At 45.9% G+C, this 72,089-nt stretch overlaps 1 protein-coding gene across 1 annotated transcript; it reads left to right on the top strand.

Annotated features, from left to right (window-relative positions):
• Positions 1-28,471: 28,471 nt before the first annotated feature.
• On the top strand, positions 28,472-29,581 carry LOC132578388 (putative protein FAM10A4). The gene has a single exon (XM_060248347.1). It carries the CDS (start codon positions 28,597-28,599, stop codon positions 29,527-29,529), a length of 933 nt encoding a protein of 310 aa, XP_060104330.1. The 5' UTR covers positions 28,472-28,596; the 3' UTR covers positions 29,530-29,581.
• Positions 29,582-72,089: the final 42,508 nt, after the last annotated feature.

The raw sequence follows: 72,089 nt of genomic DNA, 5'->3' as shown, positions 1-72,089 counted from the left end.
GTGTTGTTTTTCTCCAAGATTGCATTACAGCATTGTAGACATCTTCCATTGGTACCTATCTTGTTACCAGGGAGACAAGATTAGGCCTTAGCTTCCCACCATGATCTATCATCTACTGTGGCCTCATTTGTTACCAACACTCTTCTAACTCAAGGTCACCCAACAGGCCTCATGTGGAGAAGAAAGTGGGGAATCAAACTCAGTTCTCCAGACAAGAATCCTCCACTCTTAACCACTGCATCACATTGGTTTTCACCAGCCAGCCAGACATTCTTATGTTTGAACGTCAGCGGACATTGATCCTGAAAAGCATTTCCAACAAATTGTTCATTCACTAGCAAGTCAGTGCAGCTAAACCATATAAAAATTGTTTTGGACGAAAGAGCCCTCAAGGAGGAAGGAAAGGAAGAAAAAATGTGTGAGGAGAACTCACAGCACATCCTCTTCCTCTCCAGTCATTTCCCAGGAACAACAGCCAGTGCAAAATGTAAAATATTTATGTTTTAAAAGCTACCAAATGGAAAACATGTAATGTGTAGGAGAACGTTATTTAAAGCCGATGTTCACATGGATTTAAAAAACAAAACAGATTTCCACAACAGAATTACTGTAACTACTGCTGAATTACAAACAGGGTCAGACTAGCAATCCAACTAGAGTTGCCAACTCTAGTGTTGGAAATAGTAGGAGCAGGGATGGGGGAGGGGAAGGGAGGGAACGGAAGGGAAGGGACCTCTGTGAGGTATCATGCCCTAGAGTCCACCCTCCAAAGCAGTCATTTTCTCCAGGAAAATTTATCTCTGATTTGTGGAGATTGGTGTCAGAACTTGTATTTGTAGTATATGCTGAGCTTAATGGTATTAGCCTAACCACTCCATATTGTAACTGTTTACTAATCCCAAATCCTTGCAGTCAGGCCTACTAACCAAACGTTCTGCATTTCAAACAAACTGTGACCACTGAAGGGTAACAGATAGCCTCTGGGAAACATCTGCAGGTGTCCTTTGAAGCTAACCCGCCAGAGCATCGCAGCAGGGCTCCTTCCTCCTACATGGAGATAAGGGACCCTGAGAACAGACAATCGTCTCCCAGAGTGTGAGAAATGGTTTTATTGTTTCTGTTACAACTGCATAAAGAATGTATCAATTGCTGAGCCTGTTATCAGAGTCAACTTGTGCTTTCCCTGAACACAGTTCTCAATAAACGCCTTATACTTTTGAAACAAAGTAACGGGTCTCGTCTGAAGTTCTTCAAGTTCTGACAATTGGTAGCAATCCTGGGAGATTGCCAGGCCCCAGATGGAGGCTGGCATCTCTAATATCCAAGTCTGGTAAACATTTATCCAAGGCCTGTCAACTAATTTGGCGTAAAATGTGTGTGTGTGTGGGGGGGCATTTTCCTCCTCTCTTTTCAGTCTCCTGGATGATCTCTCAGATGGAATCTCCTAACCTGAGTTATATTTAGAAGTATAGTATATGCCTATCAAAGGCAGTGAGGAATACCTTTTATCAAAAGCACCTATTAGTCCTTGAGAATTGCCTATAACAGGGGTGGCCAACGGTAGCTCTCCAGATGTTTTTTGCCTACAACTCCCATCAGCCCCAGCCATTGGCCATGCTGGCTGGGGCTGATGGGAGTTGTAGGCAAAAAACATCTGGAGAGCTACCGTTGGCCACCCCTGGCCTATAAAATTCCAATTTACTGAAGTCAGTGATGTTGAGATTCATCCATAGTATTTCTTACACAATCGTCAAAAATTTCACTAACCGAACCAGTGCATGGGAAAATAAGCTAGTCATTGATGCATTTGTGATTTTATATATTACTTTTAATAATGATAATAATAATAATAATAATAATAATATTTAATTTATATCCCGCCCTCCCCGCCAAAGCAGGCTCACATAGCATAATATAGAATGCAAACATTACAATAATACAATAATAAAAGTACACTGGTTACATAACAATTATATATTACAATTCAATTATATGTATTATTACATTAAAACCATCTAATTAAAACCAACAAATTTAAAAACCAACAAATTAGTTTGGTGCTACAGTCTACTTTTCAACCCGAGTGTTCTCAAAACAGTCCAAACAAAAAAGGTTACAAAATCTTTAAAACAATTTTCAGAAGTATCTCCCCCTTACACACACACTCCAAGCCCAGAAGATGGCAAAAAAGGAAAAGAAACCCTCTCCGGAATCCCTGGCCTGGAAAAAAATTGCTGCCTGACACCAAAGTGGTGACCAGCATTTCCCTTGGCGTGTAAGAAGGAGTTGGAGGTGGGGGCAAAGAGCTCTGGGAGCTGCCTGGCAGCTACACCAGCAAAAATGGCAGTTATGAAAGTGGTAGGCTGTGACGGCACAGCAACACTCACTAGTGCTGGTGTGTGGTCTGGTGTGGCCATTAGTGCAACCAAGGCATGATTAGGGGTGTGCATTTGGTTTGGCCGAACCAAATAAACCTCCGAATACCCCCTGATTCGGAAGTATACGGCACCGTATACTTCCAAATCCAATTGGAAGGCATAACATGGGAGCCAAATCAATATTCGGAAGTATACAGAAGTCCATAGAAAAGGTGGGAAAGGAGCTTCTGCAGCCTCAGGGGAGCTGCTTGCCTCCTTTCCCACCTTTGGAAGCCTTTTCCCACCTCTCCCATAGCCTCTCTGGGATCAAGGAGGGAGAGGGAGAGGAGCCCCAGCAGCCAATCCAAAGCATGCATTTGAAATTATGCATTGCAAATGCATGCTTTGCAGGGCTGTTTAGCTGATGGCTGGGCTAATCCCTCAGCCATCAACAACATTGTTGTTCTTTTGTTTACTTGAGTATCCAAGTAAACAGTGTTCTCTGGCCAATCACAGAGCAGTGGTATTTTTTGAAACTGCTCTATGTAGGGCCAGATAACCTTTTTAAAGAGTCTGCCTGGCTGGACTCCATTCTATTGCTGCTGTGTTGGTGTGTGACAGAGATTGTGCTGTGTTGGCCCATAGCCTCAGCTGCTGCTGCTCTCTCTCAGCCTTGCCTGACCTGCCTGGAGAAGAGAAGACGTCTAAGGTAAGACAGTCTTGGGGTTCTTGTTTTTATTTTAGTTAGGATAATAGTAAAAGGACTTTTTAAGACTCAGAGTCCCTTTACTTATCCAGATTTGGGTGGGTGGGAACTGGGTAGCTTATTTGGGGTTAGGGTTAGGGGGTTCTGCTGGGGGTGGGGGCCTGGGGTGGGGGGTTCCCAATTTGCCTTACTTTAGTGAGAGGACTTTTAAAAGTGCAGTATCCTTTTACTTTTTCTGATTTGGGTGGCTTGGATTTCGTGGGGTTAGGGTGAAGGTTTTTTGGAGGGAGGAGTTGGTAAAGTTCCTGTATTGTTAAAAGTCAAGTTTTTTACAGTTTTAAAAGGATTCTGTGTTTGATTTGTTGCTGCTGTGTTGTGCTGCCATTGTTCCTTTTCTCTTCTGGTTCTGGGGTGGGGGCACTGTTTGGCCTAATTTTCATTTTAAAACATCAGTTTTTTTAACAGTTGAGTTTCTTGACCTTTTCTCTGTGATTTGTTTGGATCTGTTGTTGTTGGGTTTGCATCCTGTCCTGTTGCCTCTTTTCCTGGTTCTGGTTTTTTTGGGGGGAGGTGTTGTTGACTGATTTGTTATTGTTAAAACATCAGTTTTTTTAACAGTTGAGTTTCTTGGCCTTTTCTCTGTGATTTGTTTGGATCTGTTGTTGTTGGTTTTGCATCCTGTTCTGTTGTCCATTTTTTTGGTTCTGGTTTGTTTGTTTTTTTAGGGGGGGTTGAGGGGGACAGTTTCTTTCTTTCATGTTTTGGTTTTTTCAAATTACCTCTGGTTGGTGTGAGGGGGTTGGTGTGTGGGCTGTGTGGGGTGGGTCACTTTCATGTTTTTATAGAGTTATTTTTGGAGTCTGAGGGTGCTTTTGGTTTGGCTAGGGCCACTAAATAGGCTGCCCCACTAATAAGGGTGTTTTTAAGGATTGTGTTTTTTGAAATTTAAAAAAAAAATTAATCCAGTTTAGGGCTTTATCGTTTTTCAAAATTCAACTAGGCCAGATAGGGGTGATTTAAAAAGATTTTAAAGATTAGGTTTCTCATAAAAGGCAGTGTGACTACTAGGCCACATCAGGCTCCCTTTTAAAGAGACTAGGGTTGCAGTGCATCTTGCTTTCAGCTGCTGAAAGCTGGTGCGTCCTTAGATTTCCATAGGGTAAACCACAGCTTCTCTCTAGTTATAGGGGACACCTGATTTCTAGTTTGCAAAGAAACCCGGTGTGTCCCAGGATCTAGTTAGGAGAAGTTTAACTAGGAGGATATAACAAGAATTGCCTTCATCTCAAGGTAGCCTTTTAAAAACTGTAGCCAGGTAGAGGCAGGATCACCTAGTCTCCTAAACTTTACCAGACTACTACTACTCCAGCCCAAAGAAGGACAGCTTAGGGACCAAAAAAACAAACAAGTTTTGGTAGGAGGGTTTTTAAAAAGAAGTCAGGGCACCTGTTGGGTCAGGGTACAGTATAGTGAGTTAAGTTTGTAAAAAAAACCCCACTCTCAGTTCAGGTTGTGTGAGACTGACCAAGGGTGACATGAGTGACAGGCAGCAGAAGAGGGGCCCTGGGGGCAAGGCCAAGGAGAAGACTAGAGGGGTGGAAGGGAGTGGGAGGACCCAGTTCCCCCCCACACCTGTGGGTAGGGCCACTCCAAAACCACCTTCCAGCACTCTGACCTCTGACCAAAGTGTGATGAAGAAGTGCCACCTTGGGCCCTTCATCGAGGCTGCTGCTGGGGCATCCCCAGCAGAGGTGCCATTAGATGCTGGCACTGAGAGGGGTCTGCTGCTCAAGCAGTCTCTCCTCCAGCCGATGTTACTCTGCCTCAGCAGCCAGAGGAGGGGCAGCAAGAGCAGCCCTCCTTGGAGATGAGCTTTGGGGACAGTTTTCTGTCCAAAATGATCACCCCAAGGAGGGTGCAGAGTGTCATGAAGGAGCTGGAGGAGAAGCTGGTTGAGGAGGACCAGCCCACTTCTTTGGTTCCTTCGGGCACCAGCAGTCCTTCAGGGGATGGCCAGGAGGGGAGGCCACATGGGGTGGAGGGGTGTCATGGGTGCTGGGGACCCTGCAGAAGAAGCTGAGCCTGCAGAAGAAACTGTGCCCCTGCCACCTGCACCAGTGCCTCTGCCTCCTGCTGGAGAAGATCAAAGCCCCCCTGCCTTGCCCTCTCGGGTGGCTTGTGTGTGTGACCGCCTTCGTCAGGACCTCAGGGATCGGAGGAGGGCGGCACGCTCACGAGCAAGACGCTCCCTGAGCACTGAGTTTTGAAAGGATTCTGGCCCTTCTAGGAGTGAGGATGCTTGAGTCTCAGCAGGATCCTGGCTGCCTCTCTGAGCCAGCAATTAGCCCAAATGGGCAACAGACAGCAGAGGGCTATATAGCTGTGGGCTTTGGGAAGAGGCTTTGTGGAAGCAACTAGTCACTTACCTGACGTTCTAGCATCCACGTCGGCTTTTGACTTTGGCTTCTGGACCCCCTGACTTTGGCTTTGACTTCTGGACTCCCTGACTTCGGCTTCTGAACCTCTGACCTGCGATATCTGGACTGTGATTCGGTTTTGGCACCTTGGACCCTCTTTGCTCACCAGCTACAGACCTTGGACTGCCCCTGGACTTTGCCTGACCCGCCCCCAGCCCGTGACAGATTGCTTCCACCCACACAAACACCCATTCTACAGGATGGATGCTGAAGCAAGTGGAACCACAGGACTACTGGCTGCTCTCCAAGCCCAGGTACAGCAGCTGACACAGGCAGTAGTGCACTTGCAGCAACAACCTGCGGCCAGTGCTCCAGCCAAGTGCCCAGTTCCTCCACCTGACAGATTTGGGGGTGCCGTGGAAGAATTTCCTGCTTTCCTAGCGCAGTGTCGGCTGTACTTCGAACGAAGAGCACGGGACTTCCCCAATGACAAAACAAAGGGGTGTTTCATCATCAGTCTGTTAAAGGGGCAGGCAGCAAAATGGGCCACACCCTTGCTGGTTGCGTCCTCTCCCCTACTGACTGATTACCAGGGGTTTGAGGCCCACCTGTCTGCTGCCTTCTCAAACCCAATCCAAGCAGCCACAGCCAACCGGAAAATCAGGGCCCTGAAACAAGGCAAATCCTCGGTGGCTCAGTACGCCACCGAATTCAAGCTCCTGGCCCAAGACTTGGCATGGAATGAGGCTGCCCAGATGGACCAGTTTACCGAGGGGTTGGCAGAGGAAGTCCTGGATGAACTGGCCAGGGTGGAGCAGCCACCCACGCTCCAAGAACTTATCGCCCTCTGCCTCTGCATTGATGGCCGCCTGGAAAGTCGCTGCCAAGCCAAGAACAGAGGGCGCCAGCTCCCTGCGCCATGCCACTTGGCTTCTCTCCCATCCCCAGCTAGTACCAGAGACGAGGGTGAGCCTACGCAGCTTGGAGCTGCTCGTCCCCGCCTGTCTCCAGAAGAAGAGGCCAGATGCCGCACGCAGAATCTGTGCCTCTACTGCGGCACGGCAGGCCACTATGCCTCTGGCTGCCCTGCTAAGTGTCGGATACCCGGACCTTCATTGCCACCGCCGCCAAAAGGGCAGCCCCGGCGTAAGTGGACCCTCCAGCCTGGGGCGACTAGCTGGGTCCTCTGAACAGCAGGCTGATACCCCGGGTCCGTTCCTGCTACCAGTCAAACTCCGTCTGCCCGATGGACGCTGGCTCTTCGTGTATGCCATGCTGGACTCGGGAGTGGCCCACTGTTTTGTAGATGCCGCCTTTGTAAAGCAGCACCAGATCCCAGTGCAGACAAAAGAGATTCCGATGCTGGTGGAGGCTATTGACGGGCGCCTCCTCCGTTCTGGCCCCGTCACCCAGGAGACCTGTCCCATCACCTTCCACGTCCAGCAGCACCAAGAACAGCTGCAGTTTGATGTCGCCCGCATGCCTCGCTTCCTGCTGATTCTAGGCCTTTCCTGGCTGAAGCTGCACAACCCCATCGTGGACTGGGCCCAGCAGGAACTACGTTTCCGAGACCCATGCCTCCTCCCACCACTCTAGCAGCCGGCATCCCGAGTGGTGGTCCTCAGCTCCCTCAGAAGTATGCGGATTTCGCCGATGTCTTTGAAGAGACAGGAGCAGGTCAGCTTCCCCCTCACCGGCCCTATGACTGTGCCATTGATTTGGTACCTGGGGCACCACTCCCAGTGGGGCGTCTGTACCCAATGTCGGAGCCTGAGTTGGCAGCTCTGCGAGACTTCCTGGACAAGAACCTGAAACGCGGATTCATCCGACCCTCAACCTCTCCCCTGTCTGCTCCAGTCCTCTTCGTGAAGAAGAAAAGTAGGGAGCTCCAGCTATGCAATGACTACCGGGCCCTGAACAAGATCACCATCCACGACCAGTACCCTCTACCACTGATCCCTGAACTCTTGGATCGCTTAAAGGGGGCCCAAATCTACACCAAGCTGGACCTCCATGGAGCGTACAATTTGGTGCGTATACGACCCGGAGACGAATGGAAGACCGCGTTTGGGACCCGATACGGGCAGTACGAGCACCTGGTGATGCCCTTCGGATTGACCAACGCCCCCGCTGTCTTCCAGAGGTTCATGAATGACATATTCCGGGACCTGCTTGACTGCTTCGCGATCATATACCTGGATGACATTTTAATTTACTCCCGCAATCCTGCCCAGCACGCCGACCACATCTGCCAGGTCCTTCAGCGCCTACGAGCCCATGGCCTCTACGCCAAGCTGGAGAAGTGCGACTTTGACCTGCGCTCCATCGAGTTCCTTGGTCACATTGTGTCACCGCAGGGAATCCTCATGGACCCGAAAAAAGTGGAAGCAGTCCTGACCTGGCAGGCTCCTCAGAATCGCAAAAACCTGCAGCGGTTCCTTGGTTTTGCCAACTACTAGCGGCAATTCATCCCGGCTTATGCATCCCTGACCACACCCCTGACTCAACTACTCCGCCCCAAAGAACCCTTCCGCTGGTCCCCAGAGGCCGATAACGCCTTCTCCACCCTGAAGACCCGCTTTGCCACCGGGCCGCTCCTGAGATACCCCGACCCCCAGCTTCCCTTTACGGTGGAAGCTGATGCCTCCAACGTGGCCCTAGGAGCAGTGCTGTCCCAGCGCGAGGAGCCGTCCCAGCCACTCCAGCCCTGTGCCTATTACTCACGCCAGCTCACTGCTGCAGAGAGGAACTATACCATCTGGGAGAGGGAGTTGCTCGCAATCAAGGCGGCTTTTGAGGTTTGGAGACATTACCTCGAAGGGGCTCGCCACCCTGTTCAAGTGCTCACCGACCACCGGAACTTGGAGCACCTCCAGACCACCCGCCGTCTCAACCAGCGCCAGATCCGGTGGTCCCTATTCTTCTCCCGCTTCGACTTCCGGGTCTCCTACATCCCCCATACCCAGAACCGGAAAGCAGACGCGCTCTCCCGGAAACCGGAATACGCCCCTGCTTCAACTGAGACCGCGCCCGCTGCTCCCATCCTGCCGCCGTCAGTGTTTGCAGCCACCTCCACTTCACCAGCACTCGTGGAGGACATTCGGGCTAGCCAGGCCAATGATCCCTGGGTCCAGCAACACCTCCAGGCACTCCAAGATGACTCAACAGGCGAGTTCACGACTCGAGGCGGCCTCTTGCTACACCGCGAACGCCTCTATGTGCCGCCCGGGCCCTTGCGGGCAGAAGTGCTACGCCTGACCCACGACTCGTTACCCGCCGGGCACTTTGGACAGCATAAGACCACCCACTTGCTGACACGGGAATTCTGGTGGCCACAAGTTCGCTCCGATGTTGCCCGTTACGTCAGCTCCTGTGATGTCTGCCAACGGGCCAAAGACATCCCAGCCAAACCTTCAGGGTTGTTACAGCCCTTGCCCACACCCTCAGGACGCTGGGATACCATCTCGATGGACTTCATCACAGAACTTCCGCGATCCAAGGGTCAGACTTATATCTTGGTGGTCGTCGACCTATTAACCAAGATGGCCCACTTCATTCCGTGCCCGAAACTTCCCACAGCTCAGGAGACGGCCCAGCTCTACCTGCAACACATCTTTCGTCTGCACGGACTCCCAGCCCACCTGATCTCAGATCGGGGCCCCCAGTTCTCCTCTCGGTTCTGGCAAGCCCTCCATTCCAGCCTGGATACTCGAGTGCACCTGTCCTCAGCCTACCACCCACAGACAGATGGTCAGACAGAGCGCACCAATGCCACCAAAGCCACGCTAGAGCAATATCTCCGCTGTTACACCTGTTATCAGCAGGATGACTGGACCACTCTGTTGCCCCTAGCGGAGTATACATACAACAACGCGTTCCATTCATCCACCCAAATGACTCCGTTTGCTGCAACCTACGGGTACCACCCTCGGTTCTTCCCGGCGATCCTGCCACCCACGAATGTCCCCGCCATCGATGCCTACCTGCAAGAACTCCACGCCAGCCAAGACTTGCTCCGAGAGCAGCTACAGCGGGCCAAGGAGGCATATAAACTGGCTGCGGACCGGAAGAGGCAAGAAGGGGGATCATGTGTGGCTCTCGACTCGCTACCTGCACCGGCCTGGTCGGTCTCACAAGCTGGATGCACAGTTCATTGGACCCTACCCCGTCATGGAACAAATAAACCCCGTCGCCTTCAGGCTCCAGTTGCCACCCCACCTCCGCATTCACCCTGTGTTTCATCGCTCCCTCCTTGTTCCGGCTGCACCCCCTGACCCAGCTCGGCCTCCTTCCCCACTGCCGCCACCACCGGTGCTGGTGGATGATGAAGAAGAATATGAGGTGCGTCAGATCCTGGACTCCCGGTACCATCGTGGAGGCCTCCAGTACCTTGTGGACTGGGAGGGATACAGCCTGGAAGACCGGTCTTGGGAGCCTGTGGACAATCTTCATGCCCCGGACTTGGTGCAATGGTTCCACAACGACCATCCCGACCTCCCAGGCCCCTCGACGGAGGAGGGCCCTGGGGGGGGGGATAGTGTCATGGGTGCTGGGGACCCTGCAGAAGAAGCTGAGCCTGCAGAAGAAACTGTGCCCCTACCACCTGCACCAGTGCCCCTGCCTCCTGCTGGAGAAGATCCAAGCCCCCCTGTCTCGCCCTCTCGGGTGGCTCGTGTGCGTGACCGCCTTCGTCAGGACCTCAGTGATCGGAGGAGGGCGGCACGCTCACGAGCAAGACGCTCCCTGAGCACTGAGTTTTGAAAGGATTCTGGCCCTTCTAGGAGTGAGGATGCTTGAGTCTCAGCAGGATCCTGGCTGCTTCTCTGAGCCAGCAATTAGCCCAAATGGGCAACAGACAGCAGAGGGCTATATAGCTGTGGGCTTTGGGAGGAGGCTTTGTGGAAGCAACTAGTCACTTACCTGACGTTCTAGCATCCACTTCGGCTTTTGACTTTGGCTTCTGGACTCCCTGACTTTGGCTTTGACTTCTGGACCCCCTGACTTCGGCTTCTGAACCTTTGACCTGCGATACCTGGACTGTGATTCGGTTTTGGCACCTTGGACCCTCTTTGCTCACCAGCTACAGACCTTGGACTGCCCCTGGACTTTGCCTGACCCGGCCCCAGCCCTTGACAAGGGGGAAGAAATGGAGATACATGAGGTGCCTCCATCTCCACCCACTTCCCCCCGGTGGCCAGCCCCTCCTGCCACCCTGAGACACGATGTGTCTGCCCCGAGCACCTCACAGGAGGTGGCTCTGGACACCCAAGCTGCCAGTCAACTTGGGCATTTGTATACCTCCGAAGTCTGGAAGCATTTCCAACTTATGGAGGATCCACGCTATGCGCAGTGCCAGCTGTGCAGGGCCCGGATCAATCATGGGCGGGACCCTGCCCACCTAACTCCGGGGTGGATGCGGAACAACCTGCAGAACCACCACCAGGTGGTGCTTCTTAAGGGGGAGAAGCAGGCTGGTGCCGGGGTGCCCAAGGGGCCAACACCACCCAGCCAGGAGGTCCGTCCCACCATGACTGCCTCCAGAGCTCTCCAGGAGAGTTCCGTGACAGGGCAGGGATGCCAGTCATCTCTGCCTGAGATGTTTGGTGGGGGTGGCACCTGTGTGCCAAGAGGGGGAATCAGGTACGGCAGGAGGGTGATCTCCTGGAACCTTGCCAAGTTGGTCGCCCATAGGCTTCCATTTTCAGTGGTTGAGAATCCTGAGGTGCTAGGGTTGCTCGAGTACCTGGCGCCCTGGTACAAGTTGCTGCTAGAACCACCATTAACAGGACCATTGTGCCACCTGTTTTCAGGGTGACCAGATCTGTGGTGAAGGAAGATTTGTCCCGTGCTGTCCACACATGCCTAATAATACTGAAAGGGCCATTGCAGCCCCCTACTGCAACCGACAGCACCCACAGGTCCAGCCAGGATAACCCAGGTTTTTTTTTCAGGGGCAGGAGGAAGGAAGGAAGAGGGAGGTGCCAGTGTTGATGACAGGCACCCAGCAGCCATACCAATGCTGAAGTCCCTCTAATGGGACAGTAATAGCTGGTGTGTTGCTGCTGAGCTGAGAGAGAAGGAATGGTTCCCTTCCTCTCACACAATCTGAGGCCCTCCCAGTGATCTTCCTCATTTGGGGTGCAACTCTGACTCGCCGCCTCGTGGTGCACCCTGGGTAAAGCAAAAGAGCCTGGACTAGCCAACCATCCATCACTCAAGATAAGTCTAAATGTTTTTTGCTTTGTGTCAGATACAGAATGATGTGGAGCTAGGTGTGGTCCACTGCTTCTCTTGTTTGAGAGTTGTGTTGTTTAGGGCAGGGCTGCTGGCATCTGTAGTTTGCACGTTCTGTGGCAGGGAAGCTGGCATCTGGGTGAGAGACCCAGAACCAGCATGCTTGTTGTGCTTGGCCAGCTCTCCCCACGTTGTTTGGGGCAGGGCTGGAGAGCTGGCATCTGTAGATTGCACGTTCTGTGTCAGGGAAGCTGGCATCTGGGTGAGAGACCCAGAACCAGCATGCTTGTTGTGCTTGGCCAGCTCTCCCCACGTTGTTTGGGGCAGGGCTGGAGAGCTGGCATCTGGGTTTGCTGCAGCCAGCCTTGAGCAGATTGTGTTTTGTGTGGCAGTGTCGTTAGCAACTGGGTTTATATTGGTTCCAGGCCAGCAGGGTTCATAGAGTAGATAGATGTATGTAATGCATTTGGATCCTATAGAGATTCTCTGGTGTGAAGTTAGGTTTGGCTTTGGGTTAGGGATGTGCAAAAAAAAAAAATTCGGATTTACACGGATTCGGAAGTATACGGGGGGGGGGGTGGGATTCGGAATCCCCGTATACTCCTGAATGCCGCATTCGGAATAGCCGCATATACGGTAGATGCACGGCTATTTCCGAATATATGGCCCTATTATACCCTATGGGCCATTGAAATCAATGGCAAATAGGGTATATTTGAAGCCACCTGGAGGGGAGGGGGTTTGAGGGAGAGCCCCCAAATTTGGAGGGGCCCTGCAGGGGACTCTCCCCTCCAACCCCCCCAAGTCCCAAAAAGATTGGGCCAGGGGATCCCATTCCAGGGGCACCCAAAGAGGGTGCCCCTATTCCATCATTATACCCTATGGGCCATCCCTCTATCTACTCTATGAACCCTGCAGTGCAGGCCTGGAACCAATATAAACCCAGTTGCCAACATAACTGCCACACAAAACACAATCTGCTCAAGGTCTGTAGCAGACCCAGATGCCAGCTCTCCAGCCCTGCCCCAAACAACACGGGGAGAGCTGGCCAACCACAACAACCCTGCTGGTTCTGGGTCTCTCACCCAGGTGCCAGCTTCCCTGTCACAGAACACACAATCCACAGATGCCAGCTCTCCAGCCCTGCCCCAAACAACATGGGGAGAGCTGGCCAACCACAACAAGCCTGCTGGTTCTGGGTCTCTCACCCAGGTGCCAGCTTCCCTGCCACAGAACACACAATCTATTCTGTAAAAACAAGAAAGTGACCCAGCCCACACACACCCTCGCCAACCCCCACACCAACCTGAGGTAATTAAAAAAAACCAAAACAAAACCAGCAGAATCACAAAAGGCCAACTGTTAAAAAGGTGGCCTTTTCACCAATAAGAAAGCTCAAGCCAAATCAGTCAACAACACCCCCCCCCCTAAAACCAGAACCAGGAAAAGGGGGACAAAAGTGGCCTTTTAAACAATGGAAATTAGTAACAGCAGCAGCACAACACAGCAGCAACAAATCAAACATTGAATACTTTTAAAACAGTAAAAAAATTAACTTTTAACAATACAGGAACTTTGCCAACCCCTCCCCCCAAAAAAAACCCTTCACCCTAACCCCAAGAAATCCAAGCCACCCAAATCAGGAGAAGTAAAAGGACACTGCACTTTTAAAAGTCCTCTCACTAAATTAAGATATGGGCAAATTGGCAACCTCCCCACCCCAGGCCCCCTCCCCAAGCAGAAACCCCTAACCCCCTAACCCCAAATAAGCTACCCCACGACCACCACCACCCAAATCTGGATAAGTAAAGGGACTCTGAGTCTTAAAAAGTCCTTTTACCAACAATAAATAAAAACAAGAACCCCAATACTGTCTTACCTTGTCTTCTGCCAGCCAGCAGCACAATCTGACTCTCACACCAACCAACAAAGCAGCAATGGAGGAGTCCAGACAGGAAGACTCCTTAAAAAGCCCTGCAAAGCATGCATTTGCAATGCATTTTGCAAATGCATGCTTTGGATTGGCTGCTGGGGCTCCTCTTCCCCCTCCCTCCCCTCCCTGATCCCAGGGAGGCTATGGAAAAGGCAACTAAAGGCGGGAAAGTAGGCAAGCAGCTCCTTTGAGGCTGCAGAAGCTACTTTCCCGCCTTTTGAAATGACAGCCGTATACTTACGAATAGCTATTCGTAAGTATACGGCGAGCCGTATTCGGCTGCCGTATAATGGGCGCCTATGGGGATCGGCTGCAGCCTATTCCGTATACAGCCGAATTAGTGGTGATTCAGCTGTAAATACAGTTCGGCAGAACCGAATGCACGTCCCTACTTTGAGTGCCCGAGGAATTGGACCCTCTGGTCCAATTTTTTTCTGGGCTTGTGGGTTTTGTGTGGGACAGTGCCCTGAAGCTGCGCAGTGGTTTGGGGGGCTCTCCTCAAAACCCCCTGCCCCCCGAGCCACTTTTCCCACGATAATTACAGTGGGGGAAGTGGCTCTAATTGGTTTTTTCTCACCATTGGGAACTGTGTTCTTTTTGTGGTGCCCACAGACAGGTGCAGCCTTTTGGGGCCAGGGGGGTTGCATGCGGGGGAGTCCCCTGAAGCTGCCCTGCAGTTTTGGGGCCTCTCCCTCAACACCCCCTCTGGCCAGAGCCACTTTCCCCACAGCAATTATAGTGGAGGAAGTGGCTAATTGGGCTTTCCCCAGCATTGGTGGCAATGGGCCTTTTGGGGAGTCCAAAGACAGGGACCCCCTAGCCCAATCTTTTTGGGGCTTGGGGGTTTTGTAGAGGAGAGTCCCCTGCGGGTTCCCTGTAGTTTTGGGGGCTCTGCCTCAAACCCCCTGCCCCCCAGTAGCCTCTGATTATGCCCTATATTGCTATTGATTTCAATGGCCCATAGGGTATAATGGTGGAATAGGGGCACCCTCTTTGGGCGCCCCTGGAATAGGACCCACTGGCCCAATCTTTCTGGGACTTGGGGAGTTCATTCGGCAGCGTCCCCTTCAGATCCCCTGCAAATTTGGGAGCTCTCCCTCAAACCACCTCCCCTCCAGGTGGCTTCCAATATACCCTATTTTGCCTTTGATTTCAATGGCCCACAGGGTATAATGGGGCTATATATTCAGAAATAGCCATATATCTCCTGTATATACAGCTATTCTAAGTACTGGTATTCGGAAATATATGGTATTCCAAATATTTTGGCCCCGTATATTTCTGAAGCCGATTAATTCCATTTTTTTTTTTTTGCACACCCCTAGGCATGAGCCCCTGCACCCATATGCAGCCAAAGCTAGTCAGCTTTCTGAGTACTTCTAGCCAAGGAATACCCCCTTCCAGAAGTGCTATCTTATGTCCTCCCAAAGAATAGCACAGGTCATTGGCGGCAATAGAAACTTTGCAACTGCGAAGATAAAGCAAAGAAATGTGCTCATGACGGGGAGATGCCCATTAATGGAGTTACCTATGAGAGCATTATTCCAGCACATTGGAGTAATTAAATAATATCATAACTCTCTGAAAGGTTACTTTGATCCCAGCATCCATAAAATCACTGGCAAGAGTCCCATTCACTTCAGTGATATGGGGACTTCATTTAGCGGTCTTTCTTAAGAGTTCCTCTCACTCACTGAAGCAAGGCACTGGGATATGAACCATTCATTGAACTGTTTTACTGGAGCCCTTCAGATATATCACCCGTGCTCGTATAAAATACAAAATGATCTCCATTAAGTCATAACAATCATACTGAGAAGAACGCAAACAGAGGGCACTGCCAAGCAGAGACTACTCCTCAAGGCCAATTCAGTTCTTCTTGCTTCCTGCTTTATGGGATCAAGTCTCCTCCTTTCATGTGCTCGAGGGAGTCCACTTTGTCAGATGCATGGTGCTGCATTAATTTGGCGTATATAAGCACAAGGATTCAGCTGTTGTGAGGCCTCTCTGTTAAAAAAAGAAGAAGCCAAGTATGTCTCATTACATATTGTTATCTGATTTATGAGAGCCAACTTGGTGTCATGATTGAGTGTTGGACTAGCATCTGGATAGATCCAGGTTCAAATCCCTGCTCCGCCATAGAATCTCGCTGGGTAATCTTGGGCCAGTCATATCCTTTCAGCCCTCACAGTTGTGAGGAGAATGGAAGAGAAGAAGACAATCTCAACCACTTTGGGTCGCCATTATGGCAGAGTATAAATAAAATAAATAAACTTTTCTGCCTGCCTTAGAAACAATCCATATTAGGGGTAAGACAATATTGCCAGTTTTCTTCTATTTTTGATGTTGACTTTGCCTTTGGATTATTGCATTGCCTTGTTGCTGGCATTGACACTTCATTTTATATCATGTTATGCCATTATTAAAAGAGCCCCGTGGCACAGAGTGGTAAAGCTGCAGTATTGCAGTTGGAACCCTCTGCTCACAACCTGAGTTTGATCCCAGTGGAAGCTGGGTTCAGGTAGCTGGCTCCAGGTTGACTCAGCCGTCCATCCTTCCGAGGTCAGTAAAATGAGTCCCCAGCTTGCTGGGGGGAAAGTATAGATGACTGAGGAAGGCAATGGCAAACCACCCCGTAAAAAGCCTGTGTCAAGCATGCATATTTCTGAGTGCCATTATAGTTCCTCAGACAAAGAACAGGACACCAAGCTCTCCTGCCCACCCACCCCCTCTCTTTACAACCTAAGGGCAATAATAAATCCATATGGCTCAAGGATGTTTAGGTGTTTCTATTACTTGCATTCCTTAGCATGAAAGAGATATGTAGTAGTAACCTTTGAAGTCGTGACTCAAATTGCATCTGTATGTTATCCTTTGAAGCTATCCTATAAAGTAACTATGTGAGTCTGTACACATCATTACATCCAAGGATTCTGTCCTTGATAAAGCTTTGCATTTCCTACAATAAAGCAACTTTTGATTTAACAACAAAAAACTGATTATTGAGAAATATTGATGCTTGATAGTTTGCCGTGAAAACGTTGGGAAAGCAACGTCACCTCAGAGTCAGAAACAACTGGTGCTTGCACAGGGGACTAACTTTCCCTTTTTTTTAATGCCATTATTATGCCACCAATATACAAACTTTTTGAACTCCATTTTAGGCCACTGATATGCAACTGATGTAAAGCTAACATTGAAAACTGGGGAGGCGGCAGTAAAATGCGTAGGGATGGCTCACATACTGGCTCACAAACTAAAGGTAATCATGAATTTTGGGTAGTTCTGTTAGAAGAATAATGGCGATGTTCCTTACTCAGTCCTCCAAAACTGCAAACATCATAGAACAGGGGTGGCCAACAGTAGCTCTCCAGATGATTTTTGCCCACAACTCCCATCAGCCCAAGCCAGCATGGCCAATGGCTGGGGCTGATGGGAGTTGTAGGCAAAAAACATCTGGAGAGCTACCACTGACCACCCCTGCCATAGAACTAGACAGATAGGTTGATATCTGTCTCCTTTTTGTATATACTATCACTCATCCTCTCTAACTGATAGCATGTAATCTCAGGGAAATTGTGAAAGCAACGTTGTTGAAGCAATGTCACCCCAGAGTCAGAAACGACTGGTGTTTGCACAGGGGACCTTTCCTTTCCCAATCTCAAGGAACTCTCTTCCTGTTTGTTCTCTTCCTCTCTTCTTTCTTCTTTCCTGCATGTATCAGGAGGAACAGCATGGTGTCTCTTCTCCTGATCTGAATGAAGCAGATGGCCTACTACAATCCAAAGTCACCCAGTTAGAATAGTGTCAAACATGCGGCCCAGGGGCCGAATCAGGCCCCTGGAGGGCTCCTATCAGGCCCCTGAGCAAGTAGCTCTTGTCTGCTTCCTTCTCCCTCTCTCTTGCTTCCTTTTGCATCTCAGCTTGCTTTACAAGGCTTGCTCAATTGCACAGAAGCTACAGAGCAAAACTTCAGTTTTCTCCATTGGTTGAGGCTCCTCCCCTTCCTGGTCCCCTGGGGAGAGAGGGAAAGAGCCAGAGCTTCCTTTGCCAGTTCCCTGGATCCCATGGGAAAAATACAATGAAAGCACCTTTAAGACCAATAAGTGCTAATGTTTTAAGCATGTTTTATTTTAAGTTTTTTTTAAAAAAAATCTTTAGCTGTGTTTGTCTGTGTCCTTTAAAAAGTTCATATCTCTGCTAGCTAATCTTAAACAGGTACACAGATGGCCCGACACAACCCATCCGGGCCCAGCAAGGTCTCATTTATGTCAGATACGGCCTTCATGACAAATGAGTTTGATGTCCCTGGTTTAGACACTCTTTCTCTCCACTACACTTGTATGTTATGTTCCTTTAGTTATGTAAACCCACCAGTATTGGTTTCTTAACTTAAAGCAAAGGCTCTGGGCAGTTTGTGAGATAATGTGGTAACCATTAGACTAAGCCACGCTGCTTCACTGAAGCTCAGAACGAGCACTCTGCTCAGTGAAGGTGAGGATGGCTGCCTGACCAGTCCAGCCATCCTAAACCAGACCCAACAAGTTCCTGGTTTGTGAAGCTATGGGCGTTTTCACACTTACCTTATGCCGGAGCAACGTCCCTCTTCACCATGCAGCGTCTGCACGGATTTCGCACTAATTGCTCCGCAGAACCCGGAAGAGCCGCAAAGTCCCACGTCTTTTGCATCGCAAATGTAAACCACCAAAAACCAGTTTACATTTGCTACGCAAAAGCCGTGGGACTTTGCGGCTCTTCCGGATTCTGTGGAGCAATTAGTGCGAAATCCACGCAGACACTGCGCGGTGAAGAGGGATGTCGCTCCGGCGTAAGGTAAGTGCGAAAACGCTCCAGGTTTCTGAACCGAAGAGCCACCACAAACATCCAGGAATTCTGACGCAGTTAGTGGTGGTTTGTAAAGAGTAGAAAGCAGGGGTTTTAAAGAAGCACTGAATCACAGAGTTGGAAGGGGCCATACAGGCCAAGTTGGAAGGGGCCATAAGGCCAATTTCTACATACAGGCTCAGAGCCATTTAAACCCCTGCTTTCTGCTCTTCAGGAAAAAAAGCTGAGTGGCAGGAGCCAAAAGCAAGGTTTTGAAAGGCCTGCCTCTTTCTTAGGCTACTTGTTATTTATTATTTATTTATTTGTTCCATTTATATCCCGCCCTACCCCACCAAAGCGGGCTCAGGGCGGCTTACAATACAGAATGCTAACAATAAATCAGTTTAAAATACATTAATGATAATACAATAAAATACATAAAATACATAAAAATACATAAAACTCACATCAATATACTATGCTATGCTACCTCTTCCTTAAGTCAATTCTTCAAGTATTCCAGTGTTCAATATTCTGATGTTCATAAGTTTAAATATTCAGGCATCCCGGTATCGATCAGTTGTATGTCAACCGGAAGAGGGCTGTTTTACAGGCCCTGCAGAACTGTTTAAGGTTCCACAGGGCCCTCACCTCCTCTGGGAGCTGGTTCCACCAACAGGGGGCTGCAATCGAAAAGGCCCTGTCTCTGGTCACTTTCAGACGGGCCTCCTTTAGCCCAGGGATTATAAGGAGGTTCTGAGACCTCGATCTCAGCACTCTCTGGGGAACATGTGGGGAGAGACGGTCCCTAAGATAGGCAGGTCCCAGGCCATAAAGGGCTTTAAAGGTCATAACCAGAACCTTGTACCAAACTCGGTATGTTATCGGCAGCCAATGCAGTCCCCAAAGCCCCAGCTGAATGTGCTCCCGTCTAGGGAGCCCTAACAACAGCCGGGCAGTGGCATTCTGCACTAGCTGCAACTTCCGGGTTTGGCACAGGGGCAGCCCCATGTAGAGGGCATTGCAGTAGTCCAGCCTCGAGGTGACCGTTGCATGGATCACTGTTGCCAGATCGCCGTTCTCCAGGAAAGGGGCCAACTGCCTTGCCCGCCTAAGGTGAAAAAATGCGGACTTGGCAGTGGCTGCTATCTGGGCCTCCATAGTTAGAGTAGGCTCCAATAGCACCCCCAGGCTCCTAACCCTGTGCACCGCTGTCAGAGGCACACCATCGAGGGCCGGTAAGGGAATCTCCCTCCCTGGACCACGGCGACCCAAGCAAAGGACCTCTGTCTTCGCTGGATTTAGTTTCAGCCCGCTCAGCCTGAGCCATCTAGACACGGCTTGCAACTCCAGGTCCAGGTTTTCTGGGACACAGGCAGGCTGGCCGTCCATAAGCAGATAGAGCTGGGTGTCATCAGCGTACTGGTGGCAACCCAGCCCATATCTCCGGACAATCTGGGCAAGAGGGCGCATGTAGATGTTAAACAACATCGGGGAAAGAACTGCTCCCTGAGGGACCCCACAATCAAGCGGGCACCTCCGGGACAGTTCACTCCCAATCGCCACTCTTTGTCCCCGACCCTCTAGGAAAGAGGCAAGCCATTGTAAAGCCAACCCCTGAATCTCCACGTCGGCGAGATGGCAGGTCAGCAACCGATGGTCGACCGTTATCGAACGCTGCCGATAGGTCTAACAACAGCAGTACTGCCGAGCCGCCTTGGTCCAGATGCCGCTGAAGATCATCTACCAGGGCAACCAGCACTGTCTCTGTCCCATGACCCGGGCGAAAGCCTGACTGATGGGAGTCGAGGACGGAAGCATCCTCCAGGAAACTCTGTAGTTGCAACGCCACTGCCCTCTCAATGAGTTTACCCAAAAAGGGTAAATTCGAGACCGGCCGAGTACAAATGGAAAGATGCAAAGAGCATTTTCAAAATAAACTCAAGTGCCATCATATTAGCCTATTGATGTCTGGCAAGAGGTTTTTTTTAAAAAATGACGAAAGCCTTGCACTCAGATTTCCATTTATAAATGTTCTGTTGCCGAAATGATGCTATTATAATTGTTCCTTTAACAACACAGTGTTTTTGCTTCAGTAGGTTTGCTATGGGAACTGTTAGATAACGATTCTTCACAGGGGAACATGCACAACCCAACACTTCTCAAAGGGTCTGTTAATGCTCCTGCAAATTGCAAGACTGATTTGAAGATACTGAAATAATCAGTCACAAATTCTTCAGTAGTTCCACATTCTTTTTTTAACTCCTTGACTGAAAAGCACCTTGCAAATATCTCGTTTTTAAGGATGGCTACATTACATTTCAAACTGTTGCAGGATGTAATTAGCTTGCTCCTCCTCTCTTAATTGGAGGCTGTTGAACATGTCAAGAACTTCAGCGCCAGCAACTGTATGAAATGAAGCTACCTGCATCTTGAGCACTTCTCCAGTTTTCTTCCAAATTTCCAAAGAGTCTGAGTTTGAGAGGTGACTTTACTTGAATGACGATTCACTGTTTTCTCCTGACACCGAGTTACACTCGGTATAATGTGAAATACTCAGATGGTGACCTAGCAATGCAACTAGGGTTGCCAACCTCCAGGTGTGGCCTGGACATCTCCCAGAATGAGAACTGCTCTCCAGTCTACACAGATCAGGTCACCTGGAGAAAATGGCTGTCTTGGAGGGTGGACTCTAGGGCTGTGATTCCCAACCAGGGTACCCTGGGGTATCCCGAACAGTTCCTAGGGGTATCGTGAGATGTAGATGCCATTCAACCCCCCCCCCCCCCGCCACCTCAGTCCAACCAGGCTGGCCAAGTGCAGGGCGACTCCAAAAAATGCACACACACAAGGCTGGCAGTGCTGCTGTATGCCTGCATGAGGAGGCTCTGCTGGCCCCCCCTCCTCGGCGTCCTCCTTTTTGCGCACGCTGTGCTGATCAGCAGCAGACAGTGAGTAGAGCAGCACGTGTCACCTGCTGCTACTGCTGCTGATGCCCGACACCTCTGCTTCTTTTCTGCCGAGCCACCAGGCAGGTCACCCAGCTGCTTTCCTCCTCCTCCATCCGTCGGACTGATGGCTGGGTGCCGCAGCCAGTCCTAGGACTGAGTTGATGGCAGACTGGTAAGCAGGAAGTTCAGCAACATGCCGTGCCACGAGGAGGGTGTGCAGAGGAAAGTTGGCTGGGTGAGCCTTGGGGCTGGGGCTCTTGAGGCTGCTGTGCACAATCCCACTTGCACAGAAGGAGCGGGAGGCAGTGAGGCAAGGCAAGCGCACAGACTACTGGGAGATAAGTGGGTCGAGGGGGCAGGGAGGTGAGGCCGAGAGCAGGCACTGTATGGGCGACCTCGTCAGCGATGGCAAGAGCTCTGCCCCTCTTCTCGAAGGCACCTAAAATGGTGGGCGCCGAGCTGATGCAAAATGGACCCCCTCCCTCATGGGTGTGGGAAGAGATCAAGCATGAGTCGCACTAAGTTGCAGCACAACTTGGTCTAGAGACCAAGTCTGGAGACCAAGTCCTATGAGGAAAGGCTGAAGGAGCTGGGCATGTTTAGCCTGGAGCGAACTTCCTGACCGTTAGAGCGGTTCCTCAGTGGAACAGGCTTCCTCGGAAGCTGGTGGGCTTTCCTTCCTTGGAGATATTTAAACAGAGGCTAGTTGGCCATCTGACAGCATTGAAGACCCTGTGAATTTAGGGGGGGAAGCGTTTGTGAGTTTCCTGCACTGTGCAGTGGGTTGGACTAGATGACCCTGGAGGTTCCTTCCAACTCTATGATTCTAACTCTCCCAGGCAGCTTCTGTTTACTTCTAATGATCTGAAAGAATTGCTTAGAGTATTTAGACATTTTTTTTATTTTTTAAATTTACTTTAAATTTATATGCCATCCATTCCATGTGGACTCTGTGCAGCTCACAGTCATAATACATGCAATAACAACACCTTATAATTATAAAATCAAAACCCATATAACAATTTATAATTTTGACTTAAAAATGGTACTATATTTTTTTTTTTTTCTAATTAGGCTCATTTTGGAGTAGCCACTCTTGGCTGAACGGCTGCAAAGCTGTAGTGCACCCAATCAAGGAATAACCATACCCTAAACCCACTGACATCAATGAAATTAGAAGGATGAAACTCCATTTAGGATTCCACTGTTAATCTGTTTTTTTCCTACCTGCTACTCATATTGATTTTAAGAACTACATTGGAACTCTGAATGTAAAGACTACACTGGCTAGAAGAAGCATTCCGTTAAAAATGTGCTTTCTTCTGCTGCCAATCATATTTGAATGAACCCATACTGTTGTCTAATAAAGTGTGCTTTTACCATACAAAAGCTTAAATTCACAAGTTGCACATTCCAGGCTAGCATAAGTTGCATGTGCCAGGCTAGCATTTTTGTGTTGCAGTTTTGTGGACATAAGAACATAAGAGAAGCCATGTTGGATCAGGCCAACGGCCCATCAAGTCCAACACTCTGTGTCACACAGTGGCAAAAAATTTTATATACACACATACACTGTGGCTAATAGCCACTGATGGACCTGTGCTCCATATTTTTATCTAAACCCCTCTTGAAGGTGGCTATACTTGTGGCCGCCACCACCTCCTGTGGCAGTGAATTCCACATGTTAATCACCCTTTGGGTGAAGAAGTACTTCCTTTTATCCATTTTAACCTTTCTGCTCAGCAATTTCATCAAATGCCCACGAGTTCTTGTATTGTGAGAAAGGGAGAAAAGTACTTCTTTCTCTACTTTCTCCATCCCATGCATTATCTTGTAAACCTCTATCATGTCACCCCTCAGTCGACGTTTCTCCAAGCTAAAGAGCCCTAAGCGTTTCAACCTTTCTTCATAGGGAAAGTGCTCCAGCCCTTTAATCATTCTAGTTGCCCTTCTCTGGACTTTCTCCAATGCTATAATATCCTTTTTGAGCTGCGGCGACCAGAACTGCACACAGTACTCCAAATGAGACCGCACCATCGATTTATACAGGGGCATTATGATACTGGCTGATTTGTTTTCAATTCCCTTCCTAATAATTCCCAGCATGGCGTTGGCCTTTTTTATTGCAGACGCACACTGTCTTGACATTTTCTGTGAGTTATCTACCACGACCCCAAGATCTCTCTCTTGGTCAGTCTCTGCCAGTTCACACCCCATCAACTTGTATTTGTAGCTGGGATTCTTGGCCCCAATGTGCATTACTTTGCACTTGGCCACATTGAACCGCATCTGCCACGTTGACGCCCACTCACCCAGCCTCAACAGATCCCTTTGGAGTTCCTCACAATCCTCTCTAGTTCTCACCACCCTGAACAATTTAGTGTCATCCGCAAACTTGGCCACTTCACTGCTCACTCCCAACTCTAAATCATTTATGAACAAGTTAAAGAGCATGGGACCCAGTACCGAGCCCTGTGGCACCCCACTGCTTACCGTCCTCCACTGCGAAGACTGCCCATTTATACTGACTCTCTGCTTCCTATTACTAAGCCAGTTTTTGATCCACAAGAGGACCTGTCCTTTTACTCCATGACTCTCAAGTTTTCTAAGGAGCCTTTGATGAGGAACTTTATCAAAAGCTTTCTGGAAGTCAAGGTAAACAACATCTATCGGGTTGCCTTTGTCCACATGTTTGTTCACCCCCTCAAAGAAATGTAACAGGTTAGTGAGGCAAGATCTTCCCTTGCAGAACCCATGCTGAGTCTTCCTCAATAACCCATGTTCATCAATGTGCCTACTCATTCTGTCCTTGATAATGGTTTCTACCAACTTTCCCGGTATTGAAGTCAGACTGACTGGCCTGTAATTTCCCGGATCTCCTCTGGAACCCTTTTTAAAGATGGGGGTGACATTTGCTACCTTCCAGTCCTCAGGAACGGAGGCAGATTTCAATGAAAGATTACAGATTTTTGTTAGGAGATCCACAAGTTCAACTTTGAGTTCTTTCAGAACTCTTGGATGTATGCCATCCGGACCCGGTGACTTATTAGTTTTTAATTTGTCTATCAGTTGTAGGACCTCCTCTTTTGTCACCTCAATCTGACTCAGGTCTTTCAACACCCCTTCCAAAATTAGTGGTTCTGGGGCAGGCAAAAAGTTCTCGTCTTCCACAGTGAGGACGGAGGCAAAAAATTCATTTAGCTTCTCAGCCATTTCCCTATCCTCCTTCAGTAATCCTTTTACCCCATGGTCATCCAAGGGCCCCACTGCCTCCCTGGCTGGTTTCCTACTTCTAATATATTTGAAGAAATTTTTATTGTTGGTCTTTATGTTTTTTGCAATATGCTCCTCATAGTCCCTTTTTGCCTGCCTGATCACAGTCTTGCATTTGATTTGCCACAGCCTGTGTTCCCTTTTACTAATCTCACTTGGACTGGTTTTCCACCGCTTAAAGGAGTCCTTCTTACCTTTTACAGCTTCCATTACTTTGTTTGTTAACCATGCAGGCCTTTTCTTATGCCTGTTTGTGCCTTTCCTAACTTGTGGTATGTATTTTATCTGAGCTTCTAGGATTATAGTTTTAAATAGCGTCCAAGCTTCCCCAAGGGTTTTGACCGTATGTACCTTTCCTTTCAGTTTCCTCCTCGCATGCCTCCTCATCTCAGTGTATTTACCCCTTTTAAAGTTAAACGTGGTTGTGACGGTCTTTTTGGACAACTCCCTATTTATACAAACGGTGAAATCAATAACATTATGGTCACTGCTCCCAAGCGGCGCAATCACTTTTACATCTCTCACCAAGTCTTGGGCATTACTTAGGACCAAATCCAGGATCACCCCACCCCTGGTAGGTTCTGAGACCATCTGCTCCATAGCACAGTCATTGAGAGCATCAAGAAACTCAATCTCTTTCTCTCGACCAGAACACATATTGACCCAATCAATCTGCGGGTAGTTAAAATCACCTATTACGACACAGTTTTTACGTTTAGCCGCTATCTTTAAGCCTTCCATCATATTATAATCGTCCTCTCTCTTTTGATTTGGTGGGCGATAACAAACTCCCATAGTTAAATTTCCTTTGGGCCCTCTATTTCAACCCAAAGCATTTCTAAAAGTGAATCTAATTCTGACACAGGGTGGTGGGCAAAATTGCAATATGACTGCTGCAGGGGGTGGTGCCAACCACCGAATGGCTGCTCCAGGAGGTGGAGCTGACCACAAAAGGTCAGGGAGTGAGGTTATGCTTAGCTCTAATAGTTACTCTTCAACATTTCAGGAAATGGCACTGTTTAACAGGATGCTGTTTAAAATGAACACTTGCAGACCCGGAGGGAGGGGGCACCCAGCTGTCCCTGTGGGCTAAGTGGCACCCTAGACGGCGGCCTACCTGGCCTACTCCTATGCATCGGCCCTGTATGAGACTCTTGTCACATTGGCAAAAATAGTTGTTGTCCTTCATAATATGGAACTGGTGAATAAGCAGAACTTTCACATAAAATGGCAAAGGGATTTGGGTTGGACCATCTCTAATGATCTGAGATCCATATTGACATCAGACTTTCAATTAGCAGTGTCTTCTCAGTTTAAGGAGGATTTCTTGAAAATGTTACGTCAGTAGTAACTTTCACCACATAAACTAGCTAAAATTTATGGTGATTTATTAGATAACTGCTGGTATTATAAATCACTAAGAGCAAACTTTTACCATATGTGGTGGACTTGTGAGCAAAAAGATATTGGCAAACTATGACCCATGGACACGCATAAAGCTGCCTTATTCCCAGGGGTCATTTCATAGAAAAAGAAGTGCCAGAACTCATTAGCACAACTCATTTACATAATATTTGCATATGCCACATACCCCTGACATCATCGGAAGGTGTACTAAATTATATCAGCTCAGCATCTACCTTTAAAATGCTTCTTCAATTACAATTGTCATAATAAAACCTTACTCCCATCATACTTTGAAATGACTGTCTCCTATGTGGCTACAGTGGCATGAGGAAGATTTCCATCTGTCTGCTTTGCTTGTTTTAGTCATCTTCCCATTTTTTGTGGGGGGAAAAATATTAGAAAGTTTTTCAAACCTTAGAGTTCAGCAAAATTCTTCCAGGTTGTTTGAACAATGGAGCCCAGAAGGATTTTTTTTTTGGGGGGGGGGGAGGATGTAAGAAAGAGCACAATAAAATGTAGAGGTTCCAGAGCTCTGCTCCTGTGAGCTCCTGCCCAAAATTAGGGCTTCTTATACCAAATCAGACCACTGATACAACAAACCATTGATACAACAACAAAGCTCGTATTGTCTACTCAGACTGGCAGCAGCTCTCCAGCATCAGAGTCTCGGGCAGAGACCTTTTGCATCAACTTTGCCTGGTCCTTTTAATTGGAGATGCTGGGGATTGAACCCAGAACCTCTTCATGAAAAGCAGAGGTCCTTCCACTCAGCATTAGCCCCTCCATAAGCTTTCCATAAGGAAAGCTAGTTTGAGATTAACCCCTGTTGCTCAATTATATATCAAATGATGCTCTGTCCCTGCACTGTATGGTGCTACATCTCACCACAGCAGTTAGAACTGTGTTTGCGAGACACTGGAAGTGGGAAACAGCCCCATCGATTCAAGAATGGGCACAAAAATGCCTGGAGATTTAAGGAACGGGAAGGATCCACAGCAAACTGACTATGTGGAAACCTGTAATGTGCAAGTGATTCCATTTTTGTTAAGTAAGGCTTTTCTTCCTCCTTTTCTGCTCTTGTAGTATTTTCCTTTGTAATAATAATATTTTTTAAAAAAGAAAATAATAATTGTTTCAGCATGAGCTCCTACCACAGTTTTTTCTTTTATTCTCTCTTTCCTCTTTCTCAGTGTATATTTTTAAAAGGGGATTTCTTGGCTGAGAACAGATGGACATTTAAAGCTGCCTGGTGTCAAGATTGACTGATAACGACTTAAGACTGGGGGATCATGGCCTAAGCAATAGGCCCTGTTTAAATTTTAATGGATCCACTGCTACTAATGTTCTACCTTAGTTGCTCCCCTTCCCCCCTTTTCTTATTTTGATTTGTAACTGGGGTGGAGGAACTAGCCAGCGCCTTCTCCGGGCCTGAGGTGGGAGGAAGCCTTGCATAACAATTCAAGAGCATTTGCTAGCTATCGTCTGAGCAAGTATCTAGTAGTTGTATGTGAATGTTTCCTCCTATAACCCCCCCCCCCCCGTAGGAATGTTTTTGAAGTGTACCTTAAAACCCATGTATCACTGCATTGGTTTCATTCTTAGCAAGCTAGAGGCTTGCGTCAGAGTACCGGTTATCAATAAATGGGAACTTAGTATCAACTTTGACTCATTCTTGAATCCGTCGATTTGACACCTGGGGGTTGGGAGGCAGACGGACCAAAAAAGCATGTCCACATGCACACATCTGCCTCCCATCCCTGTCCCACCCCCAGCTTCTCAGGAGCCGGCTTGAAAAGGCACCACTTTGAAACTGGTGCCTTTTTGCTGGGGTGCCTCCGAGGTGCCTCCCCAGCTGCCTGAAAAGCCGGGAAGCGCTGGAGAGTGGCCAGGGAGCCGCATGAGCCGCATGAGCATTCCAGACACTCCCTGGGTGCCCATGGCCTGCCCCTTTTCCGAGCACCAGCCGGAAACTCCAGGGTGCTCCATTTCCGGCCGGCTGTCTTTGGGGCAGCTTCAAGCCACCCTGAACCGACCGTCTGCTATTAGCCCTCTTGTCCCCTGCATTTGGGCTTCCTCAGTGTGTGTGTGTCTTCACCTCCCACAGTGGCCATTTTGTGGTTGTGCCTACCACCCTGTGTCAGAATTCGCAAGGTATCCACAGGCTCAAGAAGGTTGGGGACCCCTGCTTTGTCTTTCACCCCACACTAGCATTCTAGATGTGGCCCAGGTTGATTAACCTGTGTAGCAGATCACTGTGCCATGGTTCAGACTGTAAAGATTTGTTATGCTGTTTTACGTTTTGCTATGTCAGCCCTGATGACATCATCAGAATGCACATGGATTGTGACAAGATACAGGGAGGGTCAGTCTTCAACCTAGTGGTGTGAGTTATAGAAACAAGATCAGATGACTGGTCTAAATTGCACTGCTATGATGCATTAATAGTTTTAGCTTTCTAAAGAGCTTTCTCTTGACTGCATCCTGGCTGCTCTCCATGGATCTCAGGAGAGTGAGGAATCTTCAGGCACTGGTCAATGCATATGGACAAGATCCAGGCCTTGTGGGAGCCAAGCAGCTTATGGTACTTCGGGCCCATGTGGAGGATATATTAAATACTTACACAGATGCCTTTGGCAGAAAAGCAGTCAAGGAGGAAAACAAATTGGAGGTCACCAATAGCGATGAAAGCGATTCTGACATAGATGAAGATGGTGAGATCCTTGAACCAGACCAAGATGTCCTCCAAGAGATGGGCGATGAAAACATGAGGCTCACCAGTGAGATGATGGATCAGGCAAACGAGAAGAGAGAAGAAGCTTTCGATGCTCTTGAGAAAGGCAATCTCCAAAGAGCCCTTGAGCTGTTCACAGAGGCCATCAAGTTGAACCCCCAGTGTAGTGAGACGTTTGTCAACAGAGCAAGTGTCTTTGTGAAACTGAAGAAACCAACCGCTGCCATCAGAGACTGCAACAAGGCTTCTGAGATCAACTCCAAATCTGCACTGCCATATAAATGGCGGGGGAAGGCCTACTTCCTCCTGGGACAGTGGAAGAAAGCTGCCAATGACTTCACCAGTGCTTCCCAATGGGATTGTGATGCAGAAACAAATGCGTTGCTTCAAATGGTGCAGCTCAGACTGCAGAAAAATGCAGAGTGTCATCAAAAATATGAGCAAAAGCAAGAGCTAAAGGCAATTCAGGAACAGCTAGAGAAAGTGAAACTGGCTCTGGAAAAGCAAGAGTCCATCCAGAGAGAGGGGAATCCCTGGGATGAAATGGCGAGAGCAGGTCGGAAACATCTCAAATTCTTCTTCACACTCTTGGATCCCAGAATGATGATGACTTTCCTGGATGTGGTTTGGAATCCAGAAAACATCTACAAATACCAAAAGAAAAACTTCCTCATCAAGCTCTCTCACAAACATTGATGGGAAAGTTAATTATGAGTGGCTTCTCAGCTAAATAAACGTACCATTTGGTGGGAAGGAGAAACATCTTGCCTTCATTTTTTCCATCTTTCTTTTTTGGTCCAAATTAATGATTAAGAATGACTTTTGTGAGCCAGCTCCCCTCTCCAATAACATGCAATCCAAAGAAAAAAAAGATTTAAGGAAAAAACGTGACATTTGTGAGGAATTGCTAAATATAAACTACGAATGCTTAATAATGAATTACTCAAATTAAAATACACATATTCAAAGAAATTGAGGGACATGGCATGGCAGCTGTAAATGGACACAGAAGTCAAGAATGTATCTGAATCCAAGCCTATTGTTTTATCAATGACAAGTTATCAAGTTGCTTTCATATATTTAAGTCAACCATCAGGAAAGTCCTGCAATGGAATCTGGTGTCCTCTTCAGTTCACACTTTAAATTCTACCAAGATGTCTCCTACTCCTTCTTAGCTGTACTGGGATGAGAAAACTAAATCTATGTTCTCATGATGAGCATTATTTTTTTGGTCTATGTTGTTGGTGCAAAGTGCTGTCAAGTTGTAGCCAATCCTGGACATCTTTGGTGGTCTACCATCCAAATTACTAACAACCCTGCTTACCTTCTGAGATCTGGTGAGATCAGGCTAACCTGGGCCCTCCATGCTGTGCTGGAAACAGAGGAGTTATTAAAAGCTCAGGAAAACCAATTTGTCTGTCATCAAATAAGGAAGCAGTTCCATAGAGAAGACCACTATAGTAAGGATAGAATCCCTGATAGCCAGAAGTGGGGGGCAAAAGTTTAAGATTTCTGAGAAAGTGTTAGCAGTGGGGCAAGTGCAGAGAGGATCAGCCTGCACTTTATATATTTCAGTCTTAGATTCCTTATGAAGTTCAGGGTCAGTTCTTAAAGTAACTCACACTAGTTCTACCCTCAAAGGTAGATCCCAACTGGCTGAAGTTCCTGAATGCTTTTCCAATTGCAGAGTGGCACAATGTCAATCTAACCTGGCTGCTACTGGACCACTGATCAACTCTTGAGAGATAATTTTGTCTCCCAGAAGGTCTGCAGCTGATGAGTGTTTCATGTCACTGATGATCCTTGGAAATTCTCTTTAGATGATGTCCTGAGCCAAAGCCTATCCAGGTACTTTGAGGGGGAATGTATGTCTTTGTCTGGAACACCAGAGGCTAGAGTTGCCATCTCTGAGTTTGGGAAGGTGGAACCTGAAGATAATAGGGTTTGAGGAGTGGAAGGACTTCAATGGGTAAGAATAGCATAGAGCCTACCCTCCAAGATGGCCATTTTCTCCAGAGGAATTGATAATGTTTAATGTTTCCTCATCCTCTTAGAGAGGAGTGACAAGTGGAGCACCTCAGGGATCAGTCCTGGGACCTGTTTAACATAGGATCATAGAGTTGGAAGGGACCTCCAGGGTCATCTAGTTAACCCACACACACAATGCAGGAAATTCACAACTGCCTCCCCAGTACAAATGAACCCAGTGACCCCTGCTCAAAGTCCAAAACTACTTCGGAGAAAAATTGCTGCCTGATTTTATTTGTTTGAACCCAGTCAAGATCATCCTGTATCCTGACTCTGTCTTCTACCATATTTGCAACCCCTCCCAATTTCGTATCATCTGCAAATGTGATAAGCATTCCCTCCATTCCTTCATCCAAATTATTTATAAAGATATTGAACAAAGCAGGTCCCAAGACAGATCCTTGGGGCACTGCACTTGTCACTCCTCTTCAAGACAATCAGGAACCACTCTTCGTGTGTGACCTGTCAACCACTTACAGATCCACCTAACAGGAGAAGGATCCAAACAACATTTTACCAATTTGTCAACAAGAATATTATGTAAAACTACCTCAGTTTTGGCAATCATACTGGAGGCACATGACCCAGCAACCTTGCTGAAGCTCCAGTTCTTCTCACTGCACAGGTGGGAGCCCTCCTAGAAACCTTGCCTTGAGTTCTGTGGAGGAAGAAAGGTGGGATTCAAAAGTAGGAAATAAATTTTAGTTTGATCTGATATTCTGTATCCAAACCCCTCAAACTGGTTTTTATGGTCCATTAGAGTCCAAGACATATTTTCTCAGAGGAAGGGTCCACTGTTCATATTGAACACTGCACAGCTCCATGACAAGTGTTTTTGTAAAACATAGTTTGAGTCCAGTGGCACCTTTAAGACCAATAAAGTGTTTTTGTGTGCAATGCACATGTTTTCCAAGCAGTATTTGAGACACTTGCACTTGATAGTATATTCTTCAAATATATATTTTTTTTCAAGTCATCTTACTTTATTTGTAAATTACACAGTATCAATTTAATTCCCTGCAACAACAACAACAACAAAAACCCCCAGCAAGTTTGGAATACACTTTCATACAATAAGTTCCGTTTTCCTTCTATCTATTTGTTAATTTCTTCTCTTAGTATCTCCATCAGAGTATCTACCTCAGCTAAGTCTAGAACTAACAAAAAAGAAAACGTTCTTTCTTCTACACTATGGTCCAAAAAAGAAGAAAAAAAAAATTGGCATTTCAAATCATCTTACTTTGTTTGTGAATTGCATGGTATCAATTTGTTTCCCTGCAACAAAGCACCCAGCAATTTCGAAATACACTTTCTTCAGTTTTATTGGTGTAATATGCCAACGATATAACTTTAATGATTTGTCTCTCATCGTCTGGCAGACCAATTCCTTCATTTTCCTCCTAATACACCTTATATAAACCTCTCTCAGCAGGCGGTGTTCCTTGAAATAAATAAGGCAAGCTCTGTAGCCATTTTCTATATCTTTCTCCAATTCCTTTTTCTTCATACCAAGAACTGGTGTCAAGATCTCTACTATTACCTCCTTTATATGGTCATACTTATCCTCTGGAATATTCTGCATTCCTGAAATATGCACTACCTGCACCGTTTCTATTCTCACTAATCTGTCCCCTTCATATTTTTGAACTTTTTCAATCTCCTCAGACTTTTCATTCACCACTTCCAACTTTCCTTCCACATATTTTGCACATTGTGTCAAGCCATGAATCTCTTCCTTTACTTCCGTCAATTGCTTTTGCAGGCCATCTAATTTCTTATTTACTCCATCTAATTGTTCTGTCAGATTTGCCTGCACCTGACTCAATGCATTCATAAAATACAATTGCATAGAATTCTGCAATTCCTCTATAACTTCCTGTGAGGACATTATCTCCATCAGTTTTAAAGTTGCCAATAGTGGGACTAACCTATCTATTTTGTCTTACTTGTATGTCACACTCATTTTTCTATTATCCAAGGTCTTACTGACACCCCAATTCCAATTCATATACTACTACTTCGCCTTACTTCACTCAAAATTCATACATCACCTTCCTTTAACACTCTCACATACCAGTTGGTTTTTATATCCTTAAATTACTATTCTTTACCACCAAACACCCTTCACCTGAACATTCACATTAACTCATTACATATAGAAAATCATACAGAAAATAAGCAGTAATCAAATTAACAATACTTAATTATTCAATCCATTAATTATTTGTTAACTGCCTCTTTTGAATCCTTAATGTTTCCCAACCGCTTATCCTTCTGTCTTCATCTTCTTCTTCTCCTTTTTCTTCCTCTTCTTAATCTCAATCTCTGCTCCTCTCTTCTGCTACCAGTTCAAAAAGCCAGTTCAGTAAATCCATTCCTGTTCTTCCACATCTCTGCCAACGGAATTCCAGCCTCTCCACCTCACCTCCGCCCTTGCGTTCCTGGAAACTCTATACCAACATCAAAAGTCTCCCATCTTCAGATTCAACTCATTTCAAAGGTCCGGTGACTTTCTTTCCACCCTGTATATTATAACCACCGTAGAGCCTTTATTTAGCTCTCTGTCTCTTTAAGAAAATCGCCATGCACAAGCATATGGGAAAAGGGAGAGGAAAAGAAGTTCATGAAGGCTCCCCTTAAATTGTCAGAAATCTCCTGCTTCTTTCCTCTTTTCCCCCCTTCTTCACCTCCTCTGTCTCAGTGCTCTTCACAAACTTTTACAATCATAGCCAGTCTACGACTCCCAACCTCTGCCGTTGCTGCCAAGGTAGTCCTCCACCACTCCTCCACTTTCTACCTTTGTGCATTCGCCAAACCAGGTCTCTTTCCCCCCAGCTTCGGATTCCACTCGAAAGTAGGGGCAGAACAACGCACTTAGTAAGTTCTTTCCTTCGTTTATGTCTCCAGTTTAGGGTCAGATATACTTTCCCCCCCCCCTTCTTTGCCATTTATTCTGTCCTCCAAATGCCGCTTCGCCTACTCCCCTTCTCCGGTGGTCACAGCTAATTCGCCATGAAGGCGTCTGGTCTATCCGGGCTTGAAGTAATATGTTGAACGGGCTCTATGCTCAGAAAAACCGGCACAGAGCACCCAGCACTCCTCCGCACGAGTGCCCCTCCAACAGGGGCACCACTGAGTTCTTACCAGCTGAAGAACCCCCCAAAAAAGACCAGCACAGACGCTGCAGAGCCGGAGCTCCGACAAACACGTCTGTTAGCACCGTGCCGTTACCGGAAACTCCTTCTTCAAATATTTTAAGGGAAACTTATTCCATTTGTTCTGGGAATTCAAGGTCCAGTGGCCATACCTCATCCTGACCCCATCTGAAGGAAAAGTCCTCTAGCAGCTTACAGCAAAAGGTACCAACAGGAAAGTTTGGCAGCCCCTGTGAATCTGCCAGGGAACTTTTCTGAAGGAAACAAGAGTTCCCTGGAAGGCAGCAGGAAAACATATGAATGAACAATTCCAGTTGATTTTCTGTTTATTGAACCAATTTAATTTTACTGCCCTTAGTATAAATATTGGCCTCATCTAGATGGCTCAGACTAGCTTGGTCTCATCTAAGCAGGGTCAGCCCTGGTTAGTACTTGGATTGGAGACCACCAAGGAAGTCTAAAGACAGCCAGTTTGGTGTAGTGAAGTGCGTGGGCTCTTATCTGGAAGAACCGAGCTTGATTCCCCACTCTTCCACTTGCACCTGCTGGAATGGCCTTGGGTTAGCCATAGCTCTGGCAGAGGTTGACTTGAAAGGGCAGCTGCTGTGAGAGCCCTCTCAGCCCCACTCACCTCACAGGGTGTCTGTTGTGGGGGGAGAAGATATGGGAGATTGTAAGAAGCTCTGAGCCTCTGATTCAGAGAGAAGGGCAGGGTATAAATCTGAAATTCTTCTTCTTTTTCAAAGGGTAAATGTGCTTTTAACACATGAAAACTTACATTCTCAATAAAACTTTGTTGGTCTTAAAGGTGCTAATGGACTCCAACCTTGTTCAATCACACCCCAGGAGGTACACAATGGCAAACCACTTCTGAATGTCTCTTCTGCCTTGAAAACCATACAGGGTTATTATATGAAGCTCTGACTTCAGAGCACTTTACACCACCAAATAGAAAAATGATTTCTCCTGTTACAGTTACTTCTGTCCTTGTCAATGATGTCCACAGATATACATTCTAAAGCAGTATTTCATAATGGTCACAAAGCTGTCAATATCTGGAAATTCAGCTCAGTAGGGTTGCCAACCTGCAGGTGATGGCCAGGATCTCTTGGAATGACAACTGATCCCCAGACTAAAGAGATCAAGTCCCTTGGAGAAAATGGTCTGTTTGGAAGGTAAGCTCAATGGCATTATACCCAGCTGAGGTCCAGGCCCGTAGCTACGAGGGGGCCTGTGGGAGAACAGCCCCCTGACTGCTAGGCAGGGTCCCCTGACTTGGGACCCCTAACCAGCCTCCAGTGCCTCAGCTGCATCCTTCTCCATTCTCTCCTCGTCATACACCGTTGCTTCTGCTTGCTTAGGGGACGTGATCATACACAGTTGCTTCTTCTTGCTTAGGGGCCGGAAGAATTCTAGGACCCGTCAGCAAGCAGAAACAACTGGGCACTTTCGGAGCTCAGGAATGAAAGTTAAACTCCATGTTGGGCTAGAGGGTGCCGTTCTGGCCCTCAAGTGGGATGGCGGGGGTAGTGGGTGGATGGCTCCATTGCAGACAGGGCAGGGTAAGGTAGACTGGCGCACACAAGTGGAGGTCCCAGCTGCAGTCCGGGGCTGGGGATCAGTGGAGAGGTGATGTTCGCCTGCAGGGGTTTTCTGGTCTGTTCTCGCTGGCCACCTGAGCGAGTATGGGAGCTGCACTTGGGGAGCCTCGGCTCGCCCTCTGACAGGAAGAAATCCGAATTGGAGGTCTTGTAGCCCCAGAAGTCAGTTGCGACTTAGTGGCGCCTTCCACCACCACCCTTGTCCCGCCAGGCTTGCCTAGCTGGATCATGCTACAGGTAAGGGCAGGAGACCATGTGGCTCCCCACCAGAGCTGCTGGAAGAGGGGTGGAAAGGGATCACCTTGGGGCAGCTGTGGGGGGGGGGGGAGGCTGTATGGCAGCAAGCTGGCAGCTTTCCTCCTCAGTGGTGGTAGGAGAGAAGACCATGGAGGTTGGGGCAACTATGTGCCCCCTGAAAAAAATCAGGGCCCCCAATTCTTCAAAATCTTGGCTATGGGACTGCTGAGGTCCCTCCACAGGTTCCACCCTCAGTTCTCTAGGAATTTCCAAACCCAAACCTAGCAATCCTGCACAGAAGCAATGTCATAATGTATGACAGCAATAGAACTCTCAACATAAAAGGAACTATCATAATTTGTTACACTTTCAAAGGTTTGCAGCTTTAGCTAAGTACAGCAGCAGGAGCAGATGTAGGGACACATGAGAAACACGAATGTCCCCCTTACCCACAGTAGAGCTCACTTTCTGATTATTTCAGTATGTCTGTGAGCCTTCTCCCTCTTGCAGTTAGTAAGCACAGCAGAAGCATTTCACTGTATCTTGTTGATCACTCCAACATGGAGCATAAACAGAACACAATGCTGACCTATTAAAACATGTTGACAACCATCAGGCCATGGTCAATCTGTACAAATAGGACCCAACACTTCTAGGAGCAAAACAACTGAATTCCCTGTGAGATTCCTTGGAGAACTTTGGAGACTCCATCTCAGGTTTTCAGAGGAATAGATTCCCTTTCTTCTGAGATGTGCCGAAGAGGAAGGGAAGGTGCCAGCTCAACCAACATATGAAGAGAGTGATTTCCCCCCAGAAAATGGGACAGGAGATGAAAATATTGAGGTAAAAAAGCAAGGCTGATTGGGGAAGAGGAAGAGGCCTACACCACTCAACAGAAGGGAATATTGCAGGAGGCTATTGACTTATTTATGGAGGCTATCAACTTGAATCTACAGTCTTCACATTTATATGACAGCCAAACTAGCAATTTTCTCAAAAATGCAGAAGCTCAGTACCACCATTTGGGATTGCAATAAAGTCTCAGAATTCAACCTCAATGGTGCACAGGCCTACAAATGGAGAGGAACACTGGGAGGAAGCTGCTGAGGTCCTTGCCTGTATATGACTATGATGGAGGCTCAAAGGGAAGGAAATGCATTTCTGAGCTCTGAAGGTGATTCAGTCTGCAGATTAGGGTACTCAGATGTAAGCTAATTTGCTTCCATTAAGATCAGTTGGATTAATGGTCAAATCCAAAACCTAGTTCAGAAAAGGTGTTGGAACTTAAGTCAATTTAGTTTTTACTCCCTGTAGTAAAGAATAGTAAGCTTTTAATAGGTCAAGGATAAAGTTCACCAAAAAGAACAAGAAAGGTGAAATAGCTGCAGTCAGTAGAACGCCCTGACCTGGATGGCCCAAACTAGCTTGATTCCATCGGAAGCCTAGCAGGAGTGGGCCCTGGTCAATACTTGGATGGAGACCACCAAGGATGTCCTGGTTGCTATGAAGAGATAGGCAATGGCAAATCTCCTCTGTGTGCCTTTTTCTTCTGACCTGGATGGCCAACGGCTAGCCTGATGTCATCAGATCTCAGAAGCTAAGCAGGTTTGTCCCTGGTCAGTACTTGGATGGAGGAGACCATCAAGAAAGTCCAGGGTTGCTGCACAGAGACAGGAAGTGGCAAACTGCCCCTGAACATCTCTTGCCTTGAAAAGCCCATCAGGGGTCACCATAAATCGGCTGCAGCTGTCAGGTACAAGTCCCTGACAAGGATTTGTTTCAGTGTTGTGGTTCAGTAACAGCTTATTGATTTTCCTAATATTATTGGCATTGCAGATGAAAGGCTAATCATCCCAAGCATGTTCATACATCCACTATTATTCTGTTCCATGTATATGCATTTATGTACATGTTTTCATTACTGTACTAACCTCTGTGGAAGATGATGAGGATAATGGAGGAAGACAGGAGGGCCGGGTGTGACTTTGTCCATAAGGTCACAAAGAGTTGGACTCGACTGTGCGACTGAACAACAACAACTCACCCCTGTATCATAATGTCAATATTTACTAATCTTTATATATATTCATTATATTTTAATGGATTTATGTAGACTAGGATTGGTACATAAATGAGTGTAACTTCTTGTGGGAAGCCAGGGCCTAATCTTATCTCCCTGGGAACAGAAGATAGGTGCCAGTGGAAAATGTCTGCAAAGCTGGAATGTGATCTTAGAGACAAGCAGCACCATGGTCTGGGAACTAATTAAAAGGATTTTGAGTGGGAGAGGGTTTGGCAAGAGAACTGATGGGTCATCAACCTGTAACCTATATCTCTAGGCTGTAACATTTGTGTATTGTCAGTCTAGCAAGACAAGTAGTCTTAGGTGTACCTGCTACAAAACTTTGCTACCTGATTCTTCATTAAAAGCTTATTTTGCACTTACTCAAGAAGTCTTGTGATAGATTCTGTTCAAAACCTTACAGCAATGTGATGTCGCTTTCCTCCTCCTCCTTCTCCTCCCCCCAGTGTCTAGAATAGTATGTTGTTGGGTTTGGTTTGGTTCAGTTAGATAGTCTCAAGGATTCTCTCTTAATACTAGAACTCAGAGGCATCAAGAAACTTGATCAACTGTAGATTTAGGATGGAGAACAAAGTTCTTCACACAATGCCTCATGCATATGCCCTATTCCCTGCCACAGAATGTCCAGATTGCATATGCAGCATTCAGGGGCCTGAGAAAGAGTGGGTTGCTAAATGCTCTTGAGCTCAGAGTTGCAACTCCTTGCCACAGATGGGAGAACACATGAAGGGCAGCAGTGGTCAGTTGACTGGTTGGGAGAGGGGAGGGGGACAGAGGCATCCAGAGCAGCCACTGAATTGTTCTGCAGTGGTGGAAAATGCCATCAAGTTGAAACCAACTCATGGTGACCACATAAGGTTTTCAAGGCAAGAGACATGCAGAGGTGATTTGCCTCTGTGGAAGTTGCCTGGCTTCCTTATTGGTCTCCCATCCAAATACTGACCATGGCCAACCCCAATTAGCTTTATGAGCTCTGACAAGATTGAGGAATCCTGGGCCATCAGGTCAGGGTTGGACTAGTTATGGCCAATATGGCCAGGCTTGTGTCCCCTCTCCATCAGGAACATCCTGTCCAGCAGCCATCAGAAGAAAGTGGGGGACGGAGGCATGGGAAACTTGGTTTTGGAATGGCTCACAGCCCCTGACCTTAGTAGGGACAGCCCACCAGCAACCAGAGTACTGACTGCTACCCAAATACTTGACTACTCAGTTTCAATTTGAACGCTGAAGTTTCTCCTATGCTTGGGATGAAACAGTGGTCCCCTTTCCCCTGTCTGAAATTCAAAGGTAAGACTGCTGGCTGTTCATGTATTTAGATGGCTTTAAAATGGTGCATAAAACGCCCTAAGAACGTCATAAAGGAACTGAATGAACTGGAAAGGCTTTGGCATCTCTTCTCAGACATTGGCTCCACATTAATTGATGAGACAGTTCTGCATAAACATGTGGACGATCAGAGTATGGGATTTAGAGCCCAGCTGCCAGGGAGCACTTCTTCCCACTCTGATAGCATGAGAAGTGCAATACCTTTTTAAAAAGTATGATTTGTGGATCCCAGCACTTGCTTTGTGGCTTGATCTGGTGGTCTCATTGGGCTCCAAACGTTACAGCAAGAATCCCCAACATCCCTTGGGTGCCCATGGCTCTTGCAGGCACTTTTCTTGGTTCTCACCAAGTGTTTTCAGAAAATGGATGTCATATGGGAATTTTGTGGAGCAGGGTTTCTGACTAGCTGTACAGATCTTTACGAATGTTGCTTTGGTAGCAGCTGCCATCATAGCACAAGGATCTTAATTGTCTGACTGAAGGTAAGTTGTGTGTATTAAAGAAAATACCATGCATTCATTTAAAAAGTCACCCCGTTAAACAAATCTTCTACTTGAAATGTTGAAGCTGAACTATTGAAATGTCGAACTATTGCGGTTATGCATAACTAACTCCCTAATTCCCTGACATTTTGTCTTTGGCTCCACCTCCTGTGGCAGCCATTTTTTGCTTGTGCCCACCACCCTGCATCTGAATGCCAAAGTTGCATGTGGGCTCAAGGAAGGTTAGAGGCCCTGCCTTAGAGGATAATAGTGGTTGGCTCCCATCACATCAGCCACTCTTGGGATGCCCCTATCTGTTCTGGTATTGAAACTGCAAGAGAAGTGCTCTTTGGCTCTCTGAATCAACTGTTGAGGTTAGTAACTTGTAGCTGAATTCAGCAGGAGTTCATTCATCTCTGGAGTATTCCCACATTGTTATATGGAATTTAGCTGGCTTTAATCCAAAGAACGCAAGCATAACTAGTTTATGGAACAGGTTGTTTACTATTATTCATTCATCACACCACTTTAAAAAAAAAAAAGCCCCAGTGTTGTACAGAGAACCTCCCCGAATTCAGATCAAATCCTATTACACAAAGTGGCATCAGGAACACCAAGCACGACTGCTGATGGGAACAGAATGTTTGCATTGCCCACATTTTTTTGCAGATTATTTAAGACAAATTCCCTTCTGTTGTTGTCAGTCGGTTGTTAGAGTAAGAACAAGCAGATGGTTTATCAATCTCATAATGCCCAGCAGGATCGAGGAACAGCTGTGTATGGTCAGTACTAGTAAACCCATCCAGAGTAAATGTGAGCCAGGAAATACACAGCATGGAAGTGTGGCAGTTTAGACAGAGTGCTACAATGCAATTGCCAGCACGCAAATATTCCTTCAGCAGTGAACTTTCCAGAATATAGTCTGCTGGCAACTACACTGCAACTCTGTTGCGCTCCAGTGTATGAAACATGGACCTAGTACCTTTGCCACATTTCAGGGAGACCCTTCCTGATAATGGTTGTTGACATATCCAGGGCTGAGCTCTGTTTTGCAGTCTTTAAATTGCAGATAAAATGTTTCTTCTGCATGGTCATGCCACCAAATATTCCACTGCCTTGTACTGCTTGCTCCTATTAGAATGTTTCTTCGGGTTATACTTTCTTGTTTCCAACACTTTCCATTATGTGCTTGTATAAATGGGATTTTCGCATATGAGAAAAAAATTGCACATTAGCCTTAAAATGTGAAAAGCAGCCTGCTCGGAGATTCAAAAAACTTCTCCTTTGCATGCCAACCTCCAGGTGGGTATGTATAAACAACCAAAGGTCATAGTGACCAAAATAACTAGGATATTGTCAATCATAGGTATTTCAAGTAACCAAGCAATTGTTGAATACAAAGTCTTAGTTTATTGATAATCTATTGTTGCTCAAGGTGCAACACTTTGAAAGTGATACAGAGTTGCTCATAGCATGGTGTTTTAAGGATTACATCAAAGAGTATAGGAAAGATAGCTTCAAGACATAACAAGCTTGTGTGAACTGTTACAACTATGCAAAGCACTATCTTGCGGTTGAAACTTTCCTCCGTCTCATATATTCTTACTGCAATCAATAAGCAATGAATGAGAACCATTCGGGGGAGGTGCCTCCTTTCTTTCTATCATCAGAGTTACAGCATTCCTACATTTGCTACCCAGGGGTGGGAAAGGAGAAAGGGAGGTGAGAAACTAGAGGGGGGGGGGGTTAGCTTTGATATGCAGCCATGAGAAGGGACAGTTGTCAGGGAGAGAGGAAGAAATCAGAATTCAATAAGGTACAGAAATAGCATGCTTGACTTACTGTCCCCCTAAGATCCTTTCTGGGGCTTCTCTGGATTCAGTTGGTAGAATTTCTTTATTAATCTGGTAGCTCTTACATTTGAAGCTTCCACCCATTCATCATGACCAAGTAGAAAGTGTTTCCATCTAATTAAAAAAATATAGCACACACCCCCCCTTTCAATTTTGCATCTAGAATTTCCTGCACTTCATGGTCACTCTGACCCCCGACTTGGATAGGTTGTGGAGCTGGTGGTCAAGGGTGCCAAGCCGTAGCTCCAGGATCTCGGCGTAATAGGCTGCAATGAAAGACAGGGTGAATTTTACTAAACATCTTTGGTAGTTCTAATTCCACTGCCACTTTATTTATGACTCTTTTTATTTTGAACGGACCCAGAAATTTGTAAGCCAACTTTTTAGACAGCTGAGGCATTGGCAAGTTCTTGATTGGTAGGAAAACCGTCTCTCCTACTTTGAAATCCCATACTGGAGTGTGTTTTTTGTCATAATGTTTTTTGTAGGTGTCTTTGGCTGCTTCCAAATTTTCTTGTATTACCTCCCATTCCTTTCCTAAAGTTCCCCACCAATGTTCAAATGATGAAGGCTATTCAGTGGTCCCCCCCCCTCCCCGGTAATAATGGGAAAGGTTTCCCCTTGTAACCATTCACTACTCGGAAGAGGGATGTCTTGGTGGAACTGTGGACAGTTATTATATCCGTACTCGGCAAAAGGTAGCAATTCTATCCAGTTGGATTGTTGGTGATTACGTAACACCGTAAATATTGTTCTAGGAGTGCATTTATTCTTTCTGTCTGTCCATCTGTCTGAGGATGGTATGCTGAGCTCAGACCTTGCTCTATACCTGCTAATTTGCAAAATTCCCACCAGAAGTTGGCAACGAACTGTGGGCCCCTGTTACTAATGATCTTATCAGGGAAAGAGTGTAGTTTAACAACATGTTGGAAGAACAAGTAGGCTAGCTTCTTCGCATTGGGCAGTTGTGGGCATGGAATAAAGTGAGCTTGTTTTGAGAAAGTGTCCACTATTACCAATACTACTGTTTTCCCTTGAGACATGGGAAGTTCTACAATAAAATCCATTGAATCTACCAACCAAGGCCAGCCAGCTGTCTCTAAGGGTTGTAATAATCCAGGGGGTTTCCCTCCCCTCTTCTTCACCATGATGCATACAGGGCAAGTGGATACATATTCTGAAATGTTCTTTTTCATATGCGACCACCAGAATTGTCGATTGACCAAGTGTAACGTCTTTACATAGCCGAAGTGCCCTGAGATTTTGCTATTGTGGCAGAATTGTAGCACTTCTTTTCGGAGGCTTTCTGGTACGTAGAGTTTTCCTTCATGGTACCAGAATCCCCCCTCTCCCTTGATGACTCCTTCTGGTTTGGAGTCTCTTTCTTCCTCCACTTCCTTGATTAGTCTATCTCCTCCCCAATTTTCTCCGGTGTTGACACGTGTAGAGTAGTGATCTGGGACTCTAACCCAGAAGGAACTGTCCCCCTGACAGTAAAAAACTCACACTGTTGGGTCCAACAAGGATCGTTTATTGAAAGCATGAATTGCAATGCATGGAGAGTTGAGAGCAGAAAGATCCACCCAGCAACTCTAACTCTGTGTCGCAGCACAGCTTAATATATAGTCTATGCAAAAACCCCTAAAACCTGTGAGATCCTCCAATAAGAAGATCCCCTCCCATTCTAAACTAAACAGCACCACGCATGCCCCAAGCCATGAGTACATTTCCCCCCTCCCAAATTCCCTCTTTATCTTATTTTCCTGCATATCAACCCTTCACCCCCTTTCCAGCGCCTGGTACAAGGCCCCTAGCACAGACATCCTCCTGCTCTAACACATTCCTTTCTTCAGACTAGAGAGAAACAAGAGGCCTCTCTCTCAGTGTTACCCTTCTTTGTTTTGGATCTAGTAGTAACTACCCCAACTAAGTGATCGGGTGATATAATAGAGTCAATAACTTCCTCTTTTTGACTATTGTGTTGGGGAAGTCAGGATAATGCATCAGCCAAGAAATTTTTTGATCCCTTGATGTGCTTTAGAGTAAAATCGAATTTGGCAAAAAAACCCGCCCACTGGATTTGTTTTTCAGTTAATTTTTGATGCCCCATGAGGGCCTCTAAGTTTCTGTGATCTGTCCAAATTTCAAATGGGACTCTGGCTCCCTCTAGCCAAGACTTCCAGGTTTTTAACGCAAAAGTCACGGCAAATGCTTCTTTGTCCCACACGGACCAATTCCACTGTTCTTGGGAAAATTTATTAGAAATGTATGCACATGGTCGTAATCTCCCCTCATCATCAGCCTGCATTAATATTGCTCCCACTGTGACATCGGAGGCATCACATTGGACCACAAAAGGTTGCAATTCATCGGGGTGACTAAGGATAGGTTCACTGGTGAACAGTCTTTTCAGTTTATTGAACGCCTCCTGGCACTTGGCTGTCCATGCTAGTTTGGCACCTGGCCTTTTCACTTCCAGACCCTTTCCCTTTGTTTTAAGTAGGTCCATCACTGGCAGCATGGTGTGCGCAAAGCCCTAAATGAAAATACAGTAAAAATTCACGAATCTGAGGAAAGATTGGATATCTACGTGACCTCGGGGGATCTTAATCTAATACTGCTTGTATCTTGGCGGGGTCCATGGCTAGTCCCTTCCCAGATACTCAGTATCCCAAATAGTCCAGCTCTGTTTTGTGGAATTCGCACTTAGACAGTTTATCGTATAGTTTATGTTCGTACAGAGTGCTGAGCACTTCCCTCACCAATTTCACATGAGAGTTTAAGTCCTTGGAGTAAATAATTATATCATCTAGATATACCACGACTCCTTTATATAAGTACTCCCTTAACACTTCATTGATGAAATTCATAAAAACTCCAGGCGCCCCTTGTAATCTGCCCACCCCATGGAGTATAGCTTTGCTTTGGGTAGTTCCTGCCCTGGGATGAGTTCTATGGCACAGTCAGTATTCCGATGGGGGGGGGGGGAAGCTCGTTTGCCTTTTCTTCGCTAAACACCCTCCTTAAATCCTTGTACTCTTTAGGGATGGAGCGTACTTCTTCTAATGTTAAGCATAATCTTTCATTCCTAGGGGGAGGCTCCATACCCCACGCCTTGTCCCATTGATGACGATTGTACTTACTGTCAGTAATTCTATGATTTGGTCTCCCCATTTGATATTTGGTTCATGTTTTGCCAACCAACCCACTTCCAAAACCACGTTGAAAGAAGTGGAAGGGGCAATCACAAAAAGTTTGGTGTCCCAATGATTTTTTATGCCTACAGGCACGGCTTGAGTTTGCTCCACACAGGGTTCCCCTTTCATTACTGTCCCATCCATCTGTTCAAATTGTATGGGTTGGGGCAAGGGGACTTTGGGGAGACCCAGAGCTTCCACTAATTTGGGGGTAATTATCTTTCTGGTGCATCCTGAATCAATCAGGGCCTGCACATGTACAAATCTCTTTAGTTTAGAATTTAATAAAGTCAATGGGACAAAAAATAAAGATCCAGTTATCCTCACCCTCAATGGTGCCATTAATTCCATTACCTGCTGCTCGGCCCTACAGGTCGCTCCCGTTTCCCACCGGCTCGTCCTCCCAGGACATCTCACTCAGCTCATTGATGATTTTGCAAAAAACATGATTTAAAGACACAATGTCCAGCACGGAGTCTCGATGTGCAGACAGTTGACGTAAAGGATCCTGCTTTGATTAGAGCCAGTTTGGGGTAGTGGTTAAGTGTGCGAACTCTTAACTGGGAGAACTGGGTTTGATTCCCCACTCCTCCACTTGCACCTGCTAGCATGGCCTTGGGTCAGCCATAGCTCTCGTAAGAGTTGTCCTTGAAAGGGCAGCTGATGTGAGAGTCCTCTCAGCTCCATTCACATCACAGGGTGTTTGTTGTGGGGGAGGAAAATAAAGGAGATTGTGAGCCGCTCTGAGATTCTGAGATTTGGAGTGGAGGGCAGGATATAAATGGTGCTGCCTATCGTCATCATCATTATTCTTCCAGCATAGGGTGCTCCATAGAAAATTGTAAAAGATGTCGAAGTTCAAACTGTGTTTGCGCCAATATTTCCAATGTGTTTCGCAACTGCTTAAATCTTTTCAATGAGTAAATGAGAACTCAAAATTTCAAGTGTAATTTTAAACCGGCACTACGCTTAATAGAAGTTCAAGGCACGTGCAGGCTCTACCTAGTTCTGACTTCGCTCATAATTTTGGCAGATGCACATTATTGCCATGTTCCCCAGGAATTGTAATTCTGTCAAAAGTGCAACAGAAATCGTGCTGCCTTTGATGGCAGAACATATGTATTCTCATTTGTTTAAGTTGAATCATAGAATCATAAAGTCGGAAGGGACCTCCAGGGTCTCCAGGGAGAGCCAGTTTGGTGTAGTGGTTAAGTGTGCGGACTCTTATCTGGGAGAACCGGGTTTGATTCCCCACTCCTCCACTTGCACCTGCTGGAATGGCCTTGGGTCAGCCATAGCTCTGGCAGAGGTTGTCCTTGAAAGGGCAGCTGCTGTGAGAGCCCTCTCCAGCCCCACCCACCTCACAGGGTGTCTGTTGTGGGGGAGGAAGGTAAAGGAGATTGTGAGCCGCTCTGAGACTCTTCGGAGTGGAGGGCGGGATATAAATCCAATATCTTCATCTACCTCACAGGGTGTCTGTTGTGGGGGGGGGGGAAGGTAAAGGAGATTGTGAGCTGCTCTGAGACTCTTTGGAGTGGAGGGCAGGATATAAATCCAATATCTTCTTCTTCATCATCATCTAGTCCAGGAATGCAGGAAACTCACAAACACCTTCCCCTAAATTCACAGGATCAGTACAGTTTGAGAATGAGCTTGGAGAAGAGTTGAACAAAGCACATGGATTGCTGAGCAAATCAAACTAAGCTCCTCCTCTGAGGCGGCTTCTTGTGTGGAATGATGACTATGCAGGAACACCATTTCACTGAGCATGCTAAACTGAAAAAGGTCTTCTAGAGAAAATGGCAGTTGGATTCCATCACTAGAGAGCTGTTTTTCTCCCTCTTCCTTCAATGTCCTTCAGTCTGTTGCTCTGGAAAGAGGAAAAACTGTCTTTTGAGGCAGTGGGCCTGCTCATCAAACTTCTGCCAAATGGGGTAGGGGACAGAAAGTGACCAGACTGTCTGTCTCTTTCTTTAAATTGAAACATGTTCCCCACTTGTTAACTGGAGAGGTTATGCTTCTTAAGGTCTCTTTTTAGACTCCTTGAAGGGCTCTATCCCAGGCAGGTGCATCTGCCTTTCTGCAGGGACAGTGCAAAGGAGTGGGAGGTGGAGTGGGGCAGGTGCTGCAGAGGAGGCCGGGTGGCATGCTGCCTCTTCTCAGCTCCTAGAAGGCCTCTTCTCCCAGGCAATACCAATTACCCAGGAGGCAGGGGTGGGGGAAGGGCCCAATTTGGCACCACCACTTCGACCCATACCCTAGGCAGCCACCTAGGTCTGCCTAGTCGATGGGCTGCCTCTGCTCTCAGGAACCTCTGTTGTAATTCAGTCAGGAACACTTACCTACCTGGGTGTGGAGCATTACAACTCTTGTGCAAATTCACCCAGAGATCTTATCTGGTGAAGCCCCAAGAGAAAGAAAATGAAATAAGATTTCAATTACAGATATTCCTGGATGATATGATACAATGCTCTAGATTTATTGGAAATGTCTTTTTTAAGCTTTGTCAATATTTCATGAAGACAGCTGAAGAAATATAGAAATGTTTTCAGGCAAGCAATCCTGAAGGCCGTCTGTATTTTGCCTCAAGAATTGTGCAACAGATTGGTTGAGATTGTAAAATGTCATGGACTTTACTGCAGAAGCCACTGAGAAATGTCATTCAACTCAATCCCTTACATCCATTAGTGGAATTCTCAAAAATATTATCAACAGTGAAAATATGCATTAATCCTGGAAAGTAGGAAGATGATTCCAGCGCACTGCTATGCAGAGCATTAACAGGAAGGTTGAAGGAAAAGTGCAAACAGGAAGGAAGGAAGGAAGGAAGGAAGGTTTCACACAAGGTAATTCTTAATGCTTTTTGTAGAATTCTCAGCATCCTTTACTGCCACAGCGAATAAAAGAGATTTGTTTAATGAATAATACTTTTTTCAATACCAGATATAGACCATTATTGAGACAGAAAGCATTGTCTCAATAAAACCATGCCATTTTTTGTGAAAAGATCTAAATGTGAATTTGAAAACCATTAACAGATTATTTTACAGATTCTGATGGTGCTGTAGAGATGAATGGCAAATACTGGAAAGAAAATGTTATTTTATTTCTTCCATATGCACTTTGCATCCAATTACATTTTTCCATTTTCTTAATTAAAGGATAAAACATTATATTATAGAATTAGATGGCTAATGAGTTGGCCCCAAATTGTACTTAGGTTTGACCTGGTTCCATACCTAATAATAGTAAACTTTTTAGTTATGAATATCTTTTGTGCCCCACTCCCCGCCCATTTCACACAGCAGAGTAGAACTTGGTTAATGCTGCAGTGACATACCTAAGAATGAAACCTTCTGTATTCAGCTGTTTTAAAGGGAGAAATACGCACTTACCCTGTGATGGATGAGGTTTGCTCCAGAATGAAACAAGAGAGCTTCACCAGTTTCTTACTACATGAATGAAAACATATCTGTATTGGCGTTGTCGTTATGGTTGCCAAAATCCAGGTGAAAGCTAGAGATCTTCAGCCGGCCAAGATGTTCCCCTGGAGAAAATGGCTACTTTGGAGGGTGGATTCCATGGCATTGTACCCTGCTGAAGTCCCTCCCCAAACCCTGTCCTCACCAAGTTTCTCCACCCAAAGAGTCTGCTCTATTCTGTCAGTATTTCCCTAAGGGTTCAGAGGGAGGAGGGATCCTCCAGAGGTACTGAGCCTAGGAGACTCTACATTACAAACACATTGTCAAGCAAGCGGATTTCAAAGTAACTAGTCCTTGCTTTGAGAAAAAGTATAGCTTTATTGATAATCCATGTGCTTCTATTGAGCCAAGTATTGGAATTGATACAGTGTAACAGCAGAATGTGTATTTTAAAGAGAATGAGAGCTGAGCTCAGTGATCCAGGAAGTAAAAGCTGAAGGTGTACTGGCAGTCAACATAACAAGGATTCCAAAGACTGCGATAGTTGGAGAACGTGAACCAGGAAGTAATAGCTGAAGGAGAGAAGAAGGTCTTTGCTAGGGATTTTTAACCATAGAGAAAGTACGGTCGCCATTTTGAAAGAGGGAAAATTGCCCAAAACTGTTAAAAATCAATATCTCAGCCCAGGAAGGTAGGAGAAAGACAACATTAGTCTTATTTTAAACAGCAAGTTCTAAGCTACTGGACTTAGTGCTGAATTTAGAATTGGAGCCCTCTGAGGGTTTTTTTTTTTTGGGGGGGGGGGGGTTATGTCAGAAGGAAGATTAACTCGTGCAAGATGTCATTCTTTGGACAAAATGCAAAGCCAGTTTGATACCATGGAAGCCAGGATTATGAAGATCATGGAGAAGATGATAACAGCTAGCAAAAAAGAGCTTAAGAAAGACATTGGAGATCTTAAAAAAGAAGTTGAAGATTTTAAAGATGAACTGGGTATGGTTAAAAACAGAGTCAAGGAGGTTGAAGAGAAAGGTGATATTCATGCTTCCACCTTATTAAAACTTCAAGAGAAGGTAACAATTCATGACTGCAGATTAATGGAAACTCAAGTGTGTCTGAGAGGAATACCTGAAGGGGAGAGAATTGACTTAATGGATTATATGGTGAAAATAATTGCTGACTATTTAGAGGAAGATCCTGAAAAATTTAGAAACATGCTGGACAGTGTCTATAGAGTTTATTCATCATATGCAAACTATAAAGGCCTACCAAGAGATATAGTTATAAGACTAAGCTCCTAGGATATGGCAGGGAAAATTCTAAATAAAAGTTTTCAAAAAGCCCTGACAGTAGAAGGGAGTAGAGTCAAAATAATGAAAGAGCTGCCAAGACAAGTGATAAATGACAGGAAGAAATATAAGAGACTAACAGAGAAGCTGCGTGCATAGGGCACGAGATACAGATGGATACTACCCGAGGGTTTGGGCTTTGAACAACGTGGAAGAAGGGTTACAATAAGGAATGAGCAAGAGATGTACAGTTTTTTTGAAGAGAATAAAGTCTCTGCATCATAATGGAGTACAAGTTATTATCCTGGAATATAAATGGACTAAATTCACCACAAAAACGAAAAGCAACATTTCATTGGATTAAAAAGCAAAAATGTAATATAATTTGTTTACAGGAAGTTCATATACAACAAAAGGATTATAAATTTTTGTGGAATAAACAATTGGGATTGGGATTTTTTTCATTGGCGGATCAAAAGGAAAGGAGTGTGGTATTTTATATTAAAGAACAATTAGAACCAAAATTGTTATTTAAAGATAAAGATGGAAGATAGATAGCAGTGGAAGTGATGATGAATGCAAAGAAAACGTTATTAGGATTATATGTGCCCAATGGAGCAAAAGATACTTTTTTAAAAGACATTAATCGACAGTTGGATGAAATGTCATACGACCAGATTCTGATGATGGGTGATTTTAATGGAACAATACAAAATAATATAGATAGATTGGGCCAAAAGAGGAATGATAAAGAAGGAAGACTGCCAAAATCATTTTTTGAGTTGGTTAAACAAGAAAGCTTGGAAGATATTTGGAGAAAATTTAATCCTGAAGTAAGAGACTACACTTTCTTTTCAGCAAGACATAATTCTTTTTCCAGAATAGATATGTTATGGGGCTCTAAAAGCTTGGGCCTCATAACTAGAAAAGTGGAGATTCTACCAAAGGTTTGTGCAGATCATAACCCAATATGTTGGGTTACAAAATTGCAAAAGAAAACAAGAAGATTGAGAATAAATGACTTGCTACAAGATAAAGATATTGTGACTTTTCTAGAAAAGGAAACTACGGCGTTCTTTCAAATAAATGACACCGATGATGTAGAATTCCAGATGGTTTGGAATACTTATAAAGCAGTAATGAGAGGACTATTAATCACATTGAATAATAAAGATAAGAGGGCCAAAGAAAAGCAGATGTTAGATATACAAAATGAAATAAAGAAAAAAGAAGGGGAATTAAGAAAAAGACCAGGGAAAAAGAAATTAATAAGGGAAATTACAAAACTACAATCCCAAGTAAGACATTTGTTGAATAAAGAACTAGAATGGAACTTAATAAGTTTGCAACAGAAATGGTTTGAAGGTGCAAACAAACCTGGGAAGTATTTAGCCTGGCAACTGAAGAAAAAGAAAGAAAATAAAATCATTAACAGAATTGTGGCAAATGGAAAAGAGATAGTGGATCAAGAAGGAATTAAAAGTATACTGACTGAGTATATGAAAAAGATTTTGAATGATCCAATAGAAAAAAAAAATGAAATTGAAATTGAAGCAGCAATAAATGTAATGAAAATAGGCAAGGCTCCCGGGCCGGATGGATATACAACTAAATTTTATAAAACTCTTAAAGATGAGATAGTACCAAAATTGCAAAAATTGTTGAATACGATAAGAATAAAAGGGGAAATTCCAAATACTTGGAAAGAAGCTGTAATTTCGTTGATCCCCAAGGAAGATAGAGATGTCACAAATGTAAAGAACTATAGACCAATTTCATTACTAAATAATGATTATAAGATTTACACAAGAATCTTGGCAGAACGACTTAAACAATATTTGATTAACTTTATAAAGGAAGATCAAGCGGGATTTCTCCCTAAAAGGCAAATAAGAGACAATGTAAGAACTGTTGTAAATATTGTAGAATATTGTGAGAAACACCCATAAAAAGAGGTGGCATTATTTTTTGTGGATGCAGAAAAAGCCTTTGATAATTTGAACTGGGATTTTATGTTTGCAGTAATGGAAAAAAATAAATCTGGGAGAATATTTTATAAGAATGACGAAAGCAATATACATGGATCAATATGCAAAATTGTGTATAAATGCAGACCTTACAAAAGAAATGAAGGTGAGCAAAGGCACAAGACAAGGATGTCCGCTTTCACCATTGTTGTTTATAATGACTCTTGAAATTTTGTTAAGGCAAATACAAGATGACAAAGAGATAGAAGGATTGAAAATTAGAGGATTTTCTTATAAATATAAAGCATTTGCAATGACATTGTGTTCATAACTGAGAATCCGATCCAAGTGATACCTTTGTTGAAAGCTAAGATAAAAGAATACGGAGAAATGGCAGGACTATATATAAATAAAGAGAAGTCGAAATTTTTATGCAAAAGTATGCAACCAAATAGACAGAAAGAATTGCAGATTTTGATGGGATGTGAAGTTGCTCCTAAAGTTAAATATTTAGGTCTAGAAATAATTATGAAGAATATCGATTTGTATAAAAACAATTATGAAAAGTTATGGTGCAAGATGGACAAAGATATGATGAAATGGAATAGACTTAATTTGTCTTTGTTGGGTAGGATTGCTGCAATCAAATGGATATTTTGCCAAGAATAATGTATGTGTTCCAAACTATTCCGATTGTGAAAGATAGCAAACAATTTAACAAATGGCAAAGGAAGATTTCTGAATTTGTATGGGCTGGGAAGAAACCAAGGATTAAGATGAAAATTTTAACAGATGCTAAGGAGAGGGGAGGTTTTCAACTTCCAGTTTTAAGACTATACCATACCATGATGCAGTTTGTTTGACATGGATAAAGGATTGTATAATCCTGTTAAATAAAAAACTTTTATTGTTAGAAGCTCATGGGAACAAATTTGGCTGGCATGCTTATATGTACTATGGGAAAAATAAGATGGACGGTCTTTTTTCTCACCATACACTGGTGATTTAAGAGGGTTCTACGAAGCCCTGAAGGCAGTATATGGCCCATCATATCAGGCTCAGAGTCCCTTGCGTAGTGCAGACGGCCAAGTGCTCCTCACAGACAAGGCATCCATACTGAACCGGTGGTCGGAGTATTTCCAGGCTCTCTTCAGTGCCAACCGCGTAGTTCAAGATTCAGCAATCCACCTCACCCCACTTCAACCAGTGAAAACAGAGTTGGATGAGATCCCCACCCTAGAAGAGACTGTTAAAGCCATCAAGCAACTGAAAAGTGGCAAGGCAGCGGGAGTTGATGGAATCCCACCAGAGATCTGGAAGCATGGGGGCACAGTACTACATAGCACACTTCACATAGTACTTGTCACCTGCTGGGAACAAGGCAAACTACCACAGGACTTTCGCGATGCAATCATCATCACTCTATACAAGAACAAAGGAGAAAAGTCAGACTGCTCCAACTACCGGGGGATAACCCTGCTCTCCATCGCAGGCAAAATCCTTGCCAGAATACTTCTGAACAGACTGGTGCCCACCATTGCAGAAGAACTCCTCCCAGAGAGTCAGTGTGGCTTCAGAGCTAACAGGAGCACCACCGACATGGTATTTGTTCTCAGGCAGCTCCAAGAGAAATGCAGGGAACAGAACAAGGGTCTATATGTGACTTTTGTCGACCTTACCAAAGCTTTCGATACCGTTAGCAGGAAAGGCCTGTGGCAAATCTTGGAACGTTTGGGATGTCCCCCGAGATTCCTCAGCATGATCATCCAGCTACATGAAGACCAGCGAGGCCAAGTCAGACACTGCAACGACCTCTCGGAGCCCTTCCCAATAGGCACAGGTGTAAAGCAAGACTGCGTTCTTGCACCAAATCTCTTTACGATCTTCTTTAGCATGATGCTTCAAAAAGCCGCAGTAGATCTAGATGATGACGATGGTGTCTACATCCGCTATCGCACTGATGGCAACCTGTTCAACCTGAGGCGACTAAAGGCTCACTCCAAGACAATGGAAAAACTCATCCGAGAGCTACTGTTTGCTGATGATGCTGCACTCGTCTCCCACTCGGTATCAGCTCTGCAGCATATGACGTCCTGCTTTGCAGAGGCTGCCAAGCTATTCGGCCTAGAAGTTAGTCTGAAGAAGACAGAAGTTCTCCACCAGCCTGCACCCCAGGAAGATTATCACCCTCCCTGCATCACTGTGGGTGAATCAGTACTGAAGACAGTCCAGCAGTTCAGCTACCTGAGGTGCATCATCTCCTCAGATGCCAAGATTGACAAGGAGATCGACAACAGGCTGGCAAAGGCAAACCGTGCATTTGGCCGACTACACAAAAGAGTATGGAGCAACAAGCATCTGAAAAAAGGCACAAAGATCAATGTTTACAAAGCGGTTGTGTTGACAACCCTCATCTACGGCTCCGAATCGTGGGTTTTATACCGTCATCACCTGCGACTCCTTGAGCGCTTTCATCAGCGCTGCCTTCGCACCATCCTCAACATCCACTGGAGTGACTTTGTGACCAACACTGAAGTCCTCAAGAGGGCGGAGGTTACAAGCATCGAAGCACTGCTGTTGAAGACGCAGCTGCGCTGGGCAGGGCATATTTCTAGGATGGAAAACCACCGCCTTCCCAAGATTGCTCTGTATGGCGAACTTTCCACCGGCCATCGAAATAGAGGGGCACCAAAGAAGAGGTACAAGGACTCCTTGAAGAAATCCCTTGGCACCTGTCGCATCAACCATCACCAGTGGTCTGACCTAGCCTCAGATCACAAAGCATGGAGGTACACCATCCACCAGGCTGTCTCTTCCTTTGAGAACGCACGCATAGCTGGTCTTGAGGACAAAAGGAGATTGAGGAAGAATCGCACTGCTACAGCACCAACCCCAAATCAGACTTTTCCCTGCAGCCACTGTGGCCGGATCTGCCTGTCCCGCATTGGTCTTATCAGCCACCAGCGAGCCTGCAGCAGATGTGGACTACTGCACCCTTCTTAAATCTTCGTTCGCGAAGTCAAGCCGAGAGGGATATTAGAAATAATTTACTAAATACATGGATAAAATATAAGAAATATGGTGATGAAAGAAAGCCGCTTTGGATAGTGCCAGCAGAAGTAATAAAAATAATAGCTGAATCTGATGAAGAGAGAGGGATGTCATATAACCAACTGCTAAAGATTCAAGGTGATAAAGTTGAATTAAAATCTGCAGAAGAGTTAAACAACAAGTATGACTGGTTTCAAATGCAACAAATAAAAAGCTTGATGGAAAATGATATTAAATCTGTTGGAATTAGACGTAAGCAAACGGAATTGGAAAAGGTTCTGCTTGGAGATAATGAAAAATTAATGTCGAAAATATATAAATTATTGTTGAAATGGTCTACAGAAGAAGAAGTAGTAAAATCTCAAATGATTAAATGGGCAATTAATGTAAACAAGGAAATACAAATGGATACATGGGAATATCTTTGGAAGAACTCGATGAAAATATCAACATGTCAGAGTGTTAAAGAGAACTGTTTCAAGATGATGTATAGGTGGTATATGACTCCGAAAAAACTGGCAAAGATGAGTAAAAGATGTCGGATAGATGTTGGAAATGTAGGAAACATGAAGGTTCTTTTTACCATATGTGGTGGACTTATGGAAAAGCGAAAAAGTTTTGGCAGATGATACAATAAGAAATATCACAAATTTTGGGATATGATTTTAAGAAAGTAGCAGAGACTTTTTTATTGGGACTACAAATGGAAAAATTTCCAAAAGAAGATAGAACTTTAATTTGGTACTTGCTCTCAGCTGCTAGGACATTATATGTGCAGTTATGGAAACAAGAAAAAATACCAGAGAAATGGGACTGGATTGTGCAAGTTTTATCATGGAGTGAAATGGATAAACTAACAAGAAAGAGACGATGATTTGGAAGTGTTTAAGAAGGAATGGAAGAAATTTAGAGGATATATAGAAAAAGAGTGGAATTTGAAAGGACATTGGGCAATTTTTTAACAATGAATTTAAGAAAAAGGGAAAATTGAACTTTGATGGGTTAAGGGTACCTTTATAAGTGAACTTAAGTATATAACATCAGCGGAAGTCTAGTAAAGGAGGGAGGGGGGATTAGAAAAATATCATATGGGTTAGGGATTGTAACGATATAATTTGACATTGTTACCATATGTTATTAATAAATTGTTTTAAACCAGCAATATTCAGATATGCAATCTCAATTAAAGTCTCTAAGTCAGGGATGTCAAACATGGGGCCTGGGGGCCAAATCAGACCCCCAGAGGGCTCCTATCAGGCCCTCGAGCAACTCACTCTCATGTGCTTCCTTCATTCTCTCTTGCTTCCTTCTGTGTCACAGCTTGCTTTGCCAGGCCTGCTCAATCGCACAGGAGCTACAGAGCAAAACCTCTTTCCCCATTGGTTGAGGCTTCTCCCTTGGGGAGGAAGTGATATACAGAAAGACACCCCTGGACTGATACCCAAACAATGCACTCCTGGAATCTGATATTTCAATGTAACACTAGAATATGAATATTACACAGCAATGCCCATCTGAACTGGGATGGTCTCTTTTCCACAGAAGAAAGACAAACTCAGTTCAATCTTTAGGCTCCTATGCAGGCTGGCATGATATCAAGTCTGGTTCACAGCCTTGGCAGACATTTTGGCTGTGCTTAAAGGCTAAAAAGGCATCCATTTTCTGATCCTGGGGATGGAGAGACCCAGGGCCAGAGAAGGACCTATAGTGGGCAAAGCTGTAAAATTCCTTCACCACTTTTGGCAACCTCTTTCAAGTCCTGTTCTCAAAACATAAAAACAATATAAGGGATACAAGAGCCCCTGCAACACTTAAACAAACGGTCTGTGTGTATGGTCTGCTATCCCTCAGAAAAGACAGCAGAAATGGAATGGTTAAAGGCCAACGGCCATCTTGTTGTATTGTATATCTCTAATCTGGTTTCACATTTCTGCCAGGGAATCTAGGTTCTATAGAATCTCTATTTTCTTTAATCACTGCTAAAGGCTATCAAAGTCCAACCATCTCCTGAACACATGATGAATGGCTATCCATCTTGGCACATAGAGAGAGCTTTGTCACCTCTCATGAAGCTTCAAAAGGAACCAGCTTCAGCAATAACAGGGCCATAAGCCCATTTGGCCAATGTAATTAAGATTCCTCTTTTGGGTTCTGCGCATATGACATCCTGGTTTTTCATTGGATATGACATTCTGGTTTCTCATTGGATATGACATTCTGATTTCTCTTTGGATATTGAACATATGAACATATCCTTGCATCCTTCCCTCCATCCATCCCTTCCTGCCTTCATCCCCCCCCTCCTTTTCTCAGGAGAAATATCTCTCCAGAGGTCTCTGGCCTTCTCTTACCAGCCTACTCTGCAAGAAGAACTAGGTATTGTATCAAACCCACCCCCCTTATTCAGCTAACCTCTGTAATTCCTCTTGTATGCTTGAAAATTATTTGATTGGGATATAACCATTTGAAATCATTTCCTATAATAAAATCCATTAATTTAACCAAAGGATTTCAGTGGTCCATCTCTGTAAACACTGGCAGAGATTCTGCTTACCTCACCTCTAAGAAAAATTAATATTCCCCAATAAAAAGCTGGTTGAGGTAACAAAAGGGGTGGAGGGATAGCTTGCTTTTTTGACACATGTGGCCCGGCCTGACAAGGTCTCATTTGTGTCAGTTCCGGTCCCCATAACAAAAGAGTTTGACACCCCTGCTCTAAGTTGTGGGAGTCAGCTCCCATACTCAATTCAACAATGATTCTCAGATGCACAGTGACAAATTAAATGCACAGTGGCAATGTATGCTTACTAATACTTGCTCACAAAGGCAGGAAATGGTTCAGTAACTGACAGGGCTGCAACATGGTTTTTCTTTCTTAAGCCAAAGCAGATCAAAACAGTCAGCAATGTAGTTTAAATGCACAAAGGCAATATATGCTTGCTAATAGTTGCTCTCAGAGGCAGGAGATATTATTAGAGTAGCTGGCAGTTCTGCAGTATAGTTCTTCTTTCTTGTGTCAAGTAGTCAGGGAAATGTATCCAGGCCTCAGATTCAGTGGGAGCTCACAGGAATGCAGCTCCTGAACCTTTCTGAGAGTTCCTCCTCCTCCTTCTGAGAGTTCCACCTCCTTGTCCATTGAATAGTATGTGCAGCTTTATAACAATCCCTGGATGAGCTCCACCACCTATTTTTGTACAAAATGACCACTGAATGTATCAAAGCAGATCAAAACAGGACATGCCTGTACATTTGGTTTTGTCAAGCATACAGACTTCAAAATAGCCAACCGATGATTTTGAAACAAAGTATTGGTTTATTGTAAATCCATTGTGCTCATGGTAAGACCATATTGAAAGTGATACATTAGGGTTTGTAGAGTCTTTCGGGATCAAGTGCCGTGTTCTACTGGAGAAAGTTTTCCTTCCAGACATTTTGTTCTCAGCTGCGGAGAACATCCTCAGTGGCGTTGCAGCCGGAGCAGGCGCTCAGACCTTCTTGGCTGCTGTGCATTGAGACTTTCTCCAGTAGAACACGGCACTTGATCCCGAAAGACTTTACAAACCCTAATGATGTTACCAGCTGTGAAAACCTGAAATCTTTGAAAGTGATACAGTTTGACACACAATAGGTGACTTTAAGGGATACATCAAAGAGATACTAAAAAATGCAAGGAATTCTCGCATATGCATGTGAAAAGCTACAATCACAGGTTCGGCTATCTTTTGTGGTTACAAACATCCTGGGTCTCAGGCTCAGGCCTGGGAATCATCCCAAGGAGGCACTATCTTCAAAGCTGGCATTTCTACATTTGTTACAGTAGGTGCGAACTAGAGAATGGTTCACATAGCTTTGATATGCAATAGTACAGTAAGATAATAAACAATACTTTCTACTGAGAATAAAATGTATGCTTGACAGGTTTATATTTGAACTTCGTCCTATGGCTCTACAGCAATCTTCTTGTATTTCTACTTGCTAAAGAGCTCTATGCACAAGTGGAAGCTTTGTGCTGGATCCAAGCCCATGTTTTTTTTATTTATACGTGCTGTGGTTACTTTGCCCCTCCACTGTGTTATGTATTAAGGGTGAACACCATATTTTGCATGATATTTATAAACTATACTTATATTTTGAACATGATTTTTGCAGATATTTTTGAATATATTTGAGGTTGTTCTCATATAAGTCCTAGCAACACCATTAGTGGACCCAACAACACCATCTCAGGTTCATACTTCTACTCATCCTCTAACGTGATCTATGCCATCACATGTCAGCAGTGCCCTTCTACCCTCTGAATTGGACAAGCAGTCCAGTCCCCTTAACAAAGAAAAAATGGATATGTCGGACATAAGAAACCACAACATTAGAAAAAAAAAACAGTGGGGGGACATATTAACCTTCCAGGACATTCCATTGCTGACCTAAGAGTAGTAGTTCTCTTACAAGTGAATTTCAAATGGAGTTTAGAGAGAATTACAACAGATAATGAAGCTCTTTCTGGGCTGAATCAAGACCCAGGCTTCCTGTCTCATTACCAGTTCTTTTGTCTCCATGCATATCGCACCTAATCCAATAACTCCAGCTATTATTGTTCACCTGCTTTTGTTATTTGGCATTTGAAACCATTCCACTCTCCAAAATATGACAGATGAACTCATATTCTAGCTGCATCAGAAGTGAGCAGTGACTCATGAAAGCTCCTGCCCGCCCACGAATTGTGTTAGTTTTTAAGATGCTACTGAACTCCTGCTCTTTTAAACCAAACTTGAGCATGTCTGGGTGTTCAATAGTAACTAGTAAATTCAAATCTGAAAAACTATGCACTTCTTTTTAATTATTTGTACATTTCCCTAGCAGAATGCCATTGGCAATATTCAAATAATTAGCTGGTTAACTATACTGTGTTTTCGAAAGAAAGGGAAGGAAAAACAAAATAAAGAGTCTCTGCTAATTAGATTTGGAGCCCTGAAGTATCAATCTGTCAGGTAGCAGGTTCTCTGAGTCCCCCCACCCTTGCTACAACGAACTTAACAAGTCCTGGAATCCCCTCAGCCTAGTTAATCATACAGAGTTTTTTCCTAGTTCACTGAACTGGAGTCACACTCGAGGCAGCATGACATTCAATTTCAAGCAAGAAAAGACTCTCTAATTGTAATTTTCATCCATTTGACACACAACTTTAAAACAAGGTGCTTCTCTGACTTCCCAGAACCCTGGTTCTTTTGATTGTTTCCTCTTTTTGTGTTTGTGTGTAAAGATGACAGCAATACATCAGTTTGATCAGAGCTTTTTATCTGGGAGAACGTGGTGAAATGGAGTACCAGAACTTCTTTGCGGAAACAAAACTCTCAACAAAAAAAACCCTTTTGAACATTCATGAGGGGCACCCATATGTTTCTCCTTCACTTCCCTCTTAGAGTTCCAGTGCTTTTTTACCTAGAGAAAAAGCTCTGATCCTTTAACTATTCGACTGAGTTCTGCAGGACTCATTTCCAAGAGCAGCAAGAGCATTTATATTACACTTTGGAGGTCACACATTATCTCAGTAGACTTTACATCATATAGGGTTGCCAACTCCAAGTTGGAAAAATCCTGCAGATTTTGGGGGTGGAGTCTGAGGAGGGTGGAGTTTGGGGAGTGAAGAGACATCAGCACAGTATAAAGTCATACAGTCCACCTTCCAAAATGGCCATTTTATCCAGGAGAAATGATCTGTCACCTGGAGATCTGTTGAAATCCCAGGACAGGTACCACCTTGATGCTGGTAACGATCATATCAGCATGAGGTATTGGTTAAGGGTGGCAGACTCTAATTTATCTATCTATCTATCTATCTATCTATCTATCTATCTATCTATCTATCTATCTATCTATCTATCTATCTATCTGTCTGTCTGTCTGTCTGTCTGTCTGTCTGTCTGTCTGTCTGTCTGTCTGTCTGTCTGTCTGTCTGTCTGTCTGTCTGTCTGTCTGTCTGTCTGTCTATCTATCTATCTATCTCATTTCTAACTCGCTCTTTCCAGAACCAGCTCAGAAGAACTTGGTTTGATTCCCTACTCCCCCTCTACATGAAGTGGGTGATCTTGGGCCAGTCACTGTTCTCTCAGAACTCTCTCAGCCTCACCTGCCTTACAGGGAGAGGAAGGAAAGATTAGGGTAAGCTTAGGGACTTGTGACTCCTTAGGGTGGAGGAAAGCAGGGTATAAAAGCCCCCTCTTCAACTCATCTTCTTCATCACAAAGTACATTAGTATTACCGCCCCCATATGGGGGGCAGCAGAGAGTTTAAGCTCCCACAACTGCACACAACTGCAGTTAAATTGGAACTCACATGTGACTCAAAGCTGCATAGAGTTACCAACCTCCAGGTGAGGTCTGGAGATTTCCTGAAATTCCAACACATCTCCAGATCATAGAGATCATTTCCCCCTGGAGAAAACAGTGGCTTTGGAGGGTGGACTCTATGGCATTATATTCCACTAAGGCTTCTCTCCTCCCCAAACTCTGCTCTGCCCAGGCTTCAGCCCCAAATCTTCTAATTTGGAGATGGCAACTCTAATCTTGCATCATCATCAGATATATAATTAATATATGCAGGACTTTTTTGTTTGTTTGTTTTTAAAAGCCTAGCAGGAGTTCAGCAGGCTCCAGGAGGCCTCTGCCACAGCATGGCTCAGCCCCGCAAGCTTGACAAGCAAATTGAACCCCAAGCAAGCTGCCTTGGAGCATGACTTGGCCCAACAAGCCCAGCCAGCAAGCTGGGCCCCAGGAAGCTGCATCTCTGCCTTCCTGGCTCTGCCTTCCTTTTTTGAGCCAGATAGGGTTGCCAAGTCCAATTCAAGAAATATCCAGGGACTTTGGGGTGGAGCCAGGAGACATTGGGGGTGGAGCCAGGAACAAGGGTGTGACAAGCATAATTGAACTCCAAGGGAGTTCTGGCCATCACATTTAAAGAGACAGCACACCTTTTTAAATGTCTTCCTTCCATAGGAAATAATGAAGGATAGGGGCACCTTCTTTTGGGGCTCATAGAATTGGACCCCCTGGTCCAATCGTTTTGAAACTTGAGGGGTACTTTGGGGAGAGGCACTAGATACTATACTGAAAATTTGGTGCCTCTATCTCAAATAACAGCCCCCCCAGAGCCCCCGAAACCTCCAGATCAATTCCTCATGATACCCTATGAGAATCGATCTCCACGTAGTGTCAAGCATACAAGTTATCCTTAATATAAAATTTTATTATTTAGTCTGTTGCTTTGCTGGTGCATATCAAAGCTATGTAAACCATTCCTTAGTTCTCACCTCTTGTAACAAATGCAGGAATTCCTGCTTTGAAGATAGTGCCTCCCGGGACAGTTCCCAAGCTCAAGCCTGGGACTCAGGATGTTGCTAACCACAAAAGATATCCAAATGCATGATTGTAGTAATTCACACGCTTCTGTAATTCACACAAATTCCTAGTTATCTCTACTGTCCTCTTTGATGTATCCCTTAAAGCCAGCTGCTATACACTAGAATGTATCACTTTCAAGCTGTTCCATACATGAGCACAATGGATTATCAATAAGCTAAGACTTTGTATCCAAATCATCGCTTGGTTCTTTTGAAACTTCCATGCTTGACACATAGGGAATAATGAAGTGCTCAGCAGACGTTTCCCTACCCACCCACCACGTTTCTGGCAACTCTGAAGTGAGGGATTGGCCTCTCTATTCATGAGTTGCTGCCAACTTCTTCAAAGTAACACAGACACACCATCCCAAGAGGAAGCCTTTCCAGTCGGAGACTGAAGCCTCTGGAGGTGGAAAGACACATGGTCCTCTGTGGGCAGGGCTTCCCCCCCCGCCAGCCAGCTGATTGAGGGCAGGAAGGAATCTGGGAAAGCAGAAGAACCCCCACTGGGACCTGGGGCTTGGCAAGACTAGAGACAGAGCCTTGGCCAAGCGAACTGGAGCAGCGCTCCAGTGCACTCTGGCTCAAAAGAAGCCCTGAATATATGTGAGCTTCTGAGCCTACAGGGATACTCCTGTCACTAGGGATAAATGCCCTAACAATCAACTGTACTTGTGCTTTTCTTTCATTATCAGTTACAATATTTATGAAAATAGGATGTTTCATAACAGCACCTGGACTGCAATTCCTGGCAGTGGAATTCAGCAGTTTATTGCCTCTGAACATGAAGGTTCTATTTAGTCACCACAGCTAGTAGTCAGTCACCATTTTGTCATGTGCGGTGAGCAATTGAGGTAATATTGGGATTTTTGCTATCACAGTCAATGGACTGCTGGGCCCACCTCTCTCTCCCCTCCTGCTCAGCCAAGCAAAACAGGATAGCAAGAGGGAGCGCATCTTCATGCTTTTCTCAGCCAGCTGGCTGTGAAAAGATGAAGACTCAGCCTGCCAATCCAGCAACTTTAGGTTGGGGAGCTTTTTAAAAATTTAAGTGTCCCTTGGATTTCATACATGCAGGCCCATAGCTACCGGGGGTAGGGGGTCTCTGACTATGATCCTGCTTATATTAACTGAATTTCATGGTGCATTGAACTTTGCAGAGTTACCTTCTTGGGATCTGAGTAAGCATCAACAGTATTTGAAGCAGTCTCTTTATAACTGTACAGTGAAAGTGGGAGAAGTCACTAACTCCCTAAATGCCACCCCCTCCCCACATTGGTTTTGTCTCAAGATCATTTTCAACCATCTATTTGCATCTCTGCATAAATCCTCTTAGGGAGTCCCGTGGCACAGAGTGGTAAAGCTGCAGTACTGCAGTCCAAGCTCTCTGCTCACGACCTAAGTTCGATCCCAGCGGAAGCTGGGTTCAGGTAGCCCTGGCTCAGGGTTGACTCAGCCTTCTATCCTTCCAAGGTTGGTAAAATGAGTACCCAGCTTGCTGGGGGGAAAGTCTAGATGATTGGGGAAGGCAATGGCAAACCACCCCGTAAAAAGTCTGCTGTGAAAAGTCTGCTGAGAGCCAGTTTGGTGTAGTGGTTAAGTGTGCGGACTCTTATCTGGGAGAACCGGGTTTGATTCCCCACTCCTCCACTTGCACCTGCTGGCATGGCCTTGGGTCAGCCATAGCTTTGACAGAGGTTGTCCTTGAAAGGGCAGCTGCTGTGAGAGCCCTCTCCAGCCCCACCCACCTCACAGGGTGTCTGTTGTGGGGGAGGAAGGTAAAGGAGATTGTGAGCCGCTCTGAGACTCTTCGGAGTGGAGGGCAGGATATAAATCCAATATCTTCTTCTTCTTCTTCTATGTGACATCACTCCAGAGTCAGAAACAACTGGTGCTTGCACAGGGGACTACCTTTACCTTTATAATTTCTCTTGCTGAAATAATTCTCTTGCTCTGACAATATCTGTGGCTTTCAGAAAAGGTCTTTGGCTTGCAGAAAAGGAAATCCATTTGACTTTTGTAGTATGTCCGATATTCCATTTATGGCTTGTGTCATCAGCAAATGATAATTCTGGAGAGATTTTTATACTCTTTTCTTGACAAGTCATCAAAATTGCATCCGTTCTTAAGGAGCTACTCAAAAAACTGTATGAGGAGCTGATTTATATGTACCTAGGTGCAATCCACATCTTCTGCCCCAAAATCTAAAGTCAGACTTTACCTTTTGTTTTTATGAGCCATTTTAAAAATGCTGGTGAAATTTATTATTGGAGGGGAGGGATTTTCATGGGACCTCAATGCAAAAACTCAAAAGTACCTGCTTCTTTGGATCTCCTGACTTTCAGGCCTTTCTCTAGGAAAGTCAAAATGCTGAAACTGAAGTCTCATCTTTCTTTTGATGGATGAAACTGATCCTCAATGTGGGCAGTAAAACAAAGAGCAGGGGATTTTTTAAAGAGTTGTAAATTGATATCCCCTTCTAGGCAGCCAGTAAAATGGCAATGGCAGCAGTAGGCATCATATATCCATTACAAAGGAGAGCAGCCAACAATAGCACAGTAAATTAAATGCGACCCTGTTTCTAATTATGTGGTGCATAATATATTTGGTGCCCAGCCTGAAATGGTAGCAGGAAGGAAAGTGCTTCATGAATGAGTGTGGGAAGGAATACAGTTCAGAGGAATGGCAGGGAACAATGCATACCTGAAATGTGAGCATAGAAGATGCATGTAAGTTGACAACCCCCAGGTAGTGGCTGGAGATCTCCTGGAAACTACAACTCAACTCCAGCTGACAGAAATCAATTCATCTGGAGAAAATGACTGCTTTGGAAGGTAAACTCTATCACATTGTTCCTGTCAAGCACAGATAGTTCAAGAATAGAAGCCTTTGTTTTGAATCAAAGTTAGTTCTTTACTGAAACTCCATGTTGCAGATAAGACGCTGTCTTTGAGAAGACTAAAGAAAATAAGGTTACAGCCAGCTATATAGATACAAACAGACATGTTTGGAATTCTGAATTCAAAGGGCAAAGCAGTAATTTTCCTCTACCTAGCAATAGCCTTTTAATGCCAATCCGTGACCAAGATAAGACCTGTAGAATCATAGAAACATAGAGTTAGAAGGGACCCCCTTGGGTCATCTAGTCCAACCCCCTGCACAATGAAGGAAGCTCACAAACAGCTCCCCCTAAATTCACAGGATCTTCATTGGTGTCAGATGGCCATCTAGTCTCTGTTTAAAAACCTTCAAGGAAGGAGAGCCCACCACCTCCCGAGGAAGCCTGTTCCACTGAGGAATCGCTCTAACAGTCAGGAAGTTCTTCCTAATGTTGAGCCGGAAACTCTTCTGATTTAATTTCAACCCATTGGTTCTAGTCCTACCTTCTGTGGTCACAGAAAACAATTCCACACCATCCTCTATATGACAGCCCTTCAAGTACTTGAAGATGGTGATCCTATCACCTCTCAACCACCTCCTCTCCAGGCTAAACATCCCCAGCTCCTTCAACCTTTCCTCATAGAACTTGGTCTCCAGACCCCTCACCATCTTTGTCACCCTCCTCTGGATCCGTTCCAGCTTGTCTATATCCTTCTTAAATTGTGGTGCCCAAAACTGAACACAATACTCCAGATGAGGTCTTACCAGAGCAGAGCAAAGCGATACCATCACTTCACATGATCTGGACTTGGGATATTTAGGGGGAGTGTTGGTGCTAAAACAAAACAAGCCAATTCCACTAGGTAAACATGTTCTGCCAGATGGCTACAGGGATGTGAAAAGGGGGGGGGGGTTTGTAAATGGATGATACCCAGAGCCACTACTTGACGATACTCCAGCCATTTTTCTATGAAATCAGAGTGCTTGACAGTTCCTCAGTGAGGTCCCTTTCCTCCCCACACCCTGACAACTCAGGCTCCACCCTCAAAATCTTAAGGTATTTCCAAGCTGACAATCCTAGTGGTAGGTGATGGTAGGTATGATGACTAAGGAGGAACATGAAATAACTAGGAATGGCTAATTGTGGGAGGAAATACAAAGGGCTCTAGAAAGAGGCTCTGGGTAAGTCCCCCCCATCCCTGCTATCTTACCACCTACCCATTCAAGTGGGCATTCATTCCCCCCACCCACCCCTAAATTACCTCTTCCTCTCAACTACCCCCACACCCTTGGCACTCCACTACTCCCCCACCCATGACATTCACTCACCCCACTCTTGCTGTCTTCCCACCCACCCAGCAGCTGGAACAGATGCTGCCACCCCCACCCCGCATCTGTGTGTGTGTTTGTGTTCCCATGTCTATGATGGCTCAAAGCCATGAAACGGTTCCAGAATGGAGATATGGAAGAATAATTGGGGGGGGGGTGAGGGGGAAATGATGATGGTTACACAAACACTATGGGGACCAAAGCAACTTACCCTTTGCAGGGTATAATGACACAGAGTCCACCATTTTCTCCAGGGGACCTGATCTCTGCCACCTGGAGAGCTGTTGTAATTCTGAGCCCTCACCTGGAGACTGGCAACAATGGTACCCCAGGAGGAAATTACTGGTTTGGAGGGTGGTGTCTATGGCATTGTACCTGTCTGAGGTCCACTTCTTCTCAAGCCCCACCCTCTCCAGGCTCCACCCCCCAAAAAATCTCCAGGAATTTCCCAAGCTGGAGTTGGCAATACTATCTCCTTCCCAGCCAACCATCACCCCACCTTTATCTGCACCTCTGACTTCAGTTTTCCATCTTCTCCCATGTCTTCAGGGGCCCTGGGCTGGCTTTCCCCCTAGGTTTTCCCCCTGATTGCAACCCTTCCAGTCTGCACATGCAGTCAACAACTGAGCCACGCTTTGTCCAACTTGTCTAGTGTGGCTGCCGCTAGTGTCACCACCAAGTTTATCTCTGCCTCTCACCCACAGCTTTGTCAAAGGGGCTTTTGAGAAGGTGCCTGCAGGCTGCAGCAGAGGCCATGGGCGGCAGGGTGGGTGCTCCAACTCTGAGATAATTTGTGAGGGGACCTCTGAGTTTTTGACTGCCTAGGAACCTCCACAGGGTTTAATCCGGCACTGCCACCCTCCAAAGCAGCCCTTTTCTCCAGGGAGCTGATCTCCGTAGTGTGGAGATGAGCTCCAATTTCAGGAGGAGTTGTTTTCTCCACATTTCTATCTGGATTATATAAATGTTGGATAGGTCAGATAGGGTTTCCAAGTCTTATGAGGCTGCTGGTGGGGGATTTCTGGCCTTATTACTAGAGTTTCTGGCATGTGGTGTGCATGCTGCAATGTAGTCACCTGGAAGTGACATCATCATGCCGGGTGTCAAGTCTGCAGATTCAATAACGAGTCGATGTAGATTCAAAGAAACTAGTTTATTGATACTGGTTACTTGCGGCCTTGGCCCGAGCTTGAAAAGACTAGAGACCGTATAATAGATACATTGCATATAAGGAGCACTTCAAAGGGATTCCTATGGGCTGGGGAATCTAGCAAGGGGAACATTCACACATAGATGTTACCAATACATTCTCATGTTGATTAGAGCCCATGGCCTTGGTACTCTCAGGCTTCCTGTCTCCCCCGAGCCTGAGCTGAGAAGGTTCAAATAAGACTTTTCACACATCACCATTTCAAAGCAGGGACATTCTCTACGGAAAGGAAGGGGGAACAGGGGAGAGTTAGTTAGCAGCATTTGGTTATACTTTGGTTCTACCCAGCATGCTCTTTGAGTGAGCCAAAGTTAAAGCCAGACTTGACATACTACCCCCCCTAAGCCGCTTCTACCGCCCTGTTGGAACATTTCTGATGGAATTTCTTGATCAAATCGGGGCCCAATATATCTTTTTCTGCCACCCATTCATTTTCGCTGAAGGGGAAGTGTTTCCATTTTATCAGATAATACAAGACCCCCCTTTTGACTCTAGAGTCCAGGATTTCTTGGACTTCGTGGTAGTTCTGGTTCCCAATCAAGACGGGCTGTGGGGCTGGTGCTCGAGGGTGCCATACCGAAGCCCCGGGGTCTCGACGGAGTAAGCTGCAATGAAATACAGGATGCACTTTACTAAACATTTTTGGCAGCTCTAGTTCCACCGTTACTTGATTTATCACCCTTGAGATTCTGAATGGCCCCTGGTACTTGTAGGCTAGTTTCTTAGAGGGTTGGCTAAGCGGCAGGTTCTTAGTGGACACAAATACTGAGTCTCCTACTTTGAAGTCCCAGGCTGGGGCATGTGACTTATACTGTTTTTTGTAAGTTTCTTTAGCCGCCTCTAGGTTTTCTTGGATTGTTTTCCAACTCTCGCTTGGCCCTTGCCACCACTGTTCAAATGGGGTCGATTCTGGGGAGGGATCCCCCCCCAGGCAGGAGTGGCATGGGTTTTCCCTCATATCCGTGGATGGTGGAGAAAGGGGAAGCCTTGGTGGAACTATGCAGGCTGTTATTGTGCCCATATTCAGCAAAGGGGAGTAGATCTACCCAGTTGGTGGTTAATGAAACAGCGTAAATACTGTTCCAGAAGCCCGTTTACGCGTTCCGTCTGTCCGTCCGTCTGGGGGTGGTAGGCGGAACTCAACCCTTGCTCCATCCTGGCTAGTTTACAAAACTCCCACCAGAAGTTGGCAACGAACTGTGGGCCGTGGTTGCTAATGACCTTGTCGGGGAACGAGTGAAGCCAGACCACGTGATTGAAAAAGAGTAGGGCCAGCTTCTTTGTGGTGGGCAGTTGGGCGAGGGGGATGAAGTGGGCTTGTTTGGAAAACGTGTCCACTACTACCAATATCACCGTTTCCCCATGAGAGGGCGGTATCTCAACAATAAAATCCATTGACACCACTGACCAGGGGTGCTTGGCTGTCTCTAGGGGTTTCAATAGCCCCGGGGCTTTACCAGCCCTTCTTTTGGCCATGATACAGATGGGGCAGGTGGCCACGAATTCTGATACATCCTTTTTGAGGGATGGCCACCAAAATTGTCTGCTGATTAAGTGGAGCGTCTTAACGTAGCCGAAGTGCCCTGCCAGTTTGTTAGAGTGGCAAAACTGCAGCACCTCCGCTCTCAAACTCTTTGGGATGTAGAGTTTTCCCCCTTTATACCACAACCCATCCTCCCTTTTCTGAATGTCTCCGGGGCAGTCGTCCCCCTCCTTCTCAGTTTCCATGGCCGGTTTCCCCGTGCCTAGTTCGCCCAGGTCCCTCTTTTTCTACTACCGGGTAGTTACCACGGCCGCTACCTGTGAGGGGGGAACTAAGGAGTCTACCACTTCCTCCCGCTGGTCTCGTGTTGTGGGAGTCGGGATAGGGCATCCGCTAAGAGGTTTTTCGCCCCGGAATGTGTCTCAAGGTAAAGTTGAACTTGGAGAAGAATCCCGCCCATCTGATTTGCTTTTCGCTTAGCTTCCTCTTGCCTGTAAGGGCTTCAAGGTTTTTGTGGTCGGTCCAGATCTCAAACGGTACCTTTGCCCCCTCCATCCAGGACCACCATGTTTTCAAAGCGAAAGTTACAGCGAAAGCTTCCTTGTCCCACACTGACCAGTTCCGCAGCTCGCCTGAGAATTTTCTGGAGATATAGGTGCAAGGTTTTAGTCATCCTTCTCCGTCCCTTTGCATGAGTATGGCTCTGATGGCCACATCGGAAGTGTCACATTGCACAATGAAGGGGCGTTGTTCATCGGGGTGGCTCAGGACCGGCTCACTTGTGAACAGGTGTTTTAGTTTGTCGAAGGCCATTTGGCACTTCGGGCTCCAATTCAGGCGGGCTCCCAGGCACTTCGCCTCTGGCCCTTTCCCCTTGGTTTTAAGCAACTCGGTTAGGGGGAGGGCGATCTGGGCAAACCCCTCTATGAGGGTCCTATAGAAATTTGCGAATCCAAGTAAGGATTGGAGCTGTCTGCGTGTCCTCGGGGGAGCCCACTCTAGCACCGCCTGCACTTTGGCCGGATCCATCGCCAGCCCCTCCCCCGACACCCTGAACCCCAAGTAATCCAGTTCTGTCTTATGGAATTCACATTTAGACAATTTGGCATACAGTTGGTGGCTCATCAGGGTGCTTAGCACCTCTCTCACTAATTTCACATGCGATTGCTCGTCTTGCGAGTAAATAATGATGTCATCCAGGTACACCACCACCCCCTTAAACAGGAACTTCCTGAGTACATCATTTATAAAGTTCATGAACACCCCCGGGGCCACTTGTAGTCCGAAGGGCATGACCAGGTATTCAAATTGTCCCATAGGCATGTTAAACGCGGTCTTCCACTCGTCCCCCTCCTTGATGCGGACTCAGAAGTACGCATCTCTAAAGTCCAGTTTGGTAAAAATCTTGCCCTCAGACACTGTGCTCAACAAGTCCCAGATTAGGGGAATGGGGAAGGCATTGCTTGTTGAAATCGCATTAATCCCACGAAAGTCTGTGCAAAGCCTAAGTGAGCCATCCTTCTTCTTCCTAAACAATACTAGGGCCGCGTGGGGGGCGGTCGCCAGTCGGATGAATCCTCTCTCCAAATTCAAGTCTAGGAATTTGCGAAGCTCCTTCTTCTCCGCCCAGCCGATGGGGTATAATTTGACTCTGGATAGAGTTTCCCCTGGGATTCCGGTGGGGGTGTACCTGGTTCGCCCCCTGCTCGCTAAACACCCCCATCAGATCCCGATAGGCTCTCGGGACAGTGTGGGTCTCCTCCACCGACATGCAGGCCCTCTCTTTGGCCACGGGAGCCCTCGGCCCCCAAGCCGGGTCCCAAAGGTGCTTCTGGCATAGGGGGTCTATGAACCGGATTGTCTGCGCTTCCCACCTTATACAGGGTTCATGCTTTTCTAGCCAACCCACCCCGAGCATTACGAGGTAGGAGCAAGAGGGGGCGATGACGAAGGACTCCAAGGCCCAGTGCTCCTCAATCCCCATGAGCAGGACCTGAGTTTCTAATTTGCACGGCTCCCCCTACATCATCGACCCATCCATCTGCTCGAACTGCATTGGGCAGGGCAGCGGAGAGCTTTCGAGTCCCAAAGCTTCTACTAGATTGGGGGTGATCAGCTCCCGGTTGCACCCTGAGTCTATTAGGGCCCGAACTTGCATGAACCTTTTCAATTTAGTGTTCAGTAGTTTCACCACTACAAAGTACAACCGTCCCGTAACGCTCACCCTCAGCGGTGCCGGCTCCTTCTCAACCTGCTGGTTGGCACCCTTCAGAGCAGGTCGTTCTCGTTTCCCTCCGGCTCGGATGCCCAAGCCAGGTCGCTCAGCTCCGCCGACAACAGCCCGTCTTCCTCCGGTTCCTCCATCACGGTGAGGCTGCTCTTCACCAGATGCGGCCGGGCATCTTCTTAGGCATCGGGGTGCTCACCTTCGGCCCCCTGGTGGGGGCTTTGGGAGGGGCTGGGCAGTGGGAAGCAAGGTGGTTCGGGTCCCCGCATCGGAAACACTTGCAAGGTCCCACCGGCGCTCCCCCTCTCATAACCTTCTTGGGCTCAACCTTGGTGGCAGGCGGGATTTTCTGCCCCTTCCTGGTGGCGGCGTTGCATCGCCACCCGCTTCATGTTGGTTTTGACCTCGCCCGCCAGTTGTATCCACCCCACCAGGGTGGTGGGTCTGGCTTGGGTAAGGGCCCGATCCAGGATGTTCGATCTTCATCAGCTCACTCCATCCCCGTACCTTGGCTGCATTGGTCTGGAACTCCACCGCGTACTCCTGAATGGATCGGGAGCCCTCTTGCATGTCCCTTAGGGCGGCCAGAGTCCGTGTCTCCTGGAAGGGGTCCTCGTACTGGGCCAGTAGAGCCTGGAGGAAAGTCTGCACATAGTCCAGCTCCGGGCTCACGGCCTCGTACAGGCTCACATACCATCTCTTCGCAGCTCCTCTCAATTTCGACCCCAGGTAGTCGACTCTGCTGAACTCGTCCAGGAAGGTGTTAATAATAATAATAATAATAAATTTTATTTATATCCCGCCCTCCCCGCCTAGGCAGGCTCAGGGCGGCTAACAACAGTTCAATAAAATTATACAATATAAGGTAAATTAAAACAACAATTAAATTATACAGTAGTTTAAAAACAACAATCTAAAACCAGTTCCAGTTGTCTGGGTCGTTCCATAATTTAGACGGCGGTGATCTTCTTGATGTTATTCTGTATATTTATATTATGGCAGGGGTCACTAGATAAAATCGTTGGTGGATTAAACAGCCA

The sequence above is a fragment of the Heteronotia binoei genome, chromosome 10 (genome assembly GCF_032191835.1).
Source record: "Heteronotia binoei isolate CCM8104 ecotype False Entrance Well chromosome 10, APGP_CSIRO_Hbin_v1, whole genome shotgun sequence".
NCBI lineage: Eukaryota > Metazoa > Chordata > Lepidosauria > Squamata > Gekkonidae > Heteronotia > Heteronotia binoei.
This window is presented reverse-complemented; position numbering and strand designations above follow the sequence as displayed.

What these genes read in the sequence shown, in the direction of transcription:
- LOC132578388 (XM_060248347.1), top strand. Translation starts at nt 28,597, where the DNA reads ATGGATCTCAGGAGAGTGAGGAATCTTCAGGCACTGGTCAATGCATAT.